The 72089-nt window shown below is 43.2% G+C and overlaps 3 protein-coding genes across 7 annotated transcripts in view; 1 reads left to right on the top strand and 2 right to left on the bottom strand.

The window, feature by feature from the left end:
* LOC117965846 (high affinity immunoglobulin gamma Fc receptor I-like) overlaps positions 1-11352 on the bottom strand; it is a 17789-nt gene extending 6437 nt beyond the window's left edge. Inside the window, exons 1-2 of the mRNA XM_059014505.1 lie at positions 11337-11352; positions 10710-11003 (exon numbers count right to left, since the gene is read on the bottom strand). Of these exons, the coding sequence (XP_058870488.1) occupies positions 10710-11003; positions 11337-11352 (310 nt within the window). The remainder of the gene's footprint in view (positions 1-10709; positions 11004-11336) is intronic.
* A 9534-nt stretch (positions 11353-20886) lies between these two features.
* On the bottom strand, positions 20887-42571 carry LOC131721180 (high affinity immunoglobulin gamma Fc receptor I-like; the record flags this gene model as incomplete). The annotated part of the gene is made up of 6 exons (XM_059014504.1): positions 42346-42571; positions 28789-28911; positions 25544-25579; positions 24138-24431; positions 22053-22334; positions 20887-20951 (listed from the first exon to the last, which is right to left on the bottom strand). Coding segments are annotated over exons 1-6 (1026 nt in total), but the record flags the coding sequence as incomplete, so codon positions are not given.
* LOC131721210 (zinc finger protein 570-like) lies at positions 33966-46513 on the top strand. 5 transcript variants are annotated; one of them, XM_059014629.1, is made up of 3 exons: positions 33966-34064; positions 40189-40420; positions 43649-46513. In XM_059014629.1, the coding sequence occupies exon 3, from the start codon at positions 43684-43686 to the stop codon at positions 45052-45054; it is 1371 nt and encodes a 456-aa protein (XP_058870612.1). In that variant the 5' UTR covers positions 33966-34064; positions 40189-40420; positions 43649-43683; the 3' UTR covers positions 45055-46513. The 5 variants fall into 5 exon arrangements, with proteins under 5 accessions (XP_058870612.1, XP_058870615.1, XP_058870614.1 ...); XM_059014632.1 differs by lacking the exon at positions 33966-34064 and adding an exon at positions 34072-34640; XM_059014631.1 differs by lacking the exon at positions 33966-34064 and adding an exon at positions 38059-38351.
* The last annotated feature ends 25576 nt before the right edge of the window (positions 46514-72089 follow it).

Here is a 72089-nt window from a genome sequence, read left to right as displayed (position 1 = left end):
TTTGTTTGGTTCATTTCTACAGATCCCTGTTCCTTTGTGGTGATGGAGAGCTAAGGGTGAGTTTTGTTTGGTTCATTTCTACAGATCCCTGTTCCTTTGTGGTGATGGAGAGCTAAGGGTGGGTTTTGTTTGGTTCATTTCTACTGATCCCTGTTCCTTTGTGGTGATGGAGAGCTAAGGGTGGGTTTTGTTTGGTTCATTTCTACAGATCCCTGTTCCTTTGTGGGTGATGGAGAGCTAAAGGTGGGTTTTGTTTGGTTCATTTCTACAGATCCCTGTTACTTTATTATTATTATAATTATTATTATTATTTATTTCTTAGCTGATGCCCTTATCCAGGGCAACTTATAATTGTTACAAGATATCACATTATTTTTACATACAATTACATTTTTTTTTTTTACACATTATTTTTAGATACAATTCCCCATTTATACAGTTGGGTTTTTACTGGAACAATCTTGGTAAAGTACCTTGCTCAAGGGTACAGCAGCAGTGTCCCCCACCTGGGATTGAACCCACGACCCTCCAGTCAATAGTCGAGAGCCCTAACCACTACTCCACACTGCAGCCCTTTGTGGGTGATAGAGAGCTAAGGGTGGATTTTCTTTGGTTAATTTCTACAGATCCCTGTTCCTTTGTGTGTAATGGAGAGCTAGGGTGAGTTGTGTTGCACACACCCTTTTTAAGCGCTAAACCATGCTTTTAAAATCAATTTTCATATCTTTAATTAGCTTTATTAAAATAATTACTAGAACATTGTGAATAATTACTACAAATGACTTGAATCTACTGGAATTACTTTTATTTACTAGTCATAATAAAAAGTAATTATAACAGCCATTACTAGGAATTACTGAAAACCTTTAAAAAAATTGCTTAACTATCCTGAATTACTGAGTAAAAAATATATATTTGATAACTTTCAATTATTTCAAATGACTATAAATGACTTCAAGTCTACAAATTCATCCTCTTCAAGTTGATATTCTACTAATGACTTGTTTGACCCATTGCAGGCTCTACTTGTGATACAGTAGGAATAGCAGCAGTGTGACCCATTGCAGGCTCTACTTGTGATACAGTAGGAATAGCAGCAGTGTGACCCATTGCAGGCTCTACTTGTGATACAGTAGGAATAGCAGCAGTGTGATCCATTGCAGGCTCTACTTGTGATACAGTAGGAATAGCAGCAGTGTGACCCATTGCAGGCTCTACTTGTGATACAGTAGGAATAGCAGCAGTGTGACCCATTGCAGGCTCTACTTGTGATACAGTAGGAATAGCAGCAGTGTGACCCATTGGAGGCTCTACTTGTGATACAGTAGGAATAGCAGCAGTGTGACCCATTGCAGGCTCTACTTGTGATACAGTAGGAGTAGCAGCAGTGTGACCCATTGCAGGCTCTACTTGTGATACAGTAGGAATAGCAGCAGTGTGACCCATTGCAGGCTCTACTTGTGATACAGCAGGAATAGCAGCAGTGTGACCCATTGCAGGCTCTACTTGTGATACAGTAGGAATAGCAGCAGTGTGACCCATTGCAGGCTCTACTTGTGATACAGTAGGAATAGCAGCAGTGTGACCCATTGCAGGCTCTACTTGTGATACAGTAGGAATAGCAGCAGTGTGACCCATTGCAGGCTCTACTTGTGATACAGTAGGAATAGCAGCAGTGTGACCCATTGCAGGCTCTACTTGTGATACAGTAGGAGTAGCAGCAGTGTGACCCATTGCAGGCTCTACTTGTGATACAGTAGGAATAGCAGCAGTGTGACCCATTGCAGGCTCTACTTGTGATACAGCAGGAATAGCAGCAGTGTGACCCATTGCAGGCTCTACTTGTGATACAGTAGGAATAGCAGCAGTGTGACCCATTGCAGGCTCTACTTGTGATACAGTAGGAATAGCAGCAGTGTGACCCATTGCAGGCTCTACTTGTGATACAGTAGGAATAGCAGCAATGTGACATATTGCAGGCTCTACTTGTGATACAGTAGGAATAGCAGCAGTGTGACCCATTGCAGGCTCTACTTGTGATACAGCAGGAATAGCAGCAGTGTGACCCATTGCAGGCTCTACTTGTGATACAGTAGGAATAGCAGCAGTGTGACCCATTGCAGGCTCTACTTGTGATACAGTAGGAATAGCAGCAGTGTGACCCATTGCAGGCTCTACTTGTGATACAGTAGGAATAGCTGCAGTGTGATCCATTGCAGGCTCTACTTGTGATACAGTAGGAATAGCAGCAGTGTGACCCATTGCAGGCTCTACTTGTGATACAGCAGGAATAGCAGCAGTGTGACCCATTGCAGGCTCTACTTGTGATACAGCAGTAATAGCAGCAGTGTGACCCATTGCAGGCTCTACTTGTGATAAAGTAGGAATAGCAGCAGTGTGACCCATTGCAGGCTCTACTTGTGATACAGTAGGAGTAGCAGCAGTGTGACCCATTGCAGGCTCTACTTGTGATACAGTAGGAATAGCAGCAGTGTGACCCATTGCAGGCTCTACTTGTGATACAGCAGGAATAGCAGCAGTGTGACCCATTGCAGGCTCTACTTGTGATACAGTAGGAATAGCAGCAGTGTGACCCATTGCAGGCTCTACTTGTGATACAGTAGGAATAGCAGCAGTGTGACCCATTGCAGGCTCTACTTGTGATACAGTAGGAATAGCAGCAGTGTGACCCATTGCAGGCTCTACTTGTGATACAGTAGGAATAGCAGCAGTGTGACCCATTGCAGGCTCTACTTGTGATACAGTAGGAGTAGCAGCAGTGTGACCCATTGCAGGCTCTACTTGTGATACAGTAGGAATAGCAGCAGTGTGACCCATTGCAGGCTCTACTTGTGATACAGCAGGAATAGCAGCAGTGTGACCCATTGCAGGCTCTACTTGTGATACAGCAGGAATAGCAGCAGTGTGACCCATTGCAGGCTCTACTTGTGATACAGTAGGAATAGCAGCAGTGTGACCCATTGCAGGCTCTACTTGTGATACAGTAGGAATAGCAGCAGTGTGACCCATTGCAGGCTCTACTTGTGATACAGTAGGAATAGCTGCAGTGTGATCCATTGCAGGCTCTACTTGTGATACAGTAGGAATAGCAGCAGTGTGACCCATTGCAAGCTCTACTTGTGATACAGCAGGAATAGCAGCAGTGTGACCCATTGCAGGCTCTACTTGTGATACAGCAGTAATAGCAGCAGTGTGACCCATTGCAGGCTCTACTTGTGATACAGTAGGAATAGCAGCAGTGTGACCCATTGCAGGCTCTACTTGTGATACAGTAGGAGTAGCAGCAGTGTGACCCATTGCAGGCTCTACTTGTGATACAGTAGGAATAGCAGCAGTGTGACCCATTGCAGGCTCTACTTGTGATACAGCAGGAATAGCAGCAGTGTGACCCATTGCAGGCTCTACTTGTGATACAGTAGGAATAGCAGCAGTGTGACCCATTGCAGGCTCTACTTGTGATACAGTAGGAATAGCAGCAGTGTGACCCATTGAAGGCTCTACTTGTGATACAGTAGGAATAGCAGCAGTGTGACCCATTGCAGGCTCTACTTGTGATACAGTAGGAATAGCAGCAGTGTGACCCATTGCAGGCTCTACTTGTGATACAGTAGGAGTAGCAGCAGTGTGACCCATTGCAGGCTCTACTTGTGATACAGTAGGAATAGCAGCAGTGTGACCCATTGCAGGCTCTACTTGTGATACAGCAGGAATAGCAGCAGTGTGACCCATTGCAGGCTCTACTTGTGATACAGTAGGAATAGCAGCAGTGTGACCCATTGCAGTCTCTACTTGTGATACAGTAGGAATAGCAGCAGTGTGACCCATTGCAGGCTCTACTTGTGATACAGTAGGAATAGCAGCAGTGTGACCCATTGCAGGCTCTACTTGTGATACAGCAGGAATAGCAGCAGTGTGACCCATTGCAGGCTCTACTTGTGATACAGTAGGAATAGCAGCAGTGTGACCCATTGCAGGCTCTACTTGTGATACAGTAGGAATAGCAGCAGTGTGACCCATTGCAGGCTCTACTTGTGATACAGTAGGAATAGCAGCAGTGTGACCCATTGCAGGCTCTACTTGTGATACAGTAGGAATAGCAGCAGTGTGACCCATTGCAGGCTCTACTTGTGATACAGCAGGAATAGCAGCAGTGTGACCCATTGCAGGCTCTACTTGTGATACAGTAGGAATAGCAGCAGTGTGACCCATTGCAGGCTCTACTTGTGATACAGTAGGAATAGCAGCAGTGTGACCCATTGCAGGCTCTACTTGTGATACAGTAGGAATAGCTGCAGTGTGATCCATTGCAGGCTCTACTTGTGATACAGTAGGAATAGCAGCAGTGTGACCCATTGCAGGCTCTACTTGTGATACAGTAGGAATAGCAGCAGTGTGACCCATTGCAGGCTCTACTTGTGATACAGCAGGAATAGCAGCAGTGTGACCCATTGCAGGCTCTACTTGTGATACAGTAGGAATAGCAGCAGTGTGACCCATTGCAGGCTCTACTTGTGATACAGTAGGAATAGCAGCAGTGTGATCAATTGCAGACTCTACTTGTGATACAGTAGGAATAGTAGCAGTGTGACCCATTGCAGGCTCTACTTGTGATACAGTAGGAATAGCAGCAGTGTGACCCATTGCAGGCTCTACTTGTGATACAGTAGGAATAGCAGCAGTGTGACCCATTGCAGGCTCTACTTGTGATACAGTAGGAATAGCAGCAGTGTGACCCATTGCAGACTCTACTTGTGATACAGTAGGAATAGCAGCAGTGTGACCCATTGCAGGCTCTACTTGTGATACAGTAGGAATAGCAGCAGTGTGACCCATTGCAGGCTCTACTTGTGATACAGTAGGAATAGCAGCAGTGTGACCCATTGCAGGCTCTACTTGTGATACAGTAGGAATAGCAGCAGTGTGATCCATTGCAGACTCTACTTGTGATACAGTAGGAATAGCAGCAGTGTGATCCATTGCAGACTCTACTTGTGAAACAGTAGGAATAGCAGCAGTGTGACCCATTGCAGGCTCTACTTGTGATACAGTAGGAATAGCAGCAGTGTGACCCATTGCAGGCTCTACTTGTGATACAGTAGGAATAGCAGCAGTGTGACCCATTGCAGGCTCTACTTGTGATACAGTAGGAATAGCAGCAGTGTGACCCATTGCAGACTCTACTTGTGATACAGTAGGAATAGCAGCAGTGTGACCCATTGCAGGCTCTACTTGTGATACAGTAGGAATAGCAGCAGTGTGACCCATTGCAGGCTCTACTTGTGATACAGTAGGAATAGCAGCATTGTGACCCATTGCAGGCTCTACTTGTGATACAGTAGGAATAGCAGCAGTGTGATCCATTGCAGACTCTACTTGTGATACAGTAGGAATAGCAGCAGTGTGATCCATTGCAGACTCTACTTGTGATACAGTAGGAATAGCAGCAGTGTGACCCATTGCAGGCTCTACTTGTGATACAGTAGGAATAGCAGCAGTGTGACCCATTGCAGGCTCTACTTGTGATACAGTAGGAATAGCAGCATTGTGACCCATTGCAGGCTCTACTTGTGATACAGTAGGAATAGCAGCAGTGTGATCCATTGCAGACTCTACTTGTGATACAGTAGGAATAGCAGCAGTGTGATCCATTGCAGACTCTACTTGTGATACAGTAGGAATAGCAGCAGTGTGACCCATTGCAGGCTCTACTTGTGATACAGTAGGAATAGCAGCAGTGTGACCCATTGCAGGCTCTACTTGTGATACAGTAGGAATAGCAGCAGTGTGACCCATTGCAGGCTCTACTTGTGATACAGTAGGAATAGCAGCAGTGTGACCCATTGCAGGCTCTACTTGTGATACAGTAGGAATAGCAGCAGTGTGACCCATTGCAGGCTCTACTTGTGATACAGTAGGAATAGCAGCAGTGTGACCCATTGCAGGCTCTACTTGTGATACAGTAGGAATAGCTGCAGTGTGATCCATTGCAGGCTCTACTTGTGATACAGTAGGAATAGCAGCAGTGTGACCCATTGCAGGCTCTACTTGTGATACAGTAGGAATAGCAGCAGTGTGACCCATTGCAGGCTCTACTTGTGATACAGTAGGAATAGCAGCAGTGTGACCCATTGCAGGCTCTACTTGTGATACAGTAGGAATAGCAGCAGTGTGACCCATTGCAGGCTCTACTTGTGATACAGTAGGAATAGCAGCAGTGTGATCAATTGCAGGCTCTACTTGTGATACAGTAGGAATAGCAGCAGTGTGACCCATTGCAGGCTCTACTTGTGATACAGTAGGAATAGCAGCAGTGTGACCCATTGCAGGCTCTACTTGTGATACAGTAGGAATAGCAGCAGTGTGATCCATTGCAGGCTCTACTTGTGATACAGTAGGAATAGCAGCAGTGTGACCCATTGCAGGCTCTACTTGTGATACAGTAGGAATAGCAGCAGTGTGACCCATTGCAGGCTCTACTTGTGATACAGTAGGAATAGCAGCAGTGTGACCCATTGCAGGCTCTACTTGTGATACAGGAGGAATAGCAGCAGTGTGACCCATTGCAGGCTCTACTTGTGATACAGTAGGAATAGCAGCAGTGTGACCCATTGCAGGCTCTACTTGTGATACAGGAGGAATAGCAGCAGTGTGATCCACTGCAGGCTCTACTTGTGATACAGTAGGAATAGCAGCAGTGTGACCCATTGCAGGCTCTACTTGTGATACAGTAGGAATAGCAGCAGTGTGATCCACTGCAGGCTCTACTTGTGATACAGTAGGAATAGCAACAGTGATACAGTAGGAATAGCAGCAGTGTGACCCATTGCAGGCTCTACTTGTGATACAGTAGGAATAGCAGCAGTGTGACCCATTGCAGGCTCTACTTGTGATACAGTAGGAATAGCAGCAGTGTGACCCATTGCAGGCTCTACTTGTGATACAGAAGGAATAGCAGCAGTGTGACCCATTGCAGGCTCTACTTGTGATACAGTAGGAATAGCAGCAGTGTGACCCATTGCAGGCTCTACTTGTGATACAGTAGGAATAGCAGCAGTATGACCCATTGCAGGCTCTACTTGTGATACAGAAGGAATAGCAGCAGTGTGACCCATTGCAGGCTCTACTTGTGATACAGCAGGACTAGCAGCAGTGTGACCCATTGCAGGCTCTACTTGTGATACAGTAGGAATAGCAGCAGTGTGACCCATTGCAGGCTCTACTTGTGATACAGTAGGAATAGCAGCAGTGTGACCCATTGCAGGCTCTACTTGTGATACAGTAGGAATAGCAGCAGTGTGACCCATTGCAGGCTCTACTTGTGATACAGTAGGAGTAGCAGCAGTGTGACCCATTGCAGGCTCTACTTGTGATACAGTAGGAATAGCAGCAGTGTGACCCATTGCAGGCTCTACTTGTGATACAGCAGGAATAGCAGCAGTGTGACCCATTGCAGGCTCTACTTGTGATACAGTAGGAATAGCAGCAGTGTGACCCATTGCAGGCTCTACTTGTGATACAGTAGGAATAGCAGCAGTGTGACCCATTGCAGGCTCTACTTGTGATACAGCAGGAATAGCAGCAGTGTGACCCATTGCAGGCTCTACTTGTGATACAGTAGGAATAGCAGCGGTGTGACCCATTGCAGGCTCTACTTGTGATACAGTAGGAATAGCAGCAGTGTGACCCATTGCAGGCTCTACTTGTGATACAGCAGGAATAGCAGCAGTGTGACCCATTGCAGGCTCTACTTGTGATACAGTAGGAATAGCAGCAGTGTGACCCATTGCAGGCTCTACTTGTGATACAGTAGGAATAGCAGCAGTGTGACCCATTGCAGGCTCTACTTGTGATACAGTAGGAATAGCTGCAGTGTGATCCATTGCAGGCTCTACTTGTGATACAGTAGGAATAGCAGCAGTGTGACCCATTGCAGGCTCTACTTGTGATACAGTAGGAATAGCAGCAGTGTGACCCATTGCAGGCTCTACTTGTGATACAGCAGGAATAGCAGCAGTGTGACCCATTGCAGACTCTACTTGTGATACAGTAGGAATAGCAGCAGTGTGACCCATTGCAGGCTCTACTTGTGATACAGTAGGAATAGCAGCAGTGTGACCCATTGCAGGCTCTACTTGTGATACAGTAGGAATAGCAGCAGTGTGACCCATTGCAGACTCTACTTGTGATACAGTAGGAATAGCAGCAGTGTGACCCATTGCAGGCTCTACTTGTGATACAGTAGGAATAGCAGCAGTGTGACCCATTGCAGGCTCTACTTGTGATACAGTAGGAATAGCAGTAGTGTGACCCATTGCAGGCTCTACTTGTGATACAGTAGGAATAGCAGCAGTGTGATCCATTGCAGACTCTACTTGTGATACAGTAGGAATAGCAGCAGTGTGATCCATTGCAGACTCTACTTGTGATACAGTAGGAATAGCAGCAGTGTGGCCCATTGCAGGCTCTACTTGTGATACAGTAGGAATAGCAGCAGTGTGACCCATTGCAGGCTCTACTTGTGATACAGTAGGAATAGCAGCAGTGTGACCCATTGCAGGCTCTACTTGTGATACAGTAGGAATAGCAGCAGTGTGACCCATTGCAGACTCTACTTGTGATACAGTAGGAATAGCAGCAGTGTGACCCATTGCAGGCTCTACTTGTGATACAGTAGGAATAGCAGCAGTGTGACCCATTGCAGGCTCTACTTGTGATACAGTAGGAATAGCAGCAGTGTGACCCATTGCAGGCTCTACTTGTGATACAGTAGGAATAGCAGCAGTGTGATCCATTGCAGGCTCTACTTGTGATACAGTAGGAATAGCAGCAGTGTGATCCATTGCAGACTCTACTTGTGATACAGTAGGAATAGCAGCAGTGTGACCCATTGCAGGCTCTACTTGTGATACAGTAGGAATAGCAGCAGTGTGACCCATTGCAGGCTCTACTTGTGATACAGTAGGAATAGCAGCAGTGTGACCCATTGCAGGCTCTACTTGTGATACAGTAGGAATAGCAGCAGTGTGACCCATTGCAGGCTCTACTTGTGATACAGTAGGAATAGCTGCAGTGTGATCCATTGCAGGCTCTACTTGTGATACAGTAGGAATAGCAGCAGTGTGACCCATTGCAGGCTCTACTTGTGATACAGTAGGAATAGCAGCAGTGTGACCCATTGCAGGCTCTACTTGTGATACAGCAGGAATAGCAGCAGTGTGACCCATTGCACGCTCTACTTGTGATACAGTAGGAATAGCAGCAGTGTGACCCATTGCAGGCTCTACTTGTGATACAGTAGGAATAGCAGCAGTGTGATCAATTGCAGACTCTACTTGTGATACAGTAGGAATAGCAGCAGTGTGACCCATTGCAGGCTCTACTTGTGATACAGTAGGAATAGCAGCAGTGTGACCCATTGCAGGCTGTACTTGTGATACAGTAGGAATAGCAGCAGTGTGATCCATTGCAGGCTCTACTTGTGATACAGTAGGAATAGCAGCAGTGTGACCCATTGCAGGCTCTACTTGTGATACAGTAGGAATAGCAGCAGTGTGACCCATGCAGGCTCTACTTGTGATACAGTAGGAATAGCAGCAGTGTGACCCATTGCAGGCTCTACTTGTGATACAGTAGGAATAGCAGCAGTGTGACCCATTGCAGGCTCTACTTGTGATACAGTAGGAATAGCAGCAGTGTGACCCATTGCAGGCTCTACTTGTGATACAGGAGGAATAGCAGCAGTGTGATCCATTGCAGGCTCTACTTGTGATACAGTAGGAATAGCAGCAGTGTGACCCATTGCAGGCTCTACTTGTGATACAGTAGGAATAGCAGCAGTGTGATCCATTGCAGGCTCTACTTGTGATACAGTAGGAATAGCAGCAGTGTGACCCATTGCAGGCTCTACTTGTGATACAGTAGGAATAGCAGCAGTGTGATCCATTGCAGGCTCTACTTGTGATACAGTAGGAATAGCAACAGTGATACAGTAGGAATAGCAGCAGTGTGACCCATTGCAGGCTCTACTTGTGATACAGTAGGAATAGCAGCAGTGTGACCCATTGCAGGCTCTACTTGTGATACAGTAGGAATAGCAGCAGTGTGATCCATTGCAGGCTCTACTTGTGATACAGAAGGAATAGCAGCATTGTGACCCATTGCAGGCTCTACTTGTGATACAGTAGGAATAGCAGCAGTGTGACCCATTGCAGGCTCTACTCGTGATACAGTAGGAATAGCAGCAGTGTGACCCATTGCAGGCTCTACTTGTGATACAGAAGGAATAGCAGCAGTGTGACCCATTGCAGGCTCTACTTGTGATACAGCAGGACTAGCAGCAGTGTTACCCATTGCAGGCTCTACTTGTGATACAGTAGGAATAGCAGCAGTGTGACCCATTGCAGGCTCTACTTGTGATACAGTAGGAATAGCAGCAGTGTGACCCATTGCAGGCTCTACTTGTGTGTTTTGAGTGAAATAATTCATGAGGAATCTCTCTGAATATGATTATGATCTTGAACACAAACATATAAAGTGGAGGTCTATGATCAGTGGGGCAGCAATTAGTCCAATTTACAGTAGCTGCTGTTAATAAACTCACCAGACACAGTTACTGTCACAGGATCACTGTGTTAATAAACTCACCAGACACAGTTACTGTCACAGGATGACTGTGTTAATAAACTCACCAGACACAGTTAATGTCACTTTATCACTGAGCTGTGAGTAGAGTGGTTGATCTCCTCTTTGTCCTCGACAGCAGTACTGGCCCTGGTCAGATACAGCAGCTGCAGTGATTGTGTAGCTGTCACCAGTTATACTGCGGCCAGCAGTTTGGAGCACTGGAGTGTCCTCACTGTCTTTGTACCAGAGATATTTCCAGCCAGCCGGACCCCACTCAACCCCACACCTCAGAGTGACTGTCTCCCCGGTGAATATCTCTGGGAATGGAGGCTCCAGGGTGAGTGTAGTCTGGGGCAGCTCTGTAGAAACAGAGAAGATGACAGAATTAGGATCTCTATTGCAGAGAGAGAGAGAGAGAGAGAGAGAGAGAGAGAGAGAGAGAGAGAGAGAGAGAGAGAGAGAGAGAGAGAGAGGTACTGTTAGTGTGCAGTATCAATGGAGTCACTAGCATATGACATTTCAACAGAGGGGTGAAATTACCGACACATATAAAAAATATAAATTGGTAGAAATGCTGATTATAGTCTGTAAATATATTAAATATTCTCATATTTCAATAAATTGTAGCTGAACTGCAGTATCAATGCAGTGGCAATGGAGTCACCACCAGGAGGCAGCACTGCACTCAGTACTCTGCGTGGGATTCATTTTTTAAATATATAATATGACAGATTCGTATTTCAATGTGCATTTCTGTCAGAGATCAAATGAATACTAACCAGCGTTTTTAACCCCATCTTCTGATTACCTTTACTGACATTATCACAGGTCCCTCTTTTATTGTGATGGGATGTTTGGCTCCTCCCCTGTTTTTTACATTAATGTGAGTTCAACCACAACACATGAAGTACAGGAAGCAGCAGAAACATTGTCTGTCGTGTTTGAAATATCTGCATGTTCCAAACTGAAGTCTAAGAGACTAGAAACAATACAAGCTCTTCTACAAAAGAACATGAGAAAATCACTGCCTGTCTGGTCACCGGAAACCCTAACAAAGCCTCTAAGGTTACAGGGCACTCAGCCTGCCAGAGGAAGCCCCTGAGTTTAAGTGAGTGGTAATTGATTGTTACTCTGAGTACCAGGTGTATATAAGCTCTCATTTGTTCTCAAACAGGGTGGGGTGTGGAGGAGAGTTTGTAAGAGAATGCGGAGTATAGAGTATAGAGTATAGAGTATAGAGTGCGGAGTTCGGAGTGTGGAGTGTGGAGTGTGGAGTGCGGAGTGTGGAGTGTAGAGCACGGAGTAAGGAGTGTAGATGTGGAGTGTGGGGTGCAGAGTGTGGAGTGTGGAGTATGGATGTGGAGTGCGAAGTGCGGAGTGTGGATGTGGAGTGCGAAGTGCGGAGTAGGGATGTGGAGTGTGGAGTGTGGAGTGTGGAGTGCGGAGTGGGGAGTGGGGAGCGCAGAGTGCGGAGTGTGGATGTGGAGTGTGGGGTACGGAGTGCGGAGTATGGATGTGGAGTGTGGAGTGTGGATGTGGAGTGTGGGGAGTGTGGAGTATGGATGTGGAGTGCAGAGTGTGGATTATGGATGTGGAGTGCGACGTGCGGAGTGTGGATGTGGAATGTGGAGTGTGGAGTGTGGATGTGGAGTGTGGAGTGTGGAGTGTGGATGTGAAGTGTGGAGTATGGATGTGGAGTGTGGAGTGCGGATTGTAGATGTGGAGTGTGGAGTGCGGAGTGCGGAGTGTGATGTGGAGTGTGGGGTGCGGAGTGCGGAGTGCGGAGTGTGGATGTGGAGTGTGGGGTGTGGAGTGCGGAGTATGGATGTGGAGTGTGGAGTGCAGAGTGTGGATGTGGAGTGTGGAGTGTGGAGTGTGGATGTGGAGTATAGAGTGTGGAGTGTGGATGTGGAGTGTGGAGTATGGATGTGGAGTGTGGAGTGCGGATTGTGGATGTGGAGTGTGGAGTGCGGAGTGCGGAGTGTGATGTGGAGTGTGGGGTGCGGAGTGCGGAGTGCGGAGTGCGGAGTGTGGATGTGGAGTGTGGGGTGTGGAGTGCGGAGTATGGATGTGGAGTGTGGAGTGCAGAGTGTGGATGTGGAGTGTGGAGTGTGGAGTGCAGAGTGTGGATGTGGAGTGTGGAGTATGGATGTGGAGTGTGGAGTGCGGATTGTGGATGTGGAGTGTGGAGTGCGGAGTGCGGAGTGTGGATGTGGAGTGTGGGGTGCGGAGTGCGGAGTGTGGATGTGGAGTGTGGAGTGCAGAGTGTGGATGTGGAGTGTGGAGTGTGGAGTGTGGAGTGTGGAGTGCGGATTGTGGATGTGGAGTGTGGAGTGCGGAGTGCGGAGTGTGGATGTGGAGTGTGGGGTGCGGAGTGCGGAGTGTGGATGTGGAGTGTGGAGTGCAGAGTGTGGATGTGGAGTGTGGAGTGTGGATGTGGAGTGTGGGGAGTGTGGAGTATGGATGTGGAGTGCGGAGTGTGGATGTGGAGTGTGGATTGTTAATGTGGAGTGTGGAGTGTGGAGTGTTGATGTGGAGTGTGGAGTGTGGAGTGTGGAGTGTGGATGTGGAGTGTGGAGTATGGATGTGGAGTGTGGAGTGTGGAGTGTGGATGTGGAGTGTGGAGTGCGGAGTGGGGAGCGCGGAGTGCGGAGTGTGGATGTGGAGTGTGGGGTGCGGAGTGCGGAGTATGGATGTGGAGTGCGGAGTGCAGAGTGTGGATGTGGAGTGTGGAGTATGGAGTGTGGATGTGGAGTGTGGGGTGCGGAGTGCGGAGTATGGATGTGGAGTGCGGAGTGCGGAGTGTGGATGTGGAGTGTGGAGTATGGAGTGTGGATGTGGAGTGTGGAGTGTGGAGTGTGGATGTGGAGTGTGGAGTATGAATGTGGAGTGTGGAGTGTGGATGTGGAGTGTGGAGTGTGGAGTGTGGATGTGGAGTGTGGAGTGCGGAGTGTGGATGTGGAGTGTGGAGTGTGGAGTGTGGATGTGGAGTGTGGAGTATGAATGTGGAGTGTGGAGTGCGGAGTGTGGATGTGGAGTGTGGAGTGTGGAGTGTGGATGTGGAGTGTGCAGTGCGGAGTGTGGGGTGAAAGTAAGAAGCGTTATACATGGGAAAGCTTTGGGGGGCTGGTGTGTTTATTTTGAAGTGTTTGTAGGGTTTTGTTTGACCTGTTTATTTGTTCCAGTCTTTTGATTTGGTTTGTTTGTAAATAATAAAAGTGTGCAGGAGCGCACAGCTTGCAATTCCCTTGACCGCATGCCTCTTTGCCACACCCTCATAATAAAGCAGGTGAATCTAATCTGTGATTGTATTGAAGGCACTCCAGCTGCATATCACTGTGTTTTTACTGACATGTTAATGGTTCTGATTCACTGTGTTGCTGCTCCTGTGTTACGTTTATAATTATGACTCATTATCACTCTGAAGGATACTTTGCTGCTGCTTTGATTTTTAATATAATAATATAACTCACATGACTTACATGTTTAGTATCTGTGTCTTTCTTGGCTATTCTGTTTCATACTGTGTGTGTGTCACAGTAAAGTGAACAGGTATGTATTCTATTTAAAACTATTTCATTTGGGCAGAATCTCTTCTGTGGTATAATCTGCAGTGTAATAATGTATAGGACCAATTTCTTATATCCAATCTGTACCCCCCTGTCTAGGGAGGGGTTAAACATGATTAAAGATACAGTTTGCAATGACAATACACATTCTATTACTACCACAATCAAACAGAAATACATTTGGAGAAAATAGGGCTTGAGCATAACTCATGACAACTGTGACAGGCAGAGGCCCTGCACACTGGGGAAGGCGAGTTCAAGGGGTTCAATCATAACTCATGACAATTGTGACAGGCAGAGGCCCTGCACACTGGGGAAGGCGGGTTCAAGGGGTTCAATCATAACTCATGACAACTGTGACAGGCAGAGGCCCTGCACACTGGGGAAGGCGGGTTCAAGGAGTTCAATCATAACTCATGACAACTGTGACAGGCAGAGGCCCTGCACACTGGGGAAGGCGGGTTCAAGGAGTTCAATCATAACTCATGACAACTGTGACAGGCAGAGGCCCTGCACATTGGGGAAGGCGGGTTCAAGGGGTTCAATCATAACTCATAACAACTGTGACAGGCAGAGGCCCTGCACACTGGGGAAGGCGGGTTCAAGGAGTTCAATCATAACTCATGACAACTGTGACAGGCAGAGGCCCTGCACACTGGGGAAGGCGGGTTCAAGGGGTTCACTGTTGTATTAATGTAATTAGGTACATCTGTCTGCAGGTAAGGCAGTTGTATATAAGCAGGTCAAAAGGTGGGTCTCTTGTCCGTGTGAAGGCTAAGGTCTGGGGAGAGAGACCCTTTTGGGAACATGAAGAGAAGGCACTGTGTTTTGTTGCTGGTGTAACAAGGTGTTAGTTAATATGTATATATTTTTATTTTCTTCCCTTCAAGGGCGGTGGTGTGTATTTTTCTATTTTATATTGCTTAATTAGTGTGTAATCTTTATATTATTTATGTATTGCGTGTAGTGTGTTCCTTTTTCCACAACGTAACTTTCTTTCATTGCCTTGTTTTGCATGTTAAATTGCTACTGATCTGTCGCCATGGAGACCCGACGCACTCTGTGTCTATTGGCTCTGTTTTCCTTACCTGTTGTGGAAATGCAAGAGCGGCGTCTTTGAAAAGGGGGGCTCTGTTCTACAGGAGAGAGGTTTTCTTTGCTATTTTGTACAGAGTGGCTGAGTTGAGAGAACGCACCTTTCTTGTTTTGGAAATTTAGACTGTAGTCATCGATCATCAATCCCACTTTGATATGTAATGAAAGCGCTGCACACCCCAAGCCCTCATCAATCCCACTTTGATATGTAATGAAAGTGCTGCACACCCCAAGCCCTCATCAATCCCACTTTGATATGTAATGAAAGTGCTGCACACCCCAAGCCCTCATCAATCCCACTTTGATATGTAATGAAAGTGCTGCACACCCCAAGCCCTCATCAATCCCACTTTGATATGTAATGAAAGTGCTGCACACCCCAGCCCTCATCAATCCCACTTTGATATGTAATGAAAGTGCTGCACACCCCAAGCCCTCATCAATCCCACTTTGATATGTAATGAAAGCGCTGCACACCCCAAGCCCTCATCAATCCCACTTTGATATGTAATGAAAGTGCTGCACACCCCAAGCCCTCATCAATCCCACTTTGATATGTAATGAAAGTGCTGCACACCCCAAGCCCTCATCAATCCCACTTTGATATGTAATGAAAGTGCTGCACACCCCAAGCCCTCATCAATCCCACTTTGATATGTAATGCTATGGAAAGTGCTGCACATTGGGTCTGAACATTTGCAGTAGAAAATGAATGGGAGAAACAGAGCAGGAAGACTGTTTGAAGGGTCTTGGGGTTACAGTCGACCATCTTGCCAATGTGGAAAGGCATACATAGTGTGTCAGAGTGGTAAACCAGGAGTATATCAGTCTCCTTATTAAAGGGCCATTTTCCCACGATTTATGCCGGGTCTGCTGCAATTACGGTGGTGAACCACTAGAGGTCATCACCACATTAGAAAGATATTTACCTGTGTTAATTATATAATAAGGTCTAATTAATAAACTACTAAGAACAGGTGTTTTATTTAATCATTGACAGTTGTTAATTAGTTGAATATTTAAACCTCGAGGGAACAGAGGTCAACAATGGAATTAGCAGTTGCTGCGTGGGTGTGTGTGTGCTAAAATTCTGTGCGTACAAAGAAAAGGGATTCTTTTGTAAAACTGTGAGAATGGAAAACCAGCCTAGCCATCCCGTACTAACAGGGAGGGAAGACAAGGGTTTAGTTAGTCCTCGTGAGTCAGGCAGGATTTTGTTTTGTTTGTTCAGTTTTCCTGGAATTGTTTAATAAAACTTTGCTTTGATTTATTTTCGAATCATATTGTTCTTTTGTCATTTCCATACTGCCAGCCACGCTCCACAATCACTACAAGTGCAAAACAGACAGGAATATTTACAGCAGCTGACAAACAGGTACAAAAGAGAATCAGAAAGAAATGAGACTGATACTGAGATTAGGATAACGAGTGATCATAATGGAGGCCCGTCTTATAATTGCTAGCGGTTGCAAACAGGAGTAAGAAAATACATTTTTCTTGTACTGATTTATAGTGGGGAACACTGAAGTCCATTAAGATCTCTTAAAGAGAAGACTGAACTCACCTCTCACAGTCAGTGACACAGAAGCACTCCTTTTCTTCAGCCTCGTCCCTGCTGCCTCCACCTCACACTGGTATCTCCCTGTGTCTCTCAGCCCTGCCGCTGGGATTGAGTGCTGATCCTGTGATCCCGCTCCTCTCACAGTCCCATTGTCTTTGCTATAGCGGTACTGCAGCTGTGTGCCCTGTTTATTTATGTGAGCCCCACACTGCAGAGTCACAGCCTCTCCCTCCCACACTGAGGCACCAGGTAGCACTGTCAGAGTGGGTGTGCTGAACAGCTCTAAGGAAACAGAGAGAGAAAGAGGCCTTTAATGATAAACAGGAATTTGCTTTTTAAAATGAAATTAATTAAAACGCAGTAAATAATCAGCCAAATAACTGTACTTGTGCTTTTAAAACCACTTGTTATAATGTAGCTACTTTACATGTGCATTTGTATCCCAGAGGGATGTGTGTGTTTGTGAAAGGATAGAGGCAGACAGAGAGGGGGTACTCAGTCTCACTGATGAGAAGACAGGAACAGTTCAGTGTAGATTGAGGAATCCTCTCAGTGTGTGAAGGTGTGTGACAGGATGGCTCGCAGTGGTGAGGTGTGGTGACGTCACGGACCAGGAAGTAACTGAAACCAAACAGTGGATGGGCGGGTGAAGCTGAATGCTACGGCACTCAGCTGATTTATTAACAAACGCAACAAAAGATTTAAACAAAACAACAAAACCAAAGGGCACGAGGGCCAAACGAATCAGACAGACAAACAAGTAAGTGTCGTGCTGGCTAATCCAGCACGTTTTAGCAATTGTTAAATTCCTCTCTATCTCCCCGTACCTCCTCTCTGTACACCCAACCCCGCAGCACGGGCAGCTGCAGGTTCTTATACTCTGTCCGAGGGGTTAACTAGCTGTTAATTATCTTATTACCCCTCGGCCACAGTCTGCATGCGTTTGGTAAGGATGCATGACTGTCAGCTAGTTAAATAATCAGTAGCTGATCAGTCATGCATCCTCACAGGGTTTTAAATTATAAATATAAAAACAATAACAAAAGCCGCAGCGCTTTTATCTGCACCGCAAACAAATACAAATAATAATAAATAGAGGCGGGACACTCCGCCACACATGCCCCCCCTTGTGCGCAGCACACATGGCCTTTTCGACCACCTTCCCCCTTATTCCCTAAAGTCCCGGTCAGCAGTCCTGGCGCAGGAACAGGGGCAGCAACAGGCAAAAGTTGGCGGCCACGGTGGGATGTCCTCCTCCCACCCAAACAGCAGTAACGTTCTGATGGCCCGCTCACAGGCCGGCTCCTCTGTCCAAAAAAATTTTGGGGGTGGTCTCCAGACCTGCCCCCCCTTCTTCATGGCCGGCAACTCCCCTCCGTGGGGCTCCGGCCACTCTTTCTCCTGCAACAAAATTGCTGCGGGGGGAGCTGGTCTCCTGACCTCCCCCCACTTCTTCATGGCTGGCAGCTGCCCTTCATGGGGCTCCAGCCACAGTATTTCCTGCCGCATGGCAGGACTGGTAGCGACCCCAGGCAAAACAGGACCCTCGGGAGGTGACGGCAGCAGCAGTGGTCCCTCGGGAGGCGACGGCAGCAGCAACAGCAGCGGACCCTCGGGAGGCGAACTCGGGAGGGGAGCCCCTGGCCATGGAGGCGGCAGCGGGAGCTCCACTTCTCCCTCGTACCCTGTAACTGGTGGCTCTCCAGGTGATGCGGAGCAACAGGCAGCCCCAGGCGATGCGGAGCAACAGGCAGCCCCAGGCGATGCGGAGCAACAGGCAGCCCCAGGAGATGCGGAGCAGGCATCCTCGGGTGAAGCGAGGCAGGCATCCTTGGGCGAAGCGAGGCAGGGCAGGAGGAGTCCTTCCCATGATGGTGGAGGTGGAACCAGCAGGTATTCACCCTCTGCTGGTGGAGGTGGAGATGGAACCAGCAGGCATTCACCCTCTGCTGGTGGAGCTGGGAGCGGCAAGCAGTCCACCCACGGCGGTTGAGGCGGAGCCAGCAGGCATTCACCCTCTGCTGGTGGAGCTGGGAGCAGCAAGCAGTCCTCCCACGGCGGTTGAGGCAGAACCAGCAGGCATTCACCCTCTGCTGGTGGAGGTGGGAGGGACAAGCAATCCTCCCACGGTGCTAGAGGTGGAACCAGCAGGAATTCACCCTCTGCTGGTGGAGCTGGGAGGGGCAAGCAATCCTCCCACTGCAGTTGAGGCGGAACCAGCAGGAATTCACCCTCTGCTGGTGGAGCTGGGAGCGGCAAGCAGTCCTCCCACAGTGGTTGAGGCGGAACCAGCAGACATTGCTGGTGGAGGTGGAGGTGGCGGAGGAAGAGGCAGCTCCTGCTGCTCTGCTCCTGGCAGTGAAGGTGGCTGAGGCAGAGGCAGCTCTTGCTGCTCTGCTCCTGGTGGTGGAGGCAGAGGCAGCAGGTATTCTTCCTCTGCTGCTGGAGGCCTGGGCGGTGGATGCACGGGCTCCCCCCCTCTGGGCGCTGGATGCTCGCGCTCCCCCCTTCTGGGCGCTGGATGCTCGCGCTCCCCCCTTCTGGGCGCTGGATGCTCGCACTCCCCCTCTTTGTATTGCGTGGGGTATATGGCCAACGTGTGCCCATATGCCCCACAGCCAGGGCACAACTCCGCCACGAGGTTCACAATATAAACCTCCCAGCCATTATCATCCTCCTGCTGTTGCTGTGGTTGCTGTTGCTGTTGCAGCTTACCTCTCCCCCTTCTCTTCCTGCTCCTTTTCCCTGCCTTCCTCTCCTGGGCCGGTTTCTCCTTCTCGTCCTGGAAGGGGCAGATTGCTACGGTATGCCCGTACACCCCTCAAGCAAGGCACCAGCCTTGGTCTGGGGAAGGCAGCTTCAAGGGGTTCAATCATAAATCATGACAACTGTGACAGGCAGAGGCACTGCACACTGGGGAAGGTGGGTTCAAGGGGTTCAATCATAACTCATGACAACTGTGACAGGCAGAGGCCCTGCACAATGGGGAAGGTGGGTTCAAGGGGTTCAATCATAACTCATGACAACTGTGACAGGCAGAGGCCCTGCACAATGGGGAAGGTGGGTTCAAGGGGTTCAATCATAACTCATGACAACTGTGACAGGCAGAGGCCCTGCACACTGGGGAAGGTGGGTTCAAGAGGTTCAATCATAACTCATGACAACTGGGACAGGCAGAGGCCCTGCACACTGGGGAAGGCGGGTTCAAGGGGTTCAATCATAACTCATGACAACTATGACAGGCAGAGGCCCTGCACACTGGGGAAGGTGGGTTCAAGGGGTTCAATCATAACTCATGACAACTGTGACAGGCAGAGGCCCTGCACAATGGGGAAGGTAGGTTTAAGGGGTTCACTGTTGTATTAATGTAATTAGGGACACCTGTCTGCAGGTAAGGCAGTTGTATATAAGTAGGTCAAAAGGAGGGGATCTTGTCTGTGTGAAGGCTAAGGCCTGGGGAGAGAGACCTGTGTGGGAACCTGAAGAGAAGGTGTTTAATGCTTGTAAAGTACAGGTGTTTTGTTGCTGGTAAACCACTTAACCGTCCAGTTGAGTATTTAGGACTTGCAAAGTTTAATAAGCACTCTTTGGTGTGGCCTCTCTCTGCTTTATTACAGCTTCTACACTATTCAGAGTGTGAGAGTTACTCAGACCAGGAAGAGCTTTCATATCAGAAAACTTTGCTAGGACCCGTTACTTCAGCACCTGAGTTGTGTTGAGAACATTAACACAGCTGGAATAGACTCCAGTGTGAATGTATCTGTGAGACATTACAGACAGAGAAGGGGTGTGGACTGTCTCTGTTAGAATGAACCTACCTCTCACTGACACCCGCACCTCTGCAGAGTCACCAGAGTAAGGGGAGGAGTCCCACCTCCACTCCGCTGTGCACTTGTAGGACCCCTCGTCACTCTTTGAAACATGAGCCACACTCAGTTCTGTGCCAGCCCAGGACTGTAACTCTCTATTATCTTTATAAAATGCAGCCCTGGTAACTGTATAACTCCAGACACGACACCTCAGAGTCAGACTGTCTCCCTCAGTCACAGGCTGACGGGGAGTCTGCAGGATCACCCATTGATCTGAAAAGACAGAAAGAGTTCAGATCAGCAGGGCTGAGAGACGGGTCAGGATTGAGGAGTCTGCAGGATCACCCATTTATCTGAAAAGACAGAAAGAGTTCAGATCAGCAGGGCTGAGAGACGGGTCAGGATTGAGGAGTCTGCAGGATCACCCATTGATCTGAAAAGACAGAAAGAGTTCAGATCAGCAGGGCTGAGAGACGGGTCAGGATTGAGGAGTCTGCAGGATCACCCATTGATCTGAAAAGACAGAAAGAGTTCAGATCAGCAGGGCTGAGAGACGGGTCAGGATTGAGGAGTCTGCAGGATCACCCATTGATCTGAAAAGACAGAAAGAGTTCAGATCAGCAGGGCTGAGAGACGGATCAGGATTGAGGAGTCTGCAGGATCACCCATTGATCTGAAAAGACAGAAAGAGTTCAGATCAGCAGGGCTGAGAGACGGGTCAGGATTGAGGAGTCTGCAGTTTTACACACATGTTTGTAATGCTCTTTTATCTCATCATGTTATAATTTTTGATTCCCTGTTATGAGCTATATAAACTTCCTACAGGGTGGAAAACAAATATATTAGGAAACAATTTCCCAAGTGTAGATACCCCTTGATTTATATTTTCTAAGGGTATTTGAACCCCAAATGACTGAACATAAAAATATGAAATCCTGTGACAGGGTCTTGTCACTTTGTAGAAGCTTGTATGGAATCTTTCAAACACACAGCCTGAAAATGTTCTTTCTGTAAAACACAATGTTAGATATTCCAACACGTGGAATCTGGAGAACTGCAGAAAAAAAGACAACCCAGCTCTCAAGTGCTAGGGCTGGGGTGTGTGTGTGTGTGCGTGTGCGTGTGTGTGTGGCGGGGGGGTAGTGGGGTGGTGGGTAGGTGTCTTAGGTTTGCTATTAAATCATTTGAAACCTATTTCTGCCCATTTGCCCAGCTGCTATCTGAAAACAGCAATAATTCATACTGACTGGAGATCCAGAGACAGCTTTACTCATATCAGCAATCCGATCAGTAGCTTACAATACCCTCTTAGCCAATCCGAGTGCAGGAGTATTCAACAGGGTCTGAATATTATCTAGAATGTAAATGACTTACTGGACACAGTTAAGGTGACAGCATTACTGCGCTCCTGTCCTGATGCAGATTCACACCAGTACACTCCACTGTGGGACTCTTGAGCGGAACTGATTTTGCACCGATCACCATATCTCTTGCTGTATTTATCACTGCACCCTGCCTCTTCACGTCCATCTCTGTACTGTTTAAACCTCCATCCAGCAGAGCCCCCCTCCACCTCACAGCTCAGGGTGACTGTCTCTCCTATGAATATCTGTGCCCAGGCAGGCTGCAGGGTCAGGACAGCCTGAGGATGACCCTCTGAAAGAGAGAACAGGAAAGGATTAGGACACATTCCCCTACAATCAGTTAGGAGACAGATTCCAGCCCCCCAGCAGCATCTCTGCAGTGATACAGTAGGAATAGAAGCAGTGTGACCCATTGGAGGCTCTACTTGTGATACAGTAGGAATAGCAGCAGTGTGACCCATTGCAGGCTCTACTTGTGATACAGTAGGAATAGCAGCAGTGTGACCCATTGCAGGCTCTACTTGTGATACAGTAGGAATAGCAGCAGTGTGATCCATTGCAGGCTCTACTTGTGATACAGTAGGAATAGCAGCAGTGTGACCCATTGCAGACTCTACTTGTGATACAGTAGGAATAGCAGCAGTGTGACCCATTGGAGGCTCTACTTGTGATACAGTAGGAATAGCAGCAGTGTGACCCATTGCAGGCTCTACTTGTGATACAGTAGGAATAGCAGCAGTGTGACCCATTGCAGGCTCTACTTGTGATACAGTAGGAATAGCAGCAGTGTGATCCATTGCAGGCTCTACTTGTGATACAGTAGGAATAGCAGCAGTGTGATCCATTGCAGGCTCTACTTGTGATACAGTAGGAATAGCAGCAGTGTGACCCATTGCAGGCTCTACTTGTGATACAGTAGGAATAGCAGCAGTGTGACCCATTGCAGGCTCTACTTGTGATACAGTAGGAATAGCAGCAGTGTGATCCATTGCAGGCTCTACTTGTGATACAGTAGGAATAGCAGCAGTGTGACCCATTGCAGACTCTACTTGTGATACAGTAGGAATAGCAGCAGTGTGACCCATTGGAGGCTCTACTTGTGATACAGTAGGAATAGCAGCAGTGTGACCCATTGCAGGCTCTACTTGTGATACAGTAGGAATAGCAGCAGTGTGACCCATTGCAGGCTCTACTTGTGATACAGTAGGAATAGCAGCAGTGTGATCCATTGCAGGCTCTACTTGTGATACAGTAGGAATAGCAGCAGTGTGATCCATTGCAGGCTCTACTTGTGATACAGTAGGAATAGCAGCAGTGTGACCCATTGCAGGCTCTACTTGTGATACAGTAGGAATAGCAGCAGTGTGACCCATTACAGGCTCTACTTGTGATACAGAAGGAATAGCAGCAGTGTGACCCATTGCAGGCTCTACTTGTGATACAGTAGGAATAGCAGCAGTGTGATCCATTGCAGGCTCTACTTGTGATACAGTAGGAATAGCAGTAGTGTGACCCATTGCAGGCTCTACTTGTGATACAGTAGGAATAGCAGCAGTGTGACCCATTGCAGGCTCTACTTGTGATACAGAAGGAATAGCAGCAGTGTGACCCATTGCAGGCTCTACTTGTGATACAGTAGGAATAGCAGCAGTGTGATCCATTGCAGGCTCTACTTGTGATACAGTAGGAATAGCAGCAGTGTGACCCATTGCAGACTCTACTTGTGATACAGTAGGAATAGCAGCAGTGTGACCCATTGCAGGCTCTACTTGTGATACAGTAGGAATAGCAGCAGTGTGACCCATTGCAGGCTCTACTTGTGATACAGTAGGAATAGCAGCAGTGTGATCCATTGCAGGCTCTACTTGTGTGTTTTGAGTGAAATAATTCATGAGGAATCTCTCTGAATATGATTATGGTCTTGAACACAAACATATAAAGTGGAGGTCTATGATCAGTGGGGCAGCAATTAGTCCAATTTACAGTAGCTGCTGTTAATAAACTCACCAGACACAGTTACTGTCACAGGATCACTGTGTTAATAAACTCACCAGACACAGTTACTGTCACAGGATGACTGTGTTAATAAACTCACCAGACACAGGTAATGTCACTTTATCACTGAGCTGTGAGTAGAGTGGCTGATCTACTCTTTGTCCTCGACAGCAGTACTGGCCCTGGTCAGATACAGCAGCTGCAGTGATTGTGTAGCTGTCACCAGTTATACTGCGGCCAGCAGTCTGGAGCACTGGAGTGTCCTCACTGTCTTTGTACCAGAGATATTTCCAGCCAGCAGAACCCCCCTCAACCCCACACCTCAGCGTGACTGTCTCCCCGGTGAATATCTCTGGGAATGGAGGCTCCAGGGTGAGTGTAGTCTGGGGCAGCTCTGTAGAAACAGAGAAGATGAGAGAATTAGGATCTCTACTGCAGAGAGACAGAGAGAGAGAGAAGAGAGATACTGTTAGTGTGCAGCATGTGACATTTCATTAGAATGGTGAAATTACTGATAAATGTATAAAAACAAAAATTGTTAGAAATGCTGATTACATTCTGTAAATATATGAAATATTCATGATGGGACGTAAAACCAAGGTCCTATTGTAAGTGACTCTGCAATGAAGCCACCACTAGGAGGCAGCACTGCACTCACTCCTCTGTGAGAGGGATTCATTATTTTGAAATATATAATATGACAGACCACGGTTAATCCAGATTTCAATGTGCAATTCTGACTGAAGCAGACAACAAATGAATACTAACCAGCGTTTTTAACCCCATCTTCTGATTACCTTTACTGACATTATCACAGGTCCCTCTTTTATTGTGTTTGGCTCCTCCCCTGTTTTTTACATTGATGTGAGTTCAACCACAACACATGAAGTACAGGAAGCAGCAGAAACATTATCTGTCGTGTTTGAAATATCTGCATGTTCCAAACTGAAGTCTATGAGACTAGAGACAATACAAGCTCTTCTACAAAAGAACATGAGAAAATCACTGCCTGTCTGGTCACTGGAAACCCTAACAATTGTTCTTACTCAATTTAACTGAGTTACATTCATTACTGTGTTGTTGCAAATAATGTATTCATTAAGAAGCACTTATGTAGTTGAATTGGTCAGCCAATGTAATATTGTCATTCAAAGCGTTCCAGCAATACCACACATAGCCTCTAGGTAGAGCACAGTATGGCACTGTAATGGCCAGTGTTTGCTGGAGTCATTCATTGTTTTATTTAACCAAGTTATATTGTTATAGTGGACAGAAGAAAAAAAAAAAGCTGATTTTAGAAATGTGTTTTTTGTATATAGATGATTAGGAAGCAGGATGAGAATCTTTACCAGTCTCTTCACTTTGTGACTGCATTGCCACAGCCTATTTTCAACACACACACCTAACATGAAAAGTGTCATTTCTCAAACGAGCTTCATGCTTTTCCCTCATGAATTGTAAATCCTGTTTTTTAAACTGTGTTCACATTGTAAACTGTTCTCTTACCTTCATACTGTCTGGAGCAGCTCACTACAGTCAGCACTGAAAAACACAACAGAGACAGTGAGGGACTAGACCCTTATAAAAGCACCACAGTCATGTTGCTGTTTCCAATGCTTTTACCATTGTTATACCATGCTCATCAGTTATAGGTGCCTGCCATACATACATGTAACATGTGCTAACATAGGGAGAAGTAAGAGCCAGCGCCATCTAGTGATCTGACACTTTTGATCAGGTTTCCTTCTCTTGTTTTGTTAGTAACACACTGCTGTGCACTACTTGGTGCTGGTGTATATAATAATATAAAGACACTCTAATCTAGCCTATATTAAATATGTATATGACAGGCAGCTCCTGAACTCATAGTCAAAGCACCTTAACACAGACTTACCAAATAATACAAACACAAGATTTGAGTCATTTCAATAAGAACCCTGTGAATGATTGTAAAGGTGAGGGAAGAGTAAAAACAAAGCAAGACAATGTCACATCATAATAATCCTTCATTAACTTGGACACACGCATGGGGTTTAATAAACTGACAGATCTGTAGCTGTAGTTCAGTATTCATACTGGTTCCAGTGTTCATAGTGAAGAGAAGAAAGCAGACTAGAGTTGTGAATTCAGTTCAATAATGGGTGTGATAAGTGCAACAGGGAGAAGGCTGGGCACACACTGCTGACCACACACACCGCAGGTGAGCATCTTAACCCCTATGCAAAAGATCCAGGCACCTCTGCATGTGTGCTTATAGAGCTTTTAACCTCATCTCACCAGCAGGGGTCAGAATCCACAATGGCAGTGCATCACACAACACTGCCTGTTACACTGGCAGCACGATTATCTATTAGTCTATTAATTGTGATCCATAAGGGTGAATGATTGTATTATTTTGCAACAGAGGTATATGTCTAGTGGTACATAAACGCTATTTTTAAATTCTAATCAAATTAATTCAATAAATACAATAGGAACATTTTCTAGCAGTATCATGCATTGTAACATTTCAATTGAAATGACAAGCATTGACACAGTCCTGTGAAAAACAACACATTAAAAGACAGCAGACCACAGGACATGCTCTTACCCCACAGTGTTCAACAATGACAAACAGTTGAACCCTTTCTAAGATACAGACTTTATAATTGATGTGGATTCAACTTACACTACAGGAAACATGGTTAGTATATTATAGCATGATCACAATGAATCACCAGCCCTCCTTATCCTCTCAGTCCTGAATGCTACAGTAGTGTGGTAGGATGTGTGGGTGATTCACTGATACAGTAAGGAATGGTTAGTATATTATAGCATGATCACAATGAATCACCAGTCCTCCTTATCCTCTCAGTCCTGAATGCTACAGTAGTGTGATAGGGTGTGTGGGTGATTCACTGATACACTACAGGAATGGTTAGTATATTATAGCATGATCACAATGAATCACCAGTCCTCCTTATCCTCTCAGTCCTGAATGCTACAGTAGTGTGGTAGGGTGTGTGGGTGATTCACTGATACACTACAGGAATGGTTAGTATATTATAGCATGATCACAATGAATCACCAGTCCTCCTTATCCTCTCAGTCCTGAATGCTACAGTAGTGTGGTAGGGTGTGTGGGTGATTCACTGATACATTACAGGAATGGCTAGTATATTATAGCATGATCACAATGAATCACCAGTCCCCCTTATCCTCTCAGTCCTGAATGTTACAGTAGTGTGGTAGGGTGTGTGGGTGATTCACTGATACACTACAGGAATGGCTAGTATATTATAGCATGATCACAATGAATCACCAGTCCTCCTTATCCTCTCAGTCCTGAATGTTACAGTAGTAAAACTGATATAAACACAACATACAAGATAAAACATGCTTCATACACATGGGGAATCAGCATATAGGAACCACCTAAACTTTCCAATACTATAAAATGCTTTTCAATGCTATAAAACTTAGAACGAGGGCAAATGTTGCAATCAACATTATTAAATAGCAATACAAAGTATATTAGTAGGATTTTACATTCAGCTCTCAGAAATCCATAAATAACACAGGAGACCCACAATCACTGGGTAATGAAATAAATACTTTAATCATAGAAAACGGTCCTTTCCTCTTGTGGGAACGAGCCATTACTAATGTAAAGTTTGTATTTCACCTCCTAGCAGTGCTAAATGTGAATGAGCCATTACTAATGTAAAGTTTGTATTTCACCTCCTAGCAGTGCTAAATGTGAACGAGCCATTACTAATGTAAAGTTTGTATTTCACCTCCTAGCAATGCTAAATGTGAATGAGCCATTACTAATGTAAAGTTTGTATTTCACCTCCTAGCAGAGCTAAATGTGAACAAGCCATTACTAATGTAAAGTTTGTATTTCACCTCCTAGCAGTGCTAAATGTGAACGAGCCATTACTAATGTAAAGTTTGTATTTCACCTCCTAGCAGTGCGAATGTTTGTTTAACTCCCCCTCCCCAGATTGTGTGTGTGGCCTGTGAAGCAAATATCAAATTCAGTGTATATTTCTTCAATAGTATGTAACACATGTTGCTAAAGCTGATACCATTCTGGTAAAGAAAGAAATAACACTGAATAAATCAAGCGCTCGTGTGCTCGCTTCCTGTGCTCAGTTTAACACTTTGTTTCAACAGGAAGTGTCAGTGAGCTGCTGCAGCTACAGTTCAGACCAGTTCAAAGGGCCTCAGCAGCATCAGCATACATTACTGTGAGAGGACTTTCTGTATAGAATAAATAAAATACAAGCCTGCTGGTTTCCAGGTTCTTCTCATTGATCAATGTAGTAATCCTGCACATGCATGTTTTTATTCTTTAGCACACTTCCCTGTCCTGTACCATGTGGTATCCTGCAGTTCCATACTTCCATTTGATTTACTTACATTGACTAGCTTTTCTACACTTTACCACACTTTTACCATGAAACTCTTCCCTGCTTCACCATGCATACAGTGTGTTTCACAATACTCTGTCATTTACCTGGCTTGAACACTCTGCTTTTACCATGAAACACTCCCCTGCTTTACCATGCATACAGTGTGTTTCACAATACTCTCTGTCATTTACCTGGCTTGCACACTCTGCTTTTACCATGACATTTCCACAAGACACCACCTCAAAATATAGATTTTGAATTAGTCTTCAAACCCGGAATCTTTCACTCTAACTGTCCCCAAACCAGATGGATAATCAGCAGCATGTTTAATAAAGCACCAGCAATAATACTTACATATCAGTGCAGCGACTTCACAAGCCTGCATTCTGTCTGGAGACACTTTCAGAAAGATGAGCTCAGTGTAGAATCTGTAGACATACAGTTTCCTCCCACTGTGCCTATCTCTGATTCTGTCATCTGACACAATATAACTACGTGATCTCATTGCGGGGAATATTACATTTTACACTATGCATCTAACAACTTCTTTGTTATTTAAGAAGTTAAAACTTCCATAGCCCCTCACCATGACACACTACTCTATTATTATTTATTTCTTAGCAGACGCCCTTATCGAGGGCGACTTACAATTGTTACAAGATATCACATTATTTTCTACACATTGTTTGTTTATTTATTTATTTTTTTTATATACAATTACCCATTTATACAGTTGGGTTTTTACTGGAGCAATCTAGGTAAAGTACCTTGCTCAAGGGTACAGCAGTAGTGTCCCCCACCTGGGATTGAACCCATGACCCTCCGGTCAAGAGTCAGGACCCCTAACCACTACTCCACACTACTGCCCTAACACATAAATCGTGAAATCTGTGATAACTGTGAAAAGAATACAGTCTTACCTATGAGTAAGTGTATCCCTCAATTTCAGGGTGCTCCCATTACACCTACTCTGTGGATGCATGGAGATGCACTATAAAGAAATCATTGCAATACTAGATTAGTAACATACATCTACTAGAAACACACATCTACATGAACTAGACAAACCCTCACAATGACACACTGTAACATAAACACTCACACTGCACCTGCTCTGTGGATGCATGGAGATGCACTATAAAGAAATCATTGCAATACTAGATTAGTAACATACATCTACTAGAGACATACATCTACATGAACTAGACAAACCCTCACAGTGACACACTGTAACACAAACACTCACACTGCACCTGCTCTGTGGATGCATGGAGATGCACTATAAAGAAATCATTGCAATACTAGATTAGTAACACACATCTACTAGAGACACACATCTACATGAACTAGACAAACACTCCCCCTCACAGTGACACACTGTAACATAAACACTCACACTGCACCTGCTCTGTGGATGCATGGAGATGCACTATAAAGAAATCATTGCAATACTAGATTAGTAACACACATCTACTAGAGACACACATCTACATGAACTAGACAAACCCTCACAGTGACACACTGTAACATAAACACTCACACTGCACCTGCTCTATGGATACATGGAGATGCACTATAAAGAAATCATTGCAATACTAGATTAGTAACATACGTCCTCAGCCATAGTTGTAAAATCAAGACTGCATCCAGTGAATGTGCACAATGTGAATGTGACAGACAGACATTTCTTCATATTCCCAGATTCTGGTTCTCTCAATACACTAAAGAACACCCTCACCAAGTGTCACCACAACTGCACTTCAAGATAGAAATGTGAATATGAACCAGGTAAAATCTCTATTAACAAAACTAATAGGGACCAGGGGGTGTTCAGATGATCAAATTGTTCAGATAATTGAATTAAAACTGTGAAATTGTTTATATGACTCCCAGTAAAATATATGATACTGCTTTATCTTTAAATACATATTGTACAGTACTGAACTGTACTGTAAATACCTGAGGCTGAGGGCTGAATACCACATTTCAATGACAACAGGGCAGAAGAGCACAGCACACAACAAGACAGGTTAACAAGGGGCTGCTTGGATAACAGAGGGGTTCAGATCATCAAGGTTTAGACGAGGATGTGCATCCCCAGCAGGGATAATACATGTTAAAGAATGAACAGGGGTAGGACCAGATAGAAGAGCCTGAAAAGAGCATCACTGCTGTGCTTGTGCTGACAGACACAAGTCATCTTGACATTGGAGAGGGGAAGTACTTCCAGGGACAGTTAAACAAAGGCCATCACGACATTGAAACTTCCTCATTATGCAAAGGCCTTGATACTAAAATAAATGTTCAGTTTATATTTCCACACTTTTATTTTGGTGCTCATGAAGCTGCTGGGTTGGCATCACTGGAGGTTTTTAATCCAGAGAGCTGGGATAGCATGAGCAGTGGTAATGTGAGCTACCTGTGAGCTCCCTCACTCTGCCACTGGAACCATGTCTCACTGCCCAGCCAGTCTGTGACATCTCTTTTGGAGGCTGCCTGCAATGATGCACGAGGCAGGAGCAGCTTCAGGCTGGATTGAAGTGACTGTTTGTCCAGGGGGTCCCCCTCTGTCCCAGCAAGGAGTCTCCCTCAGAGGGGTGAGGCTCTACAGCGGCTGAGCCTTTGAGGAGGGGTGACAAGATCCCCCAGAGCAGAGACACAGAGAACACCACACTTGTAGGTTTGCATTCAGCAGGAGAATAGTTAGAGTGAAACCCTGCTTCAATGTTCCCCTCAGATTTTCACATGAATTGTTTTTCATTATACCACAGCTTTATAACAGATCTTTGTTTAATTATTTTCTAAGGAGCAGACCAGAACTCGTCATCTAAAGATGATTGAGGGCATGTTTGGTATCAAGCTGCTCAGCTCAATCTCCCCTTTTCAGAATCCCCTCTTGTCAGTTTAACAGGGGGTGCAGGGCTGCATTCCAGTATTCAGGCTCAATTTAAACCCTGCCTGACTTCACTTCCTCTCACTAACCACAGACACGTATTTCCTTCTCAGAAATGAACACAGAGCTGACTGACTGCAGAAAAGGAGAAGTGTGTTCTGATGGGCACATTAAAATGACTGCAGCATCGGAATATATTTTAAATAAAATAAAATAAAAAGGGTTTACATCTGACCACTAGGATTTAACTCTAGTCATTACCATTGCAGGCATGGAGATTACACACACAGAGCAATGAACTGGGTGAGGAGGTGATTGAACTCTAGTCATTACCATTGCAGGCATGGAGATTACACACACAGAGCAATGAACTGGGTGAGGAGGTGATTGAACTCTAGTCATTACCATTACAGGCATGGAGATTACACACACAGAGCAATGAACTGGGTGAGGAGGTGATTGAACTCTAGTCATTACCATTGCAGGCATGGAGATTACACACACAGAGCAATGAACTGGGTGAGGAGGTGATTGAACTCTAGTCATTACCATTGCAGGCATGGAGATTACACACACAGAGCAATGAACTGGGTGAAGAGGTGATTTACAAAGAAAAGAAACAGGAAGATTCTTAGAAGTTACATTTTTTTTGATGAGAGTTAATTACGTTTCACAAAACAACAAAGATTTTGTTTCGATCAGCCATCAATTTTTTTTTACATTTTCCCATTAGTAACACAGTAGAATATTGAAGGTATCATTTAAAAAGATAAATGGGTTAAACATAATAATCTAATTATTAGAAGACTTAAACACTAAACACAAATGTTTGTGTACATTCACTTTATTATGCAGCAGTTTAAACTAAGAATTAAAGAATGCTTTATATTGTGGAGCACATTATTTTTATGTGTGTATTGTATCACAGAAATATCAGTAATGCTGCTGTTTGAAATATCTAGGCCCGCCCTTTTTTACTGAACTCATTCAAGGAGGAATGTACATCAACCAATGCAGTCTAAACTGTACAATGTAAAAGCTGAACAGTGTTTAGGTGCCACCTACTGGATACATTGAAGCATTGCAAATTTAACGCTGTAACTTTTAAAGAGCTACAAGCTAACGCCACTCAAATAGAATATCGGTGTTATTAATAAAACCTAAGAGATGTCTCGTCATGTTTTAATAATAAACGCTTTCTGCAATGCACACATTCTGTAGGCTGCTTATTCACCTTCACTTGTGTTGCTTCTCCTGAATGAATACCCTTGGTACAGACCGGGGACAACAACTACAGACCCAAATACAGCTTTACAGAAAGTACTGTTGGGCGCAGTAATATAAATGCAGAGTATTGTATGAGAATATTTACCTTTGTTTCCAATCCTCGCAGTCATAAGCAGTTAAACTACTAAAACATTTTAAAAGATACTGTAACTGGACTGTTTAATACAAACCTCTCACTCTCTGACATATATGATCTGATTTCATTATTCATTCAATACATTTAGTTTATTAACCTGCTCTGTCACTCCACTGGGTAGTTATTCATATAATAAAAAGCATTTCATTCAAAAAGCTTTAGTTTTCTAACGCCTCTCAGGGTTTTCTTGTGGAATGGGACGCTTTTTAATCACAATAAGACACCTCAGGACATCTTTTCAAAGCTTTTACGCCAGTCTTTAATTAACTCCTATTTATTTTAAAGAGGTAAACCACCTGTTCATTTTACAAAACTAGAACCACACAGCTGAGTAATACACTGTATTTCAAGCCCTCTTCAGCACTCTCAGTGTGTTTAGTTTTTCATGTTGTAACATTAACATGATGTCTTGTCCTTTTTTAAATCAATAGCAGTTCATTAAAGGCTGGAGGAAGCGCTTTGATAAGGCGTCCCCTCGAGTCTCACAGAGCAGCGCACTCCTTGGCGTGTCTCATTGCTGGTGACTCTTCTGCTGCTGTGGACGCGGCTCTGTTGCCTGGTTTAGTTCGCAGCGCAGTCTGAGGAAGATTCTAAATCTGTGCCGCTGGACAGCAGGGAGGAATACTGTCCTGGATAAAGAATAGGAGACAATCATACAGTTTAAGAGAAACTAAATAAAAGCATGGGGTAGAAATAGCAGAGGTTACTGCCTGGAAGTTTACTCGTAAAGAATGACCTTTCTGCGACCCTGTGCTGTATTTACCAGAAACAAGTTCACACGCCCTGAACCTGCAAGACTAGCGAAGAGAAAGCTATGAAACTGCGAGCATGCCTGCGCCATTGTGGATCTGTTTGTGACAACGGCGCTCAACTTGAATGAACCTGATATACTTCTAAAAACATTATCAGGGGTATCGCGTTAGTGTTTGAACATCTCATTCGGAAGAAGAGGACGGGAAATATCAATATAATTACACGAAACACAGATTATATATCTGCGTGAAACTCGCAGCATCGACGCTGCTGCCGCCGGATAGAGAAAGGACTATACCAACTCCGGCATGGGGGAGGGGTTACCTGAATTCAAATTGTATTCACTGGGAAAAATATAGAGCTACAAACAGCTCGTTACGGTGATACAATTGAAAGTGTTGTTTATTTTTAATTAAAAGATCCCCGGTATCACGATTCCCTCTGCGGTTCATATTAGATGACTTGTTAAACCGCACTGATCGGTTTGTATTTTGTGATTGGTATATTCCTCGTTCTGTGGGAGACAGACCCGTTCAGACACTGAGGGAGAGCAGAGAGGAGGTGAGAGAGTCTGCATGGAGCTCTACAATGTGTTTATAAACTACAGAGCGCTGTTATATTGTATTATTTTGAAAGGTCCGGGTTGTAGTGTGGTAGGAGCGCGTTGTTTTATCCGTTCAGACACTGAGGGAGAGCAGAGAGGAGGTGAGAGAGTCTGCATGGAGCTCTACAATGTGTTTATAAACTACAGAGCGCTGTTATATTGTATTATTTTGAAAGGTCCGGGTTGTAGTGTGGTAGGAGCGCGTTGTTTTATCCGTTCAGACACTGAGGGAGAGCAGAGAGGAGGTGAGAGAGTCTGCATGGAGCTCTACAATGTGTTTATAAACTACAGAGCGCTGTTATATTGTATTATTTTGAAAGGTCCGGGTTGTAGTGTGGTAGGAGCGCGTTGTTTTATCCGTTCAGACACTGAGGGAGAGCAGAGAGGAGGTGAGAGAGTCTGCATGGAGCTCTACAATGTGTTTATAAACTACAGAGCGCTGTTATATTGTATTATTTTGAAAGGTCCGGGTTGTAGTGTGGTAGGAGCGCGTTGTTTTATCCGTTCAGACACTGAGGGAGAGCAGAGAGGAGGTGAGAGAGTCTGCATGGAGCTCTACAATGTGTTTATAAACTACAGAGCGCTGTTATATTGTATTATTTTGAAAGGTCCGGGTTGTAGTGTGGTAGGAGCGCGTTGTTTTTGTGTGTGTGTGTGTTGTATTTGTGAAGCGGCGTGTCTGTGTCAGCGCGTTTGTTTTTATTCACATCCCCCAGTTGCAGTCTCGTGCCACGGCATTCACACAGTGACGTAATAATAATAAAACAGACATTCGCGCGTTTATTAAAAACTTGTAATTCAGCGTTTTACAGTTTTTCACTCAGAATACAGCCCCACAAACATATACCTACCTACCTATATCTATCTATCTGTCTATAATGAAGAAAAGTGATTAGCAAACTGAAACACTTTTAGCAATTAGTTGATTATTAAAATCATACGTTTTTAGTTGATTAATTATTTTCTTCATTGAGTATTTCTAGTGACTGATGATTATCCTGTTAGTTACTGATTCTCTTTGAATGTAGAGCTGATGAGTATCCTGTTAGTTACTGATTCTCCTCGGATACAGAGCTGATGAGTATCCTGTTAGTTACTGATTCTCCTCGGATACAGAGCTGATGAGTGTCCTGTTAGTTACTGATTCTCCTCGGATACAGAGCTGATGATTATCCTGTTAGTTACTGATTCTGCTTGGATACAGAGCTGATGAGTATCCTGTTAGTTACTGATTCTCCTCGGATACAGAGCTGATGAGTATCCTGTTAGTTACCGGTTCTCCTCGGATACAGAGCTGATGAGTATCCTGTTAGTTACTGATTCTCCTTGGATACAGAGCTGATGAGTGTCCTGTTAATTACTGATTCTCCTCGGATACAGAGCTGATGAGTATCCTGTTAGTTACTGATTCTCCTTGGATACAGAGCTGATGAGTATCCTGTTACTTACTGATTCTCCTCGCATACAGAGCTGATGAGTATCCTGTTAGTTACTGATTCTCCTCGGATACAGAGCTGATGAGTATCCTGTTCGTTACTGATTCTCCTTGGATACAGAGCTGATGAGTATCCTGTTAGTTACTGATTCTCCTCGGATAGAGAGCTGATGAGTATCCTGTTAGTTACTAATTCTCCTTGGATACAGAGCTGATGAGTATCCTGTTAGTTACTGATTCTCTTTGAATGTAGAGCTGATGAGTATCCTGTTAGTTACTGATTCTCCTTGGATACAGAGCTGATGAGTGTCCTGTTAGTTACTGATTCTCCTCGGATACAGAGCTGATGAGTATCCTGTTAGTTACTGATTCTCCTTGGATACAGAGCTGATGAGTATCCTGTTAGTTACTGATTCTCCTTGGATACAGAGCTGATGAGTATCCTGTTAGTTACTGATTCTCCTCGCATACAGAGCTGATGAGTATCCTGTTAGTTACTGATTCTCCTCGGATACAGAGCTGATGAGTATCCTGTTAGTTACTGATTCTCCTTGGATACAGAGCTGATGAGTATCCTGTTAGTTACTGATTCTCCTCGCATACAGAGCTGATGAGTATCCTGTTAGTTACTGATTCTCCTCGGATACAGAGCTGATGAGTATCCTGTTAGTTACTGATTCTCCTCGGATACAGAGCTGATGAGTGTCCTGTTAGTTACTGATTCTCCTCGGATACAGAGCTGATGATTATCCTGTTAGTTACTGATTCTGCTTGGATACAGAGCAGATGAGTATCCTGTTAGTTACTGATTCTCCTCGGATACAGAGCTGATGAGTATCCTGTTAGTTACCGGTTCTCCTCGGATACAGAGCTGATGAGTATCCTGTTAGTTACTGATTCTCCTTGGATACAGAGCTGATGAGTGTCCTGTTAATTACTGATTCTCCTCGGATACAGAGCTGATGAGTATCCTGTTAGTTACTGATTCTCCTTGGATACAGAGCTGATGAGTATCCTGTTACTTACTGATTCTCCTCGCATACAGAGCTGATGAGTATCCTGTTAGTTACTGATTCTCCTCGGATACAGAGCTGATGAGTATCCTGTTCGTTACTGATTCTCCTTGGATACAGAGCTGATGAGTATCCTGTTAGTTACTGATTCTCCTCGGATAGAGAGCTGATGAGTATCCTGTTAGTTACTAATTCTCCTTGGATACAGAGCTGATGAGTATCCTGTTAGTTACTGATTCTCTTTGAATGTAGAGCTGATGAGTATCCTGTTAGTTACTGATTCTCCTTGGATACAGAGCTGATGAGTGTCCTGTTAGTTACTGATTCTCCTCGGATACAGAGCTGATGAGTATCCTGTTAGTTACTGATTCTCCTTGGATACAGAGCTGATGAGTATCCTGTTAGTTACTGATTCTCCTTGGATACAGAGCTGATGAGTATCCTGTTAGTTACTGATTCTCCTCGCATACAGAGCTGATGAGTATCCTGTTAGTTACTGATTCTCCTCGGATACAGAGCTGATGAGTATCCTGTTAGTTACTGATTCTCCTTGGATACAGAGCTGATGAGTATCCTGTTAGTTACTGCTTCTCCTCGCATACAGAGCTGATGAGTATCCTGTTAGTTACTGATTCTCCTCGGATACAGAGCTGATGAGTATCCTGTTAGTTACTGATTCTCCTTGGATACAGAGCTGATGAGTATCCTGTTAGTTACTGATTCTCCTCGCATACAGAGCTGATGAGTATCCTGTTAGTTACTGATTCTCCTTGGATACAGAGCTGATGAGTATCCTGTTAGTTACTGATTCTCCTCGGATACAGAGCTGATGGGTATCCTGTTAGTTACTGATTCTCCTTGGATACAGAGCTGATGAGTATCCTGTTAGTTACTGATTCTCCTTGGATACAGAGCTGATGAGTATCCTGTTAGTTACTGATTCTCTTTGAATGTAGAGCTGATGAGTATCCTGTTAGTTACTGATTCTCCTTGGATACAGAGCTGATGAGTATCCTGTTAGTTACTGATTCTCCTTGGATACAGAGCTGATGAGTATCCTGTTAGTTACTGATTCTCCTCGGATACAGAGCTGATGAGTATCCTGTTAGTTACTGATTCTCCTTGGATACAGAGCTGATGAGTATCCTGTTAGTTACTGATTCTCCTCGCATGCAGAGCTGATGAGTATCCTGTTAGTTACTGATTCTCCTTGGATACAGAGCTGATGAGTATCCTGTTAGTTACTGATTCTCCTTGGATACAGAGCTGATGAGTATCCTGTTAGTTACTGATTCTCCTCGGATACAGAGCTGATGAGTATCCTGTTAGTTACTGATTCTCCTTGGATACAGAGCTGATGAGTATCCTGTTAGTTACTGATTCTCCTCGCATGCAGAGCTGATGAGTATCCTGTTAGTTACTGATTCTCCTTGGATACAGAGCTGATGAGTATCCTGTTAGTTACTGATTCTCCTCGGATACAGAGCTGATGGGTATCCTGTTAGTTACTGATTCTCCTTGGATACAGAGCTGATGAGTATCCTGTTAGTTACTGATTCTCCTTGGATACAGAGCTGATGAGTATCCTGTTAGTTATTGATTCTCCTCGGATTGCTGACTTTTAATTCTCTCTCTCTCTCTTTCTGAAAAATAACAGTATATCGACCCAGTTTAGTCTCTGTATACCTAATGTTTTATTTTATTTTACTGCAATTTTGCTAAGCATGATTTGAAGAGAAGTCTTAGACTACTGTCCACCTTAACGTGTGGGTCCAGTTATGTTTAGAACAACCTACGTAAGTATTTAAATGACAGTAGCCACTGATTTCTACTGAAGATTAAAGAAATTGTGTATTTCCTTGAATTCCTGCCACATTAGAGGAGAAGGGCAGGTATTGTCTTAGGACTGGGTTTTTTTTTTTTGCAACTGTACCCCTTCTGTCGGGAGGTTTCAGTTGAAGTACCCTTTACAGTTTTCGCTCACTGAATGGCACCAGTTGCAGTGAAAGGCAGAATAATTTGATTAACACATTCTTTCCCATTTATTTAATATATTGTACTGGTGTATCTGGTCCGCAGCAGGAATAAATGGAGGCAGCACAGGATGCAGTTTAAAGCAGTGTAAACTGCTGTTTTTATTGAAGCGCTGGAACAGCAGGCTAATGGACGCTCTGTCATAAAATGGTTTAGCTCTGATAGCCAGCTCCAGGACACACTCTCACACAACTACACAACACGAACCTGAGCTGCACACAGGCAGCTCCTAAATACAGTCATGGTCCAATCGCTCAGATCCTCGGTCCTGCGCAAACAGGTGGCTGGCGGAACTGAACACAAATCACAGTGCAGCCAACACAGACCCTCTCATACAGCTGCACTGTGCACGTGACACCCCAGGCACCTCACACAAACAGCGGAGAAGACAGGACAGCACACACACACACACACACACACACGCACACACACAGAGCAATACACTAACAGCTGCATCTGCGGTTCACTTTGAACTGCTAAACAAAGATGAAAAAATTATACACGGTGTTTTAGAGAATATATAATACTGTTAAAAAAACCATTCCTTTCTTTTACTTTCATTTTGATTTGTGTATTTCTGAGTCGTCCTGCGTACCCCCTATGACCCTTAGAAGCGGTACGTGTACCCCTGGTTAAAAACTCCTGCGTCAGAAAATGGATGGCATTAGAAATCATTATGTGAGTTTATAATTTACAAAATAAAACAGAACAGCACAGAAATCTAATAGCCGTGTGTGGCAGAGCGGTTGCAGTACTGACGTCACGGACCAGGAAGAAGCAATACAAAACAAAGGCAAAGGTAGGTAGGGGAAACGAGACGCGTTTGCGCTCAGGTTTTAATAATAAAACAAACAATAAACAAAACACTTTATACCAAACAAAAGGGCTCGATGGCCAAAAATACCTAAACAAACAAATACCGAGTGGTACAGCGATAGCAGTTGCTTCGGATGCGTGATCTCATTCCAAACCGTCCTCCCATCTCTAACTCAAAGGAAAATCTCCCACTGTTAGCCTGGAGCTAGTTCTTTTAAGCTGTGGCTAGAGCCTTAATTAATTATCAATAAAACAATGACCTTATTGAGGCTCCAGCCACATTCACACAGGTTTTTAAATTAATAAACTAAACGAACAATAAAAACACGGCTTTCCCACCGTCAAATACAAATATAATAATAATACGAAATATACAAATAATAATACAGGGACGAGGTGTACCCCATCACACAGTGTTATTAATGTGCAAGAATAAACTGGATTGGTGGACTGCATAGATAATAATAAATGGAAAAAAATAAATGGATCATTTCTGCCATCTACTGGTCGCTTTTATTAACTTTGATTCAATTATAAAATCCAGAATATTTAAATAAAAAGCTACGTTTGTGTATAAACTGATCTTTCTGTCCTTCTTAATATGTTATAGAAATATAATTTTAATGAAGTGTATCTTTGTTGCCTTTTCCAGTTTTAGTCTGATGTTATAAATTAAAACACAAAGGGAGACCTACATTTCAAAGTGATTTTTAGTATTGCTATGTGAAAGAAACACGTGTGTAAGGGAACCGAAGCAAATAATATATTAATTATATATTATAGAAGAGAACAAAGAGAGACTAACAGCACGCAGGTGACATCCAGGGAGGGGCTGACGTGTTGAGCGTGGAACTGCAAGAGAGGGGTTTAAATATGCAGTGCAGTCTAGTCTACACAGATTACCTTTCGCTGTCCGTTTGAGCTGCCTATTTACCCTGAAGAGAAGAATTGAACGGTCAGAGCGAGTGACTAGAGCACTAGAGCCGTGCTGCAGATCCCACTGACAATACCTGAAGTAAGTGTCTCTATCTTTTTATTCATCTTTTAAATCCACTTGACACTCGCCAAATCGTGTCTTACTGTAACTGAACAGTTAATGTGTTCCTTGGCAGGATTGTAATTGTGTGGAATGCTTTGTTTATTATGAATATATGTTTGAAATGATTTAGTAACAGTAAATATTTGACACAGATGTTGTAAGATCTTAGTTTGTAACACAAGCACGTAATGTTTGTGGCATGTAACTTTTGTCTATGAAATTCCTGATGCTCCTCCAGATGTTGTTTTTAGGACTCTGTTAACAGAACAATTCTACCCATTTCAAAGTTAGGTTAATTACATTAAATGCCTTATTAAATGTCACAAGCACCCATGAGAGTTACAAAGTATTTATCCTCATCATTGGTCTTTGTGGTTGTTTGATTGAAAGTATAAAAACAACTAAAGGAAATGCTTTCTTGAGACTGAAGGTGACATAGAGAACAGATAGCAATACTTAATTGCCTATGAAGTACAAAATATGACCATTACCTCATGGGTATTTATCCTTAAAGACCCAGTAACCCAGTAACCTGAATAGACCCAGTAACCTGAATAGATTCAGTCATGCCCGTCCCGAGGGCATAAATAGGCTGCATGCACAGATCTCAATATCATTTTTCCTTTCATCCGACCTGATCGAGAGAGATAAGTGTTGAATGTACTGTTATCTGCTTATTTGCTTGTGTAATTACACTGTTAATGTGATTATAATTAGATGATGTTTACGTGATTATAGTCGGGTACTTGTGTTCTCTCTCAGGCTGCTAGCTTCGTTGAAAATAAAAATGTTATTTTGTTAGGGAATTTATACATAATTAACAGTAATTGAGTGTTCACTGTTGCAGTGCCATTTCGAAGGCTGTCACGGCTCTGACAGCTGGCTTTCCCCAGTCTTACGACTGTGTCGGTTTGCCAGAAGCGCTATAGGTTGGCACCCCTATAGTCTTCTTAATTGTAACTGTAGGTCCAGGCCTACTCCATTCCCACCGGTACAAATCTGTACAATGAACAAGGTTATCACTCTGATTCACTACGCAGTCGCTAGGCTAGCTCTGCGTCGGGTCTGATTGCTTGCAATCTTTCCCGCAGTGTTTCGTGCTGCCTTGGGCTCTGACAGCCGGCTTTCCCCAGTCTTAGGGCTGTGTTGGTTTGACAAAAGCTATATAGGTGGGCAGCCTTATATACTGCTTCTGCAGTAACTGTGGGTCACAGACCTGCTCCGTTCCTGACACAGTATATGTACAAAACAGTGAACGAGGTTACTGCACTGGGGTACCCGAATTGTACGAAGTGTACCACTGAACCGGACCGTACCCAAGGTACTGGACCGAGTTTAAAACCACCGAGTGTTGAACCACCACCGAACGGTACTATATAGAGCGTACCACCACCGAGTAGAACACTCACTGAACTGTGCCTTGCAAGGTACTTTACAGTCACTGTGCGGCTGGGAGCCGATCGGGTCATTTTGGTTCATTTTACTGTCTGCTCTGTTCCACCTCGGTTCATCACCACCATTCAGACTCGGTTAAAAAGGGGGTATTGTGATACACAACAGTGACACCATCTCTGGTCCAAGACCAGCGGACGCTTTCAGTTTCGACTTGTGCTGTTTTATATATTTTTTAAATACAGTACTTTGCTACATGTGCTGTTTGACTGCAGCTTCTAGCGGCAAGTGCTACAAAGTACTAATATATATTAGTAGAGAGAGAGATAGGTAAGCGCCGGCTTGAGCAGATTGAAGCAGCAGTTGTCACAGAGTTTACTGCTTGCTGCATGCCAGGGTTTTACCCTTGTGACATTTGCAAGGCCAATCTCTCAGTAGAGGATAAGCACGACAGTTGCTCTTCCTGTTTGGGACCGGAGCATGCAAAGGGCCACTCGCAGGCCGCGGACTCTGTGAGTTCTGCACGTCCTTCTCTCGGCATACGCTAGATAAACGGGTGTCTCGCAGCTCCGTGAAGTGGTCCACGGCTTTACCACTTTGACAGGGCTCCCTAGCATCATCCCTTAAGGGGTTGGCTACATCCTCGTCTGAGGGTGCTGTGCCATGGGAGAGCAGGAGAGTTGAACGAGTGGCATGGTCTTCCTCATCATCCTCTGCCTTTCCTCCCCTCCTCATGTTTCTAAAAAGAGGAGAAAAGGTCACCGGTCTCATAGATCAGTGGACTCTGAAAATCTGGACAAGCTCTGGGAAGCTGTTTCCCAGCAAGGCACAGTAATGGCTCAGCTGTTGCGTGAACACACTGCTCCACCAGCCCCCTCTGTTCTCTTGGAGCAACAAGGGGCACCAAGCACAGGCTCGCAACTAGACAATCTGCTTTCCATTGCCACCTCTGAGGAGATGGGCGATCCAGAGTTACCCTCTTTGGATCACCCAGTGCCAGTGGCTCACCCGTCTCTGTCAGCAGAGCTTCTGTCTCTGACAGTAGTGACATTCCAGAGGCTTATGGGCTTTATGGCAGTAGCTTCCCAGACCTTTCCTTTGAGTCTTTTCCACATGCGCCTTCTCCAAGCCTGGTTCAAAAACAGGGTTTTTCAGCCCACATTGAACCATGTCCGCCTGCTGACAGTGTCTCGGCACTGTCTGGAGGGACTTTCCAAGTGGGCACATCCTGCACGCCTGCGCTTATCGGCTGAATGTCGTGGATCCACAAATCCCTGGGTTTGGAACAAGAGTGTTAAGGGCGGCCTCGAGCTCGACCCTTACAGCAAAAACATAGAGGTGAGTTCTCCCTCAAATCTTTTAGCTCCAGCTACTTGTGCTGAGGGTTCCTAATGGTAGCACGCAAGGCGGCCTGGGTCGAGCTTGTGGCATTCCAGTTGTCTGCATTAATTGCCTTGTAACAACTTTGGTATGTCTACCCATTAGGTAATGGTTACATTTCATACTTGATAGGGAATGTTAGGTTATTATCATAACCCTGGTTCCCTGAATAGAAATGTAACCATTAACCTTCAAGGTCACTGCATCTATGATTGCAGCAGTCTTGAAGGAAAAATGATATTGAGATCTGTGCATGCAGTCTATTTATGCCCTCGGGACGGGCATGGCTGCATCACAGGCTTTGATGAGCAGTCTTTGTTAGATCTATTCAGGTTACAGTGTCTTTAAGGATAAATTCCCATGAGGTAATGGTTACATTTCTATTTGAGAGAAACAGGGTTATGATAGTAACCTAACTTTTTATGTTTTCAGGACTGCCTTATCTTGGTGAAAGTGAAGGAACAAAGATGGAATCTGTTTACATTAAACAGGAGGAGGTTGTGGAACTGGCACCTATCTGCATTAAACAGGAGATGCCTGAACTGGAGCCTGTCCACATTAAAGAAGAGACTGAACTGGAGCCTGTCCACATTAAAGAAGAGACTGAACTGGAGCCTGTCCACATTAAAGAGGAGACTGAACTGGAGCCTGTCCACATTAAAGAAGAGACTGAACTGGAGCCTGTCCACATGAAAGAAGAGACTGAACTGGAGCCTGTCCACATTAAAGAAGAGACTGAACTGGAGCCTGTCCACATTAAAGAAGACACTGAACTGGAGCCTGTCCACATTAAAGAAGAGACTGAACTGGAGCCTGTCCACATTAAAGAAGAAGACAATGAACTGGAGCCTGTCCACATTAAAGAGGAGACTGAACTGGAGCCTGTCCACATTAAAGAAGAGACTGAACTGGAGCCTGTCCACATTAAAGAAGAAGACAATGAACTGGAGCCTGTCCACATTAAAGAGGAGACTGAACTGGAGCTTGTCCACATTAAAGAAGAAGACAATGAACTGGAGCCTGTGCACATTAAAGAAGAGACTGAATTGGAGCCTGTCCACATTAAAGAAGAGACTGAACTGGAGCCTGTCCACATTAAAGAAGAGACTGAACTGGAGCCTGTCCACATTAAACAAGAGGAGACTGAACTGGAGCCTGTCCACATGAAAGAAGAGACTGAACTGGATCATGTCCACATTAAAGAAAAGACTGAACTGGAGTCTTTCTGCATTGAAGAGGAGTCTATTGACTTGCTGTTTAAGGATTCAGAAAACATATCCCTGCCAAAGATATCACATCAATGTACTGAATGTGGGAAGAACTTCAGTCAGTTAAGAAGCCTAAAAAGACACCAGAGAATTCATACTGGAGAGAAGCTGCATCACTGCAGTGACTGTGGGAAGAGCTTCAGTCAGTCAGGACACCTAAAATCACACCAGCGAACTCACACTGGAGAGAAGCCGCATCACTGTTCTGACTGTGGGAAGAGCTTCATTCGGTTAGGAAACCTAAAACAACACCAGCGAATTCACACTGGAGAGAAGCCGTATCAATGTATTGAATGTGGAGAGAGCTTCAGTATGTCAGGAAGCCTAAAAAGACACCAGCGAATTCACAGTGGAAAGAAGCCGTATCATTGTGTTAAATGTGGGAAGAGTTTCAGTCTGTCAGGAAACCTAAAAAGACACCAGAGAATTCACGCTGGAGAGAGGCCGCATCACTGCTCTGACTGTGGGAAGAGCTTCAGTCAGTTAGGACACCTAAAATCACACCAGCAAACTCACACTGGAGAGAAGCCGCATCACTGCTTTGACTGTGGGAAGAGCTTCAGTCAGTAAGGAAGCTTAAAAAACAGAGGTGAATTCACACTGGAGAGAAGCTGTATCACTGCACTGATGGTGGGAAGCGCTTCATTCAGTTAGGAAGCCTAAAACAACACCAGCAAATTCACACTGGAGAGAAGCCGTATCACTGCACTAAATGTGGGAAGAGTTTCAGTCTGTCAGGAAACCTAAAAACACACCAGCAAATTCACAGTGGAAAGAAGCTGTATCACTGTACAAAATGTGGCAATACATTTGCTTTCTGTGGTTAAGTGAAAAGACATATATACCAGTTTTGAAAATGCAGATGAAGCTGATAGAAATCAATATTCCAGGCAGTGTTACAATGGTCCTTGTTTTCGGTCCTTCCAGTCCAGGTCTTTGCTTCAACCAGATTGTAGATTAATGAATCAACCTTCTTATAAATCATTCAGGACCTAATTGGAAGTGAGGGCCACTGCTTTATACCAATCAAAACTGAGTGTGATGCTCCAGTGATATTTTTTGAAAGGAATCCTGTCTATGTGCCAGCCTAAGGGTGTTTAATCATGCTTTAGCATAAATGTGAGAATGAGTGTGTGCCAAAGCAGCTGTGCTTGCATTTTAATCAGTAGTATAAGTAGGCTATGACTACCTGCAACCTTTATGAATTGTGTATGAACCTGAATATGGTTATTATTATGGGGGGTATCAATTTCATTAATAGGGGTAATGAATACTACATGAATAACATCATGAATAAGGGCCGGCATGACGACATGAATAGGCCACTGCGGTCGCACAGACATGGTTAAGGTTTGAATGAAAGTCCTGTTTACAGTCGGTTTTACAAGCAGCTCAAAAGGGAGGTAACATCCCACCAATATGCATTTTTATGTGTGGTCGGATTGGCAGGCTCATCAAACCATGTGAATGGGGTAGCATTTGGCTGAATACTTTTTGAGATACAGAGTGGCAAAAAGCAGCATTTTTTTTAATATACCTGTATCTCAAAAAGTATAGCAAATTAAGGAACCACACTTGGCATACACATAGTCCCAGGGGTGTAGATGTGCAGCGGGGTATTAATATTTTTTGGGGCTCCTAGATTTACAGAAACTGAACCCCAAAGATAATGGTCTGACGTCACTGCTGCCTGACGTTGTTGCTAGGCAGGGACTTGCGACTGTTCCATTGCACTGAATAGGGAGACATGGAATATATAGTTCAGCACACACGGGTCACATCTGCGTTTCTGTCTGGATTAAAACTGGTAATCAGTGATAATATTTTTTTATTTGTTTGTGCCTTCAACACTGTGGAAACTAATAATAATTTGTTAATTTATAAAATACTATTTTCATTTTCCCCTCTCTCTTTTGTTGTTATGGTACGGTCGGGAGTTCAATGATACCATTCCATTCCATAAACAAATCTATGCTGCTGTCAGTATTAAAACTGTTAAGAACTTCTCTGTGCTATTAAATAATAAAATGAAAGTGACCCTGTGTGTAGTGTTACTTATTATACAATTGAATTAAACTGGTGGGGGCGCAGCCTCTAGCATGTATCTAGTACAGCAATTGCAAGCAATGACACTGTTACAGTACAGATTTCTTTCAGAGGTACTGATGTGCACATTTAGCAAAGTTGAACAATAACAAAATGTTGACAACAAGACATGAATGATAACATGCTCCTATCTAGAGTTTTTAAAAGAACATTCTGAAATGAAAAGGGAAATACAATTGACTCGAGAAGCTGTTTTGGATTATTACAGTAATTACATGGTTATTTGTGCACTGTAATCTAAAAAGAAAAAAATATATTTTAAAAAGAAACAAATGGGGGGGGCTGTGTCTTCATTTTATTTTAGTAACAGGTTAAACAACTGAAGGTATAGTAATTGCCCTGTTTATTGTTCAATAGAAATGTCTTCATAAAAATAGGGTTACAGCTCAATAGAGGAGAGAAGTCTTTACCCTGGGTTCACACAGTGAAGTAGTGAAGGGTCCTTGAATAACACACCATATTGAGCGTGGCCCGATCAGGAATTGACAAATCTTGAGATAAGCAAAACATACAATGCAGCAAGGGAGAGAATCTCATTGACATGGCCATTTGGACACACTCTATATACAGAGGCTTGCTGCTATTCGATTTCATTTTGACACTCCATATACAGAGGCTTGCTGCTATTTGATTTCATTTTGACACACTCCATATACAGAGGCTTGCTGCTATTCAATTTCATTTGGACACACTCCATATACAGAGGCTTGCAGCTATTCGATTTCATTTTGACACTCCATATACAGAGGCTTGCTGCTATTCGATTTCATTGACACACTCCATATACAGAGGCTTGCTGATAGTCGATTTCATTTTGACACACTCCATATACAGAGGCTTGCTGATAGTCGATTTCATTTTGACACACTCCCATATACAGAGGCTTGCTGATAGTCGATTTCATTTGGACACACTCCATATACAGAGGCTTGCTGATAGTCGATTTCATTTGGACACACTCCATATACAGAGGCTTGCTGATAGTCGATTTCATTTTGACACACTCCCTTATACAGAGGCTTGCTGATAGTCGATTTCATTTTGACACACTCCATATACAGAGGCTTGCAGCTATTTGATTTCATTTTGACACACTCCATATACAGAGGCTTGCAGCTATTTGATTTCATTTTGACACACTCCATATACAGAGGCTTGCTGCTATTCGATTTCATTTTGACACTCCATAGACAGAGGCTTGCTGCTATTGGATTTCATTTTGACACACTCCATATACAGAGGCTTGCTGCTATTCGATTTCATTTTGACACACTCCATATACAGAGGCTTGCCGATAGTCGATTTCATTTTGACACTCTATATACAGAGGCTTGCTGCTATTCAATTTCATTTTGACACACTCCATATACAGAGGCTTGCAGCTATTCAATTTCATTTTGACACACTCCATATACAGAGGCTTGCTGATAGTCGATTTCATTTTGACACACTCCATATACAGAGGCTTGCAGCTATTTGATTTCATTTTGACACACTCCATATACAGAGGCTTGCAGCTATTTGATTTCATTTTGACACACTCCATATACAGAGGCTTGCTGATAGTCGATTTCATTTTGACACACTCCATATACAGAGGCTTGCAGCTATTTGATTTCATTTGGACACACTCCATATACAGAGGCTTGCCGATAGTCGATTTCATTTTGACACTCTATATACAGAGGCTTGCTGATAGTCGATTTCATTTTGACACACTCCCATATACAGAGGCTTGCTGATAGTCGATTTCATTTGGACACACTCCATATACAGAGGCTTGCTGCTATTGGATTTCATTTTGACACACTCCATATACAGAGGCTTGCTGATAGTCGATTTCATTTTGACACACTCCATATACAGAGGCTTGCAGCTATTTGATTTCATTTTGACACTCCATATACAGAGGCTTGCTGATAGTCGATTTCATTTGGACACACTCCATATACAGAGGCTTGCTGCTATTGGATTTCATTTGGACACACTCCATATACAGAGGCTTGCTGCTATTCGATTTCATTTTGACAGTCCATAGACAGAGGCTTGCTGCTATTGGATTTCATTTTGACACACTCCATATACAGAGGCTTGCTGCTATTCGATTTCATTTTGACACACTCCATATACAGAGGCTTGCCGATAGTCGATTTCATTTTGACACTCTATATACAGAGGCTTGCTGCTATTCAATTTCATTTTGACACACTCCATATACAGAGGCTTGCAGCTATTCAATTTCATTTGGACACACTCCATATACAGAGGCTTGCCGATAGTCGATTTCATTTTGACACTATATACAGAGACTTGCTGCTATTCAATTTCATTTTGACACACTCCATATACAGAGGCTTGCTGATATTCAATTTCATTTGGACACACTCCATATACAGAGGCTTGCTGCTATTCAATTTCATTTGGACACACTCTATATACAGAGGCTTGCTGCTATTTGATTTCATTTTGACACACTCCATATACAGAGGCTTGCTGATAGTCGATTTCATTTTGACACACTCCCATATACAGAGGCTTGCTGACAGTCGATTTCATTTGGACACACTCCATATACAGAGGCTTGCAGCTATTTGATTTCATTTTGACACTCCATAGACAGAGGCTTGCTGCTATTCGATTTCATTTTGACACTCCATAGACAGAGGCTTGCTGCTATTGGATTTCATTTTGACACACTCCATATACAGAGGCTTGCCGATAGTCGATTTCATTTTGACACTCTATATACAGAGGCTTGCTGCTATTCAATTTCATTTTGACACACTCCATATACAGAGGCTTGCAGCTATTCAATTTCATTTGGACACACTCCATATACAGAGGCTTGCTGATATTCAATTTCATTTGGACACACTCCATATACAGAGGCTTGCTGATAGTTGATTTCATTTTGACACACTCCCATATACAGAGGCTTGCTGATAGTCGATTTCATTTGGACACACTCCATATACAGAGGCTTGCTGATAGTCGATTTCATTTTGACACACTCCCATATACAGAGGCTTGCTGATAGTCGATTTCATTTGGACACACTCCATATACAGAGGCTTGCTGATAGTCGATTTCATTTGGACACACTCCATATACAGAGGCTTGCTGATAGTCGATTTCATTTTGACACACTCCCATATACAGAGGCTTGCTGATAGTCGATTTCATTTTGACACACTCCATATACAGAGGCTTGCAGCTATTTGATTTCATTTTGACACACTCCATATACAGAGGCTTGCAGCTATTTGATTTCATTTTGACACACTCCATATACAGAGGCTTGCTGCTATTCGATTTCATTTTGACACTCCATAGACAGAGGCTTGCTGCTATTGGATTTCATTTTGACACACTCCATATACAGAAGCTTGCTGCTATTCGATTTCATTTTGACACACTCCATATACAGAGGCTTGCCGATAGTCGATTTCATTTTGACACTCTATATACAGAGGCTTGCTGCTATTCAATTTCATTTTGACACACTCCATATACAGAGGCTTGCAGCTATTCAATTTCATTTTGACACACTCCATATACAGAGGCTTGCTGATAGTCGATTTCATTTTGACACACTCCATATACAGAGGCTTGCAGCTATTTGATTTCATTTTGACACACTCCATATACAGAGGCTTGCAGCTATTTGATTTCATTTTGATACACTCCATATACAGAGGCTTGCTGATAGTCGATTTCATTTTGACACACTCCATATACAGAGGCTTGCAGCTATTTGATTTCATTTGGACACACTCCATATACAGAGGCTTGCCGATAGTCGATTTCATTTTGACACTCTATATACAGAGGCTTGCTGATAGTCGATTTCATTTTGACACACTCCATATACAGAGGCTTGCTGATAGTCGATTTCATTTTGACACACTCCCATATACAGAGGCTTGCTGATAGTCGATTTCATTTGGACACACTCCATATACAGAGGCTTGCTGCTATTGGATTTCATTTTGACACACTCCATATACAGAGGCTTGCTGATAGTCGATTTCATTTTGACACACTCCATATACAGAGGCTTGCGGCTATTTGATTTCATTTTGACACTCCATATACAGAGGCTTGCTGATAGTCGATTTCATTTTGACACACTCCCATATACAGAGGCTTGCCGATAGTCGATTTCATTTTGACACTCTATATACAGAGGCTTGCTGATAGTTGATTTCATTTTGACACACTCCATATACAGAGGCTTGCTGATAGTCGATTTCATTTTGACACACTCCCATATACAGAGGCTTGCTGATAGTCGATTTCATTTTGACACACTCCATATACAGAGGCTTGCTGATAGTCGATTTCATTTTGACACACTCCCATATACAGAGGCTTGCTGATAGTCGATTTCATTTGGACACACTGCATATACAGAGGCTTGCTGCTATTGGATTTCATTTTGACACACTCCATATACAGAGGCTTGCCGATAGTCGATTTCATTTTGACACTCTATATACAGAGGCTTGCTGCTATTCAATTTCATTTTGACACACTCCATATACAGAGGCTTGCAGCTATTCAATTTCATTTTGACACACTCCATATACAGAGGCTTGCTGATAGTCGATTTCATTTTGACACACTCCATATACAGAGGCTTGCAGCTATTTGATTTCATTTGGACACACTCCATATACAGAGGCTTGCCGATAGTCGATTTCATTTTGACACTCTATATACAGAGGCTTGCTGATAGTCGATTTCATTTTGACACACTCCATATACAGAGGCTTGCTGATAGTCGATTTCATTTTGACACACTCCCATATACAGAGGCTTGCTGATAGTCGATTTCATTTGGACACACTCCATATACAGAGGCTTGCTGCTATTGGATTTCATTTTGACACACTCCATATACAGAGGCTTGCTGATAGTCGATTTCATTTTGACACACTCCATATACAGAGGCTTGCAGCTATTTGATTTCATTTTGACACTCCATATACAGAGGCTTGCTGATAGTCGATTTCATTTTGACACACTCCCATATACAGAGGCTTGCCGATAGTCGATTTCATTTTGACACTCTATATACAGAGGCTTGCTGATAGTCGATTTCATTTTGACACACTCCATATACAGAGGCTTGCTGATAGTCGATTTCATTTTGACACACTCCCATATACAGAGGCTTGCTGATAGTCGATTTCATTTTGACACACTCCATATACAGAGGCTTGCAGCTATTTGATTTCATTTGGACACACTCCATATACAGAGGCTTGCCGATAGTCGATTTCATTTTGACACTCTATATACAGAGGCTTGCTGATAGTCGATTTCATTTTGACACACTCCATATACAGAGGCTTGCTGATAGTCGATTTCATTTTGACACACTCCCATATACAGAGGCTTGCTGATAGTCGATTTCATTTGGACACACTCCATATACAGAGGCTTGCTGCTATTGGATTTCATTTTGACACACTCCATATACAGAGGCTTGCTGATAGTCGATTTCATTTTGACACACTCCATATACAGAGGCTTGCAGCTATTTGATTTCATTTTGACACTCCATATACAGAGGCTTGCTGATAGTCGATTTCATTTTGACACACTCCCATATACAGAGGCTTGCCGATAGTCGATTTCATTTTGACACTCTATATACAGAGGCTTGCTGATAGTCGATTTCATTTTGACACACTCCATATACAGAGGCTTGCTGATAGTCGATTTCATTTTGACACACTCCCATATACAGAGGCTTGCTGATAGTCGATTTCATTTTGACACACTCCATATACAGAGGCTTGCTGATAGTCGATTTCATTTTGACACACTCCATATACAGAGGCTTGCTGATAGTCGATTTCATTTTGACACACTCCCATATACAGAGGCTTGCTGATAGTCGATTTCATTTGGACACACTGCATATACAGAGGCTTGCTGCTATTGGATTTCATTTTGACACACTCCATATACAGAGGCTTGCCGATAGTCGATTTCATTTTGACACTCTATATACAGAGGCTTGCTGCTATTCAATTTCATTTTGACACACTCCATATACAGAGGCTTGCAGCTATTCAATTTCATTTTGACACACTCCATATACAGAGGCTTGCTGATAGTCGATTTCATTTTGACACACTCCATATACAGAGGCTTGCAGCTATTTGATTTCATTTGGACACACTCCATATACAGAGGCTTGCCGATAGTCGATTTCATTTTGACACTCTATATACAGAGGCTTGCTGATAGTCGATTTCATTTTGACACACTCCATATACAGAGGCTTGCTGATAGTCGATTTCATTTTGACACACTCCCATATACAGAGGCTTGCTGATAGTCGATTTCATTTGGACACACTCCATATACAGAGGCTTGCTGCTATTGGATTTCATTTTGACACACTCCATATACAGAGGCTTGCTGATAGTCGATTTCATTTTGACACACTCCATATACAGAGGCTTGCAGCTATTTGATTTCATTTTGACTCTCCATATACAGAGGCTTGCTGATAGTCGATTTCATTTTGACACACTCCCATATACAGAGGCTTGCCGATAGTCGATTTCATTTTGACATTCTATATACAGAGGCTTGCTGATAGTCGATTTCATTTTGACACACTCCATATACAGAGGCTTGCCGATAGTCGATTTCATTTTGACACACTCCCATATACAGAGGCTTGCTGATAGTCGATTTCATTTTGACACACTCCATATACAGAGGCTTGCTGATAGTCGATTTCATTTTGACACACTCCATATACAGAGGCTTGCTGATAGTCGATTTCATTTTGACACACTCCCATATACAGAGGCTTGCTGATAGTCGATTTCATTTGGACACACTCCATATACAGAGGCTTGCTGCTATTGGATTTCATTTGGACACACTCCATATACAGAGGCTTGCTGCTATTCGATTTCATTTTGACACTCCATAGACAGAGGCTTGCTGCTATTGGATTTCATTTTGACACACTCCATATACAGAGGCTTGCTGCTATTCGATTTCATTTTGACACACTCCATATACAGAGGCTTGCCGATAGTCGATTTCATTTTGACACTCTATATACAGAGGCTTGCTGATAGTCGATTTCATTTTGACACACTCCCATATACAGAGGCTTGCTGATAGTCGATTTCATTTGGACACACTCCATATACAGAGGCTTGCAGCTATTTGATTTCATTTGGACACTCCATATACAGAGGCTTGCTGCTATTCGATTTCATTTTGACACTCCATAGAGAGAGGCTTGCTGCTATTGGATTTCATTTGGACACACTCCATATACAGAGGCTTGCTGCTATTCGATTTCATTTTGACACTCCATAGACAGAGGCTTGCTGCTATTGGATTTCATTTTGACACTCTATATACAGAGGCTTGCTGATAGTCGATTTCATTTTGACACACTCCCATATACAGAGGCTTGCTGATAGTCGATTTCATTTGGACACACTCCATATACAGAGGCTTGCAGCTATTTGATTTCATTTTGACACTCCATATACAGAGGCTTGCTGCTATTCGATTTCATTTTGACACTCCATAGACAGAGGCTTGCTGATAGTCGATTTCATTTTGACACACTCCATATACAGAGGCTTGCTGCTATTCGATTTCATTTTGACACACTCCATATACAGAGGCTTGCTGATAGTCGATTTCATTTTGACACTCCATAGACAGAGGCTTGCTGCTATTGGATTTCATTTGGACACACTCCATATACAGAGGCTTGCTGCTATTCGATTTCATTTTGACACTCCATAGACAGAGGCTTGATGCTATTGGATTTCATTTTGACACACTTCATATACAGAGGCTTGCTGCTATTCGATTTCATTTTGACACACTCCATATACAGAGGTTTGCTGCTATTTGATTTCATTTTGACACACTCCATATACAGAGGCTTGCTGCTTTTCGATTTCATTTTGACACACTCCATATACAGAGGCTTGCTGATAGTCGATTTCATTTTGACACACTCCATATACAGAGCCTTGCTGATAGTCAATTTCATTTTGACACACTCCATATACAGAGGCTTGCTGCTATTCGATTTCATTTTGACACACTCCATATACAGAGGCTTGCTGATAGTCAATTTCATTTTGACACACTCCATATACAGAGGCTTGCTGCTATTCGATTTCATTTTGACACACTCCATATACAGAGGCTTGCTGCTATTCGATTTCATTTTGACACACTCCATATACAGAGGCTTGCTGATAGTCGATTTCATTTTGACACACTCCATATAGAGAGGCTTGCTGATAGTCGATTTCATTTGGACACACTCCATATACAGAGGCTTGCCGATAGTCGATTTCATTTGGACACTCTATATACAGAGGCTTGCTGCTATTCAATTTCATTTTGACACACTCCATATACAGAGGCTTGCAGCTATTCAATTTCATTTGGACACACTCCATATACAGAGGCTTGCCGATAGTCGATTTCATTTTGACACTCTATATACAGAGGCTTGCTGCTATTCAATTTCATTTTGACACACTCCATATACAGAGGCTTGCAGCTATTCAATTTCATTTGGACACACTCCATATACAGAGGCTTGCCGATAGTCGATTTCATTTTGACACTCTATATACAGAGACTTGCTGCTATTCGATTTCATTTTGACACACTCCATATACAGAGGCTTGCTGATATTCAATTTCATTTGGACACACTCCATATACAGAGGCTTGCTGCTATTCAATTTCATTTGGACACACTGTATATACAGAGGCTTGCTGCTATTTGATTTCATTTTGACACTCCATATACAGAGGCTTGCTGATAGTCGATTTCATTTTGACACACTCCCATATACAGAGGCTTGCTGATAGTCGATTTCATTTGGACACACTCCATATACAGAGGCTTGCAGCTATTTGATTTCATTTTGACACTCCATAGACAGAGGCTTGCTGCTATTGGATTTCATTTGGACACACTCCATATACAGAGGCTTGCTGCTATTCGATTTCATTTTGACACTCCATAGACAGAGGCTTGCTGCTATTTGATTTCATTTTGACACACTCCATATACAGAGGCTTGCTGCTATTTAATTTCATTTTGACACACTCCATATACAGAGGCTTGCTGCTATTTGATTTCATTTTGACACACTCCATATACAGAGGCTTGCTGCTATTCAATTTCATTTGGACACACTCCATATACAGAGGCTTGCTGATAGTTGATTTCATTTTGACACTCCATATACAGAGGCTTGCTGCTATTCGATTTCATTGACACACTCCATATACAGAGGCTTGCTGATAGTTGATTTCATTTTGACACACTCCATATACAGAGGCTTGCTGCTATTCGATTTCATTGACCCACTCCATATACAGAGGCTTGCTGATAGTTGATTTCATTTTGACACACTCCATATACAGAGGCTTGCTGATAGTCGATTTCATTTTGACACACTCCCATATACAGAGGCTTGCTGATAGTCGATTTCATTTGGACACACTCCATATACAGAGGCTTGCTGATAGTCGATTTCATTTTGACACACTCCCATATACAGAGGCTTGCTGATAGTCGATTTCATTTTGACACACTCCATATACAGAGGCTTGCAGCTATTTGATTTCATTTTGACACACTCCATATACAGAGGCTTGCAGCTATTTGATTTCATTTTGACACACTCCATATACAGAGGCTTGCTGCTATTCGATTTCATTTTGAAACTCCATAGACAGAGGCTTGCTGCTATTGGATTTCATTTTGACACACTCCATATACAGAGGCTTGCTGCTATTCAATTTCATTTGGACACACTCCATATACAGAGGCTTGCAGCTATTCGATTTCATTTTGACACTCCATATACAGAGGCTTGCTGCTATTCGATTTCATTGACACACTCCATATACAGAGGCTTGCTGATAGTTGATTTCATTTTGACACACTCCATATACAGAGGCTTGCTGCTATTTGATTTCATTTTGACACACTCCATATACAGAGGCTTGCTGCTATTCAATTTCATTTGGACACACTCCATATACAGAGGCTTGCAGCTATTCGATTTCATTTTGACACTCCATATACAGAGGCTTGCTGCTATTCGATTTCATTGACACACTCCATATACAGAGGCTTGCTGATAGTTGATTTCATTTTGACACACTCCATATACAGAGGCTTGCTGATAGTCGATTTCATTTTGACACACTCCCATATACAGAGGCTTGCTGATAGTCGATTTCATTTGGACACACTCCATATACAGAGGCTTGCAGCTATTCAATTTCATTTGGACACACTCCATATACAGAGGCTTGCAGCTATTCAATTTCATTTGGACACACTCCATATACAGAGGCTTGCTGATATTCAATTTCATTTGGACACACTCCATATACAGAGGCTTGCTGCTATTCAATTTCATTTTGACACACTCCATATACAGAGGCTTGCTGCTATTTGATTTCATTTGGACACACTCCATATACAGAGGCTTGCTGCTATTTGATTTCATTTTGACACACTCCATATACAGAGGCTTGCTGATATTTGATTTCATTTTGACACACTCCATATACAGAGGCTTGCTGCTATTCAATTTCATTTGGACACACTCCATATACAGAGGCTTGCAGCTATTCGATTTCATTTTGACACTCCATATACAGAGGCTTGCTGCTATTCGATTTCATTGACACACTCCATATACAGAGGCTTGCTGATAGTTGATTTCATTTTGACACACTCCATATACAGAGGCTTGCTGCTATTTAATTTCATTTTGACACACTCCATATACAGAGGCTTGCTGCTATTTGATTTCATTTTGACACACTCCATATACAGAGGCTTGCTGCTATTCAATTTCATTTGGACACACTCCATATACAGAGGCTTGCAGCTATTCGATTTCATTTTGACACTCCATATACAGAGGCTTGCTGCTATTCGATTTCATTGACACACTCCATATACAGAGGCTTGGTGATAGTTGATTTCATTTTGACACACTCCATATACAGAGGCTTGCTGATAGTCGATTTCATTTTGACACACTCCCATATACAGAGGCTTGCTGATAGTCGATTTCATTTGGACACACTCCATATACAGAGGCTTGCTGATAGTCGATTTCATTTGGACACACTCCATATACAGAGGCTTGCAGCTATTTGATTTCATTTTGACACACTCCATATACAGAGGCTTGCAGCTATTTGATTTCATTTTGACACACTCCATATACAGAGGCTTGCTGCTATTCGATTTCATTTTGACACTCCATAGACAGAGGCTTGCTGCTATTGGATTTCATTTTGACACACTCCATATACAGAGGCTTGCTGCTATTCGATTTCATTTGGACACACTCCATATACAGAGGCTTGCCGATAGTCGATTTCATTTTGACACTCTATATACAGAGGCTTGCTGCTATTCAATTTCATTTTGACACACTCCATATACAGAGGCGTGCAGCTATTCAATTTCATTTGGACACACTCCATATACAGAGGCTTGCCGATAGTCGATTTCATTTTGACACTCTATATACAGAGGCTTGCTGATAGTCGATTTCATTTTGACACACTCCATATACAGAGGCTTGCAGCTATTTGATTTCATTTTGACACACTCCATATACAGAGGCTTGCAGCTATTTGATTTCATTTTGACACACTCCATATACAGAGGCTTGCTGCTATTCGATTTCATTTTGACACTCCATAGACAGAGGCTTGCTGCTATTGGATTTCATTTTGACACACTCCATATACAGAGGCTTGCTGCTATTCGATTTCATTTGGACACACTCCATATACAGAGGCTTGCCGATAGTCGATTTCATTTTGACACTCTATATACAGAGGCTTGCTGCTATTCAATTTCATTTTGACACACTCCATATACAGAGGCGTGCAGCTATTCAATTTCATTTGGACACACTCCATATACAGAGGCTTGCCGATAGTCGATTTCATTTTGACACTCTATATACAGAGGCTTGCTGATAGTCGATTTCATTTTGACACACTCCATATACAGAGGCTTGCTGATAGTCGATTTCATTTTGACACACTCCCATATACAGAGGCTTGCTGATAGTCGATTTTATTTGGACACACTCCATATACAGAGGCTTGCTGCTATTGGATTTCATTTTGACACACTCCATATACAGAGGCTTGCTGATAGTCGATTTCATTTTGACACACTCCATATACAGAGGCTTGCAGCTATTTGATTTCATTTTGACACTCCATATACAGAGGCTTGCTGATAGTCGATTTCATTTGGACACACTCCATATACAGAGGCTTGCTGCTATTGGATTTCATTTGGACACACTCCATATACAGAGGCTTGCTGCTATTCGATTTCATTTTGACACTCCATAGACAGAGGCTTGCTGCTATTGGATTTCATTTTGACACACTCCATATACAGAGGCTTGCTGCTATTCGATTTCATTTTGACACACTCCATATACAGAGGCTTGCCGATAGTCGATTTCATTTTGACACTCTATATACAGAGGCTTGCTGCTATTCAATTTCATTTTGACACACTCCATATACAGAGGCTTGCAGCTATTCAATTTCATTTGGACACACTCCATATACAGAGGCTTGCCGATAGTCGATTTCATTTTGACACTCTATATACAGAGGCTTGCTGCTATTCAATTTCATTTTGACACACTCCATATACAGAGGCTTGCAGCTATTCAATTTCATTTGGACACACTCCATATACAGAGGCTTGTCGATACTCGATTTCATTTTGACACTCTATATACAGAGACTTGCTGCTATTCAATTTCATTTTGACACACTCCATATACAGAGGCTTGCTGATATTCAATTTCATTTGGACACACTCCATATACAGAGGCTTGCTGCTATTCAATTTCATTTGGACACACTCTATATACAGAGGCTTGCTGCTATTTGATTTCATTTTGACACACTCCATATACAGAGGCTTGCTGATAGTCGATTTCATTTTGACACACTCCCATATACAGAGGCTTGCTGATAGTCGATTTCATTTGGACACACTCCATATACAGAGGCTTGCAGCTATTTGATTTCATTTTGACACTCCATAGACAGAGGCTTGCTGCTATTGGATTTCATTTGGACACACTCCATATACAGAGGCTTGGTGCTATTCGATTTCATTTTGACACTCCATAGACAGAGGCTTGCTGCTATTGGATTTCATTTTGACACACTCCATATACAGAGGCTTGCCGATAGTCGATTTCATTTTGACACTCTATATACAGAGGCTTGCTGCTATTCAATTTCATTTTGACACACTCCATATACAGAGGCTTGCAGCTATTCAATTTCATTTGGACACACTCCATATACAGAGGCTTGCTGATATTCAATTTCATTTGGACACACTCCATATACAGAGGCTTGCTGCTATTCAATTTCATTTTGACACACTCCATATACAGAGGCTTGCTGCTATTCAATTTCATTTGGACACACTCCATATACAGAGGCTTGCTGCTATTCAATTTCATTTTGACACACTCCATATACAGAGGCTTGCTGCTCTTCGATTTCATTTTGACACACTCCATATACAGAGGCTTGCTGCTATTTGATTTCATTTTGACACACTCCATATACAGAGGCTTGCTGCTATTCAATTTCATTTGGACACACTCCATATACAGAGGCTTGCTGCTATTCGATTTCATTTTGACACACTCCATATACAGAGGCTTGCTGCTATTTGATTTCATTTTGACACACTCCATATACAGAGGCTTGCTGCTATTCAATTTCATTTGGACACACTCCATAGACAGAGGCTTGCTGCTATTGGATTTCATTTTGACACACTCCATATACAGAGGCTTGCTGCTATTTGATTTCATTTTGACACACTCCATATACAGAGGCTTGCTGCTATTCAATTTCATTTTGACACACTCCATATACAGAGGCTTGCTGCTATTAGTTTTTTTTTTGCCAAATCGACGATTAATATTTATTTTACAATTGACCATCTTTATTTTTCAGTTCAAGAAGGGAATGGGTGAAGTCAATCTTTATGCTTTAAACAAAACAAAAAAAGACTATGCCATTGAGAAATGTCTCATTTAACAAAACACCTTTATCATATTCAACATACCACAAAACCATGGTTACCAGCATTCTAATTGAAATAACGTCACAGCAGAGCTATACCTTGTAAAGATAATGATCCTACACAAATACAAAAATTCTCAAACTGTAGAAAACAGCATATAAGAGTGTAGTACACAGACAGAAAGCATAAACTGTACGACTAAAAATATGCACAGAACAAAACATGAGGTAGTTGAGCAGAACTCAGGCAGGAAGATGTGTGGAATTATTGTGTCAGCTACAATTACTTGAACATGGTCTATATTAATTGTATGAAAAAAAAGGTTTGGCATAGACAGATGAAGCAGACCCATCAAACAGAAATATATCCCCTTTAATGAGATGCCCAGAACGCTCTTGTCTGACTCTGGAAACAGGGTTATCAGTCTAAGTGCACAGGGTGCATTTGTATGTTGGTTTGGACCCACAGTCTGCTGTCAGTGTATTTCAAAAAGGAGTCTTTCATGTGCAGTATGACCCCATGGACACTGGGACAGTTCAGGCTTTTCAAGTCACACCCCAATCCATTAAACAAAACACATGAACATAATTTAAATCTTTTATTTACCTTCATGTAATCAAAGAAACTACACAATTATATCACAAAAGTCTACCAGAAGCCATAATACCAGTACAGTATTTGTTAGATTTCAAAATGTCTAATTTTCAAATCAATAAAAACAATAAAAAGAGTTCTACGTATAAGCTTTCTAATCTTGTTATTTTATCCCTGAGTCGTGGGTCTGGCTTGTTCTCAGCTGCGTCCCCAGTGGGTTCAAAGCCCAGCTCAGGACACTGGAAATGCAGCTGAACTCACACACTGAGAACAAGCAGGCAGCAGAGAAGACTGAGCCCACACTCCAGGGCTTACATCATGATACACTAGCAAAGGAATTCCATTTCTCATTTCATGAAGACTGAGCCCACACTCCAGGGCTTACATCATGAGACACTAGCAAAGGAATTCCATTTCTCATTTCATGAAGACTGAGCCCACACTCCAGGGCTTACATCATGAGACACTAGCAAAGGAATTCCATTTCTCATTTCATGAAGACTGAGCCCACACTCCAGGGTTACATCATGAGACACTAGCAAACTCTTGCAGCTGTATAGAGACTCTCGGTCGTTTCAAACACGTTTTTCTAACTCCTCTCAATCCCACGACAAAAACATTGTCAATGTAAAAAAACACGTTCGAAAAACGCAACAGCCGTTTAAAGGGGTGATATCAAACACAAAAGAACAAGTTAGGAGAAGCAATCAGGCCAATCTTGTCAAGCATCAAGCAAATAGGCACACTTGGAAAGGTGCTGGGGCCCAAGATTCACACAATTCTTGCTTCTAACTTGGCGCCTTTTTTTGATCGCTTCGCTCCACTTTATCGCTCCACTTGAAATGCTCTTTGTATGACTTGAAGAGACTGAGACACACACACACACTGAGACACACACACACACACACTGAGACACACACACACACACACACGCACGCACACACACGTACTGACAAACACACTAAGACACACACACTGAGACACACACACTGAGAGACACACACACAGATAGTGACACACACACAGGAACTGACACACACACGTACTGCCACACACACAGGTACTGACACACACACACAGATTCTGACACACACACACACACACCGAGACACACACACTGAGACACACACACAAACACACAGGTACTGTCACACACACACAGGTACTGACACACACACACAGGTACTGACACAAACACACACACACACAGGTACTGACACACACACACAGGTACTGACACAAACACACACACACACACACAGGTACTGACACACACACAGGTACTGACACACACACACACACAGGTACTGACACACACAGGTACTGACAAACACACACACAGATTCTGACACGCACGCACACACACGTACTGACAAACACACTAAGACACACAAACACTGAGACACACACCCTGAGAGACACACACACAGATGACACACACACAGATAGTGACACACACACAGGAACTGACACACACACAGGAACTGACACACACACACAGCTACTGACACACACAAACACAGGTACTGACAAACACACACACACACACAGATACTGACACGCACGCACACACACGTACTGACAAACACACACACAGACACACACACTAAGACACACACACTGAGACACACACACACACTGAGACACACACGCACACAGATTGTAACACACACACTGATACACACACTAACACACACACAAGAACTTACACACACAGGTACTAACACACACACACACACACTGAGACACACACACACACACACAGGTACTGACACGCACACACAGGTGCTGACACACACACACTGACACACACACCGAGACACACACACTGAGACACACACACACAAACACACAGGTACTGTCACACACACAGGTACTGACACACAAACACAGGTACTGACACACAAACACACACACACACAGGTACTGACACACACGCACACACATGTACTGACAAACACACTAAGACACACAGACACTGAGACACACACACTGAGACACACACACAGATAGTGACACACACACGTACTGACACACACACAGGTACTGACACGCACACACAGCTACTGACGCACGCACACACACGTACTGAAAAACACACACACACTGAGACACACACACACACAGATTGTGAAACACACACACTGATACACACACTGACACACACAGGTACTGACACGCACAGGTACTGACACACACAGGTACTGACACACATACACACACACAGGTACTGACGCACACACAGGTATGGACAAGCAAACACAGGTACTGACACACACACTCACAGGTACTTACACACACACACACACACACACACTCACAGGTACTAACACAGACACACACGCACAGGTACACTTATGCTATGCACTTTAGCTGCCAGTTAAATATTTAACTAAATGTTAAATCTAGTTAAGTGATTTAAGATTTATTTAAATATTTAGCTAACTGTTAAATCTTGTAACTAGATTTCTAAATGATATCTGAATGCACACATTTATAAAAAGCTGTATTTATTTTCTCCTCATTTCTGGCAGCCCATACTAACGGCGCTCGGAACTTTGGCATTTTTAAATCCTAACGGTCTCTGCTCAGCGGAGTGGAATGTTCAGGAGCCGGTTGCCTAGCAGCGTCTCCGCCTCCTTCTCTGCCCCGCCCCCTCTCTCCCTCTCTCGTTGCTCCAGCTAGGAGTTCACATTCAGCTTCCTTAGATTATATAGCGCCATTCTTTACTAACTTTTACAAATGAGCTTATTGGAGGCTTCGTGTTTTTAAGATGGTTCAGGTGCAGTCCGGGCAGACTGACTGGAGCATCATTACAGTATACCGCACTGCGCTCGGCTTTGTGTGGAGGCTGATACACAAAATAATGAACGACTGGTAAAGAAATCACATGGATTGCTTTTTAATGGTAAATATGTATCTGTTATTCTAAGTATTACCTACAATTAATAACTCAGCTATATTCATATTCAGAATGTGATACAGTATTAAGTTCCTGGTTAACCTGTGATCTTTGAAATTGACGCAGAAATCAGTTTATGGGAAAGTAATGAAGCACTTTGTTTTTAAGGAAGTCTCTCGGAAGTGATGTTTTGGGATTATTATTATTATTTATTTCTTAGCAGACCCCCTTATCCAGGGCGACTTACAATTGTTACAAGATATCACATTATTTTTACATACAATTCCCCATTTATACAGTTGGGTTTTTACTGGAGCAATCTAGGTAAAGTACCTTGCTCAAGGGTACAGCAGCAGTGTCCCCCACCTGGGATTGAACCCACGACCCTCCGGTCAAGAGTCCAGAGCCCTGACCGCTACTCCACACCACCGCTGGGATTGCAATTAACCAATCGGTCTGGAGTAGAGACGGTCCGAATCTGTGGAGGAGTGAATTCCTGGGAATTCGCACTCCTCCAGGGAGCCGCCATCTTCCTCAGCGACATCGTCATCGGAATTATCACAAACGGACCGCTAAAGTGACCTGGAATACATGAACTCAGCTGCTCGCTTCTAGTTTTGTGAAATCGACAGACGTTGTGTCTCCTTTTAAGAAGTAGGAGTTCATAAAGGCTGGAGTTGAGGGTTTGAAAACGTGACCCAATGAGAAGTCTTGTTTTTGTTTGACAGCGTATAAAGATTTTACTGACAAAAAGGCCTGATATGTTACATTGGAAGTGCTTCGCCTGTAAAGAGTTTGATAGCATGTTTACTTGATTTCCATTTTTATCATTCAAATACTAAACAGGTAAGATGCTCCCTCTGCAGATTACAGATTCTCTTCAGATTTCCGCGGTTCTGTGCAGTTTGGGACGGCCTCTAGGCTTGAGGTTTGCAGACATGTGATAGACAGTCTCTGGGTTCGGGCAGCGATGCACATTTTAATTTGAGCTGCTGTGCTGTTATAGATTCATCTGATAGAGACACAGGGATATCTTCAGACCGCACGGTTCAGGTGTTTTGAGACTTGTGGAAAGGATGGAAGTTTTACAAATATTACTAATTTTTTTTTTTTTTTTTAATCAATAACTAGAGTAAATTATCAAAATCTATTGTTCTGTATCTGACTGGTTGTACGTTAACCTTACAGAGGATTCTATGAAGAGAAATGTAATAAATGAATTTTCAAATTTGACAGGCCCTCGATGTGCGTCTCTTGTTTTGTGTTTTGTTGTTCTTCAGAGCCGGGCTCGCTGACAGGTTTAAAACACAACGCGTCGCTTTCCCTGGCGTTCTGCTGCCTGGACTTATTCCTGCGATATCTTTATCAACACAATCGCCATGGTTTATGTTTTTATTAACATGTCCCTCGTCATGAATAGTTCTGAGGAGTTGTTTTAGTTTTACATCAGTTATGAACGGAGCGCGGGAGGGGACTTGAGACAAAAAATATATCTCCTAGAGACACACAGGTACTGACGCACGCATGCGCACGCACGCACACACACACACAGGTTCTGACACACACACAGGTACAGACACAAACACACACACACACACAGGTACTGACACCCACGCACACACATGTACTGACAAACAGACACACACTGAGACACACACACTGAGACACACACACACTGAGACACACACACACACAGATAGTGACACACACACACACAGGTACTGACACGCGCACACACACACACACTGAGACACTGAGACACACACACACAGATAGTGACACACACACACACACACACACTGAGACACTGAGACACACACACACAGATAGTGACACACACAGGTACTGTCAGACATTCACACACACACAGATACTGACACGCACGCACACACATGTACTGACAAACAGACACACACTGAGACACACACACTGAGACACACACACACACAGGTACTGACACTCGCACACACACACTGAGACACACTCACACACACAAAGGCACTGACACACACACACACACACACAGATAGTGACACGCACACACACACAGGTACATGTATGCTATGCACTTTAGCTGCCAGTTAAATATTTAACTAAATGTTAAATCTAGTTCAGTGATTTCAGATTTATTTAAAAATTTAGCTAACTGTTAAATGTTGTAAGTAGATTTCTAAATGATATCTGAATGCACACATTTATAAAAAGCTGTATTTATTTTCTCCTCATTTCTGGCAGCCCATACTAACGGCGCTCGGAACTTTGGCATTTTTAAATCCTAACGGTCTCTGCTCAGCGGAGTGGAATGTTCAGGAGCCGGTTGCCTAGCAGCGTCTCCGCCTCCTTCTCTGCCCCGCCCCCTCTCTCCCTCTCTCGTTGCTCCAGCTAGGAGTTCACATTCAGCTTCCTTAGATTATATAGCGCCATTCTTTACTAACTTTTACAAATGAGCTTATTGGAGGCTTCGTGTTTTTAAGATGGTTCAGGTGCAGTCCGGGCAGACTGACTGCAGCATCATTACAGTATACCGCACTGCGCTCGGCTTTGTGTGGAGGCTGACACACAAAATAATGAACGACTGGTAAAGAAATCACATGGATTGCTTTTTAATGCTAAATGTGTATCTGGTATTCCAAGTATTATCTACAATTAATAACTCAGCTATATTCATATTCAGAATGTGATACAGTATTAAGACAGGGTCCAGTATTAGAAATAAATAAACACGCTTTAAGAGAAACAGCAGTGATGTTTATTGCCCATTCCCATCCATTCTCTAGATGTTTTGATAAACTTGACCTTGTTTTATTTATTTATTTCTTAGCAGACGCCCTTATCCAGGGCGACTTACAATTGTTATAATACAAGTTACTACAGACAGCACAGTGAGTCTTTAGCGCAAGGGAAATTCTAGCACATCATGATAATACAATCCACACATCTGTGTTTTGTTTCCCCAGAGTTGGAGAGTAATTCATTAGTAGAAGTGAAAGATGAGAGATGCTCCGGGTTCGATAACCAGTTTAATTCAGGGAGCACACAATAAAGGAAAAGCAGGGTTTGCCATAACGCCTCCAGCATCCCATCATGCCTCTTGGTTTACCCAAAATATGCAAATGACCTGGGAAAGAGCAGCGTGCTTCTGAGCGGCTAAACACTCTGCTTGTTCTCATCCAGTTGAAATGTCCCGGACCGAATATAATGCATGCTGGGACTGTGATGTTTTGTGTTTTTAAAATGTATTGCTGAGTTTGTTGCGCTCGCGTATCAGGTGGTGTCTGGAATGATCCAAATGCAATTAAAACAGCGAGTGGAGGCATGAAATAAATCCATCTCTAACTTCTCTTATGCAATTATTTCAATAGCGATTAATAACCCTTTGCGGTCCGTTTATTCAGCGCGCTTCAGGCGTGTCGGGTCCAATTTATTTTCACATGCGCTGTTTAAAAGTATTTTCTTTCACAGTTAAACAGGTTTGAAAGGCACTGCATATCAACAGGACTGTTGTACTGTATCAGTACTGCATCTCCAGCCCCGCTCCTTGTTCACTGTATTCATCACATACCTCTTCATAGTCGTGCATACCGATAAATCATCTCCTGATCACTCTCTTTATCACCAAACTCCTCGATCACGCGATCCGAGTCGTTATTTTATTACTGTAACATCTCAAAACGCTCTGCAGATGTCTGTGATGTTCTTTGAGCGCTGGATGCAGAAGCAGCTATCTTGTTTGTTTATGTCCGTGTTATCTCTGTGGTGTTGAACAGCAGTGAGTAGCCGGCGAGCCCAGCGACCCGGGAATCTTTAAGGCGAGCAAAGCGAGGTGGGAATTATTTAAGACGAGCGCAGCGAGCTGGCATCAATACATTAAAAGTAAATCAGCTAATTACAAATATTACTAATTTTTTTTTTTTTTTTTAATCAATAACTAGAGTAAATTATCAAAATCTATTGTTCTGTATCTGACTGGTTGTACGTTAACCTTACAGAGGATTCTATGAAGAGAAATGTAATAAATGAATTTTCAAATTTGACAGGCCCTCGATGTGCGTCTCTTGTTTTGTGTTTTGTTGTTCTTCAGAGCCGGGCTCGCTGACAGGTTTAAAACACAACGCGTCGCTTTCCCTGGCGTTCTGCTGCCTGGACTTATTCCTGCGATATCTTTATCAACACAATCGCCATGGTTTATGTTTTTATTAACATGTCCCTCGTCATGAATAGTTCTGAGGAGTTGTTTTAGTTTTACATCAGTTATGAACGGAGCGCGGGAGGGGACTTGAGACAAAAAATATATCTCCTAGAGACACACAGGTACTGACGCACGCATGCGCACGCACGCACACACACACACAGGTTCTGACACACACACAGGTACAGACACAAACACACACACACACACAGGTACTGACACCCACGCACACACATGTACTGACAAACAGACACACACTGAGACACACACACTGAGACACACACACACTGAGACACACACACACACAGATAGTGACACACACACACACAGGTACTGACACGCGCACACACACACACACTGAGACACTGAGACACACACACACAGATAGTGACACACACACACACACACACACTGAGACACTGAGACACACACACACAGATAGTGACACACACAGGTACTGTCAGACATTCACACACACACAGATACTGACACGCACGCACACACATGTACTGACAAACAGACACACACTGAGACACACACACTGAGACACACACACACACAGGTACTGACACTCGCACACACACACTGAGACACACTCACACACACAAAGGCACTGACACACACACACACACACACAGATAGTGACACGCACACACACACAGGTACATGTATGCTATGCACTTTAGCTGCCAGTTAAATATTTAACTAAATGTTAAATCTAGTTCAGTGATTTCAGATTTATTTAAAAATTTAGCTAACTGTTAAATGTTGTAAGTAGATTTCTAAATGATATCTGAATGCACACATTTATAAAAAGCTGTATTTATTTTCTCCTCATTTCTGGCAGCCCATACTAACGGCGCTCGGAACTTTGGCATTTTTAAATCCTAACGGTCTCTGCTCAGCGGAGTGGAATGTTCAGGAGCCGGTTGCCTAGCAGCGTCTCCGCCTCCTTCTCTGCCCCGCCCCCTCTCTCCCTCTCTCGTTGCTCCAGCTAGGAGTTCACATTCAGCTTCCTTAGATTATATAGCGCCATTCTTTACTAACTTTTACAAATGAGCTTATTGGAGGCTTCGTGTTTTTAAGATGGTTCAGGTGCAGTCCGGGCAGACTGACTGCAGCATCATTACAGTATACCGCACTGCGCTCGGCTTTGTGTGGAGGCTGACACACAAAATAATGAACGACTGGTAAAGAAATCACATGGATTGCTTTTTAATGCTAAATGTGTATCTGGTATTCCAAGTATTATCTACAATTAATAACTCAGCTATATTCATATTCAGAATGTGATACAGTATTAAGACAGGGTCCAGTATTAGAAATAAATAAACACGCTTTAAGAGAAACAGCAGTGATGTTTATTGCCCATTCCCATCCATTCTCTAGATGTTTTGATAAACTTGACCTTGTTTTATTTATTTATTTCTTAGCAGACGCCCTTATCCAGGGCGACTTACAATTGTTATAATACAAGTTACTACAGACAGCACAGTGAGTCTTTAGCGCAAGGGAAATTCTAGCACATCATGATAATACAATCCACACATCTGTGTTTTGTTTCCCCAGAGTTGGAGAGTAATTCATTAGTAGAAGTGAAAGATGAGAGATGCTCCGGGTTCGATAACCAGTTTAATTCAGGGAGCACACAATAAAGGAAAAGCAGGGTTTGCCATAACGCCTCCAGCATCCCATCATGCCTCTTGGTTTACCCAAAATATGCAAATGACCTGGGAAAGAGCAGCGTGCTTCTGAGCGGCTAAACACTCTGCTTGTTCTCATCCAGTTGAAATGTCCCGGACCGAATATAATGCATGCTGGGACTGTGATGTTTTGTGTTTTTAAAATGTATTGCTGAGTTTGTTGCGCTCGCGTATCAGGTGGTGTCTGGAATGATCCAAATGCAATTAAAACAGCGAGTGGAGGCATGAAATAAATCCATCTCTAACTTCTCTTATGCAATTATTTCAATAGCGATTAATAACCCTTTGCGGTCCGTTTATTCAGCGCGCTTCAGGCGTGTCGGGTCCAATTTATTTTCACATGCGCTGTTTAAAAGTATTTTCTTTCACAGTTAAACAGGTTTGAAAGGCACTGCATATCAACAGGACTGTTGTACTGTATCAGTACTGCATCTCCAGCCCCGCTCCTTGTTCACTGTATTCATCACATACCTCTTCATAGTCGTGCATACCGATAAATCATCTCCTGATCACTCTCTTTATCACCAAACTCCTCGATCACGCGATCCGAGTCGTTATTTTATTACTGTAACATCTCAAAACGCTCTGCAGATGTCTGTGATGTTCTTTGAGCGCTGGATGCAGAAGCAGCTATCTTGTTTGTTTATGTCCGTGTTATCTCTGTGGTGTTGAACAGCAGTGAGTAGCCGGCGAGCCCAGCGACCCGGGAATCTTTAAGGCGAGCAAAGCGAGGTGGGAATTATTTAAGACGAGCGCAGCGAGCTGGCATCAATACATTAAAAGTAAATCAGCTAATTTTTGCTGTTTAATCTACTATTTGTTAATTAAACAAGTACAACTTCAAGGAAAAGTTTTCAGTACCTGGTATTGCCAGACAGTCTCCCATCCAAATACCAACCAAACATATTATTATTACGATTTTTTTAGCAGATACACTTATCCAGGCCAACTTCCAATTGTAACATACAATTACCCGTTTATACAGTCTGGTTTTTGACTGGAGCAATCTAGGTAAAGCAGCAACGTGCCCCCCAGCTGGGATTGAACTCACAACCCTCCAGTCAAAAGCACAGGACTCTAACCGCTACTCCACAGAGCTGTCTAAATCTCGACAGCTTCCCACAAGTTTTTCTAACGTATGAGGAACTACCGTTACTCTCAATATATATATAAAGTTTGACAAAAAGGAAAACGGCTGTGTACCAAAATGATCAATAAGAAAAAAGAAGAGAAAAGGATATTTCAGGTACTTAAAAAGGTAGAATAATTGATTACAAATCAATTATCAGGACATTTCGGACTACAAGTCCTTCATCGGCTGAATACAAAAAAACAGTGCTTTAAGAAGTTCAAAAAAAAATTGTAAATATACATATACTGTGTGTGTATATATATATTATATATATATATATATATATACACTCATATGAAACTTGTACTTTTTATATAGGTATATAAATGTCAATTGCTGTGGATAAACGCATCAGCAAAATCAATTAATATGACATGTAGTTTTCTAGCTTGCTATTTATTAATATATTTATACATTTATAATATAAACATGTATTCATTTCTACATTTATTTCTTTAACAATATTTATTTCTAAATGTATTTATTAGTCTAGGCATTTGTTTAAATCATTTATTTATTTCTACCTAATAAATTATTCCTTTATTTATTTTTAATTAAACAAAGAACCACAATTTATCAGAGATTTAGACAAGGACGCTACATGCCACTCTTGTGTGTAATTCCATTTTATGGTATCTACCAAACAAACAGGAAACGGGAGATTTTCAAACAGGAAATAGAACATTTCTAGTATGGAGCAGCACCTTCATGTTTTCAGTGAAAGCTGGTCAGGCTTGGATGTAAGCTTAAAAAATGAACGCATTTCAACAACTGTGCAGCGGCGCAGCGGGGTAAGGTCGTGTGCTCTTCAAGAACGTCATGATGTGA

Source organism: Acipenser ruthenus, chromosome 48 (assembly GCF_902713425.1).
Source record: "Acipenser ruthenus chromosome 48, fAciRut3.2 maternal haplotype, whole genome shotgun sequence".
Classification (NCBI taxonomy): Eukaryota; Metazoa; Chordata; class Actinopteri; order Acipenseriformes; family Acipenseridae; genus Acipenser; species Acipenser ruthenus.
Note: the sequence above shows the minus strand (reverse complement) of the source record. Positions and strands in the feature narration are given on the sequence as shown.

What these genes read in the sequence shown, in the direction of transcription:
- LOC131721210 (XM_059014629.1), top strand. Translation starts at nt 43,684, where the DNA reads ATGGAATCTGTTTACATTAAACAGGAGGAGGTTGTGGAACTGGCACCT.